General features: G+C 31.3%; 1 protein-coding gene and 2 pseudogenes across 1 annotated transcript; 1 reads left to right on the forward strand and 2 right to left on the reverse strand.

The window, feature by feature from the left end:
* The first annotated feature begins 14,555 nt into the window (after nucleotides 1–14,555).
* LOC132946583 (sentrin-specific protease 2-like) lies at nucleotides 14,556–15,160 on the forward strand. Its single transcript, XM_061016629.1, has one exon. The coding sequence runs from the start codon at nucleotides 14,564–14,566 to the stop codon at nucleotides 15,158–15,160; it is 597 nt and encodes a 198-aa protein (XP_060872612.1). The 5' UTR covers nucleotides 14,556–14,563.
* A 3,218-nt stretch (nucleotides 15,161–18,378) lies between these two features.
* LOC132946996 (uncharacterized) lies at nucleotides 18,379–19,435 on the reverse strand (annotated as a pseudogene).
* A 6,792-nt stretch (nucleotides 19,436–26,227) lies between these two features.
* LOC132946584 (histone acetyltransferase KAT8-like) lies at nucleotides 26,228–32,638 on the reverse strand (annotated as a pseudogene).
* Nucleotides 32,639–72,089: the final 39,451 nt, after the last annotated feature.

The raw sequence follows: 72,089 nt of genomic DNA on the forward strand, positions 1-72,089 counted from the left end.
TATTATTGACCTAGCTAGTAGCCAGATATTGATAAGAATAAGTACGATGTGTTGCCTATACGCATGTCCCAAACATAATACAGAGAACCTACTATATAGCTTACATTAGAGTATTAGACAATTAGGCATTAGCCAAGTAGCCAGCCCATAAACACAAACGACTATAAGTAAACTAAAGTCCTAGGTAGTTAGAAATTTAAAATTTAACGGTACCTATGTTAACTTTCTCGGTAAATAACTGAAAAACAAATGTGCGTACATTTTACATCTCTAAGGAAATCATATTGTGTTGTTCACTTGTGTCTTGTACAACTTAAAACTACGTATTCTGTACCAAAAAGTATATAAGTACATGCCTAAACCGAATTAAACGTTAAATGTTTTTTATATATTTATTACCAAATGATCTTTTAATTGAGTTAATATAACAGAGATACCAAATTTAATATTATACATGGGTAAGTACCAAAATACCAAATACCAATTAATATAATATTCGAAATTTATGTAATTAAAGCTCATAATTTATTCATTTTACAACTTACCTACTTACCTATATCCTATTTTTACGAATCTATATTCCTACATGACCTATGCCTTATGCACTTACATATTATCATTTAAATATATTATGTATAATATATTCAAGTGTAATTTCAATGACATGAACAATTATCAACACCTAGTGCAGATATATTCATCGTATATACTACGGTCTACGAGCAGCATTGAATGTTTTAGAATATTTTGACACAACTAAAAATAAAAGTATAAATCTATACAAAAAAAATTGAAATAGTATAATATACAAATAATCATGTAGGAAAATACAAAAATGATCGAATAAGCAAAAAAACACCTTGTGTTTGAACACCTCAAACCAAATCATCCAATTTATTATTTTCATCATTTTCCCACGACTCATTATTATTGGCAATTTTCATATAATACGCTTAATTAAAAAAGGTTCTTCAAGATGTTGGCTAGCCTAAAAAAAATATTATAATAATTTAAAATCGTTATTTTTTTTTAAAAACCCAGGTAGCAAATTTTTGTTTAAAATATTATTATAACATTACACTAATATTTTTTGTGATTATAATATTAGTACCTATAACATTATTATAATGATATTATAATATTAATATATTATCATTACAAAATGCTACTAGGGATACATTTGATGGTTTATTTGGTGGTGTCCATCTCAAACGATCTGGGTCAATATGAATTGCATGTGCAATTAAATGCAATGAGCCCGGCTAATATGCTGATTGTTAGTAATGGCAAATGTGTATATATGTATGCAATTTATATTATGCTGACGCAATGTTTAGCATGCGTCGTGTTAATGACCGACCGGGACCTAGTCTGGTCTGGCAGTCGATAGTTTTATAGTCGAGAGTCGACAGTTGATAGTAGAAATCGATGGGTGACAACGACCTGAAGAGAACCCACATTGGATATCAGTACCCACGACACACCGTGGTAATCCTCAATTTTATTATCGAATGTATCATCAACAATTTCACAAAATGTCATACAACTACAACAAGAATATTACGGTTTGGTAGATACAATTAATGTTAGGAAAATCTACCTAATAGAACTACAATGTACTGTGAACCATATCTATCATAATAATGCTTACTTTGAAAAACAAAACAAAAAACACATTTTTTTATTATTGGGTAGCTACGGAAATACAAACTACCTTAGTTTGTTCTATACGTCAACAACATTTCATATTTTAAAAGGGACAGGGATTCTTAGGTTACCCAATTCATTCTCGTTATATACACCAATAGGCAACAGTGATACTTAAGTCATCATGACAGGAAATCAAAAATATAAATATATCAGTTAACATAAATCCAGACATATCCTTATTAAATGTTTCCAAATTAGGTTTAAAAATTGACAAAATGAAGAATTCAAAAGCAAATTTAAAAAATATTAAGTTCCAAATGCCAGAATTAAAAAATTTACACTAATCCACCCAAAACTTTGATGAAATCGTAAATGATATAGACAAGGCATCGGAAAACGTAATCAATAACTATCAGGATTTACACATTTATGGATTGTATTTAATAGGGGGAATCGTAGGATATTTAGTAATTCATACTATTTATTATTACTAAAATAAAATTATATTGTAGAGGAGAGACAGAGCCAAGAAAAATAGTTCTCAGAACCAGAGGTAGAGTGCTACACGGAGATAATATGATAATATAATTAATGTACCAAAAATAATGTCATTTTTTAAATTATGCAAATGCAATTTCTTTGTTTTGTTTCTGTGCGATGTCAATGGTAATTAAATAATTGTTAAATCGACGAGATCATAAATAAAAAATATTGAAAAATTTTAATGTAAAGTGCTAAATATTATAAATTTACACTGTAAAATAGGTAAAAAAAAATATGTACCTAATTTAAAATGTACTTTAATATATATTAAGTAATTGTTTTAACTCATTGTTGACGTCAAACAAAAATAATTTTATGATTTAAATTGTCGTTTACAATTATTATAATATATACCTAGTAAATTATTATTATTTATTATATTGAATTGTATCTTATAATTATATAAAAAAAAATGTCTTAATACTTAAATAGTTAATATTATGTATATTATAACTAACTTGAGGGAAACTGAAAGGGGTAAGTGAAGATATCCGTGGGTGTCTGTATTCAAGGACGGAAGAGTCAATGACAATCCATACCGTACTAACCAGAAGTTTTAAAGCTATAATATGTAATAGACATACGTATTAGGTATTATAATTATTATTATATACGCATGACCATTGTCTTTGTGTTTGTATACCTACCAGATTCATGATTAATTGCAGTCCAGCAAGAAAATACAGTCGGAGGAGGTTGTAGTACCGTTATTCTTTACTGCTGGATGAACAATGGACATGATATCAGAAAATACAACACTACTACTACCAAGACCGTAACTGGAAATTAATTTCGGGAAAATGTGTGTTCTGATTGTATTATTATATTGTGTAGGTAATTAAATATGGTTAAAAATTCATAATATTGTAGAATTATAAATAGTATTTATTAATGAAATTCACATTAAAACATTTTTAGACTTAATATTAATTAGATTATTAAACTTAATTCTATACATTTAGTTTGAAAAATGGTTTATATTTTATATGAAAAACTCTATATTTCTTTGTTTTTCATTTGAAAAACGATTGATTACTTCTTCTGGATCTACAACGATATTCCTATGTACACTGAGTAATGCTAGGCCAGTCAATCGGTCTTCTCCAGTTGCATTCCTTAGGTAATTTTTTATTCTTTTCAGCGTCGAAAAAGTTCTTTCCGGTGTCGCCGTAGTTACTGGTAAAGTTGCCAAAACTTTTAATAAAAATGAAATATTTGGGAAAACATTTTTGTTACAATTTGAATATGCTTCAAGTATTTCAGGAGATCGTTCTAATATTGGTTTATCACACCATTTTCAATTCCAAAGTTTTAACTCGTTCGAAAGTGCATCCAAATCTAAAAACTCTGAGTATAATTCGAAATCACTTGCTTCTAATTCAGAATTAGTACATTTATTGGGAAGTAAAAAGCACAGCGAAGATATTATTTTTTTATGGTTAGTGAAGCGTTCTTTTAATTGTCTTATAAAGTCATCAAAAAATAGTATTGCAATAGCTATACGAAAATATGTTTTCGGACAATTAGTAACAATATTCACACGATTTTGTTGACGAGCTACTATTCTGGGAATTCTAATATTTTCTTCTCCATCAATAGATTTTAAAAGAAGTTCAGATTTTTCAAAAATGTCATTAAACGTATGATCAATATTTTCACGTAAATTAATTAATTCGTTTAGTATTGTCTCGATATGTTGTACAGCTTCTACTAAGTCACAACTAACTGATTGTAAACTTTTACACAGTGGAAGTGTTATTGAAAACAGAGTATTTGATGTAACCATACTTAATATAAATTCACTAGTAACTATTGATCGATAAAATTGAATTGATTTTGATGACGTATTGATGTCTTGAACTAATTGTAATTCTTCCAAAGTTTCAACAATGGGTTGGAAAATTTCAACAAATCTTTGAATTCCGTTTTGGTTTTCAACCCAACGAGTGTCACACATTGATGTCAGTTTTCAATATTATCAAGAAATCCGGCTGATACACCTGAAGTGAATTTATCTGGTACAAATTGGGGGTTGAACCCCCCCCCCCCCCCCCCCCAGATACGGCCTTGGACTAAAGTGCTATACCTACTTAGTATTAATTATTATAATTGTGATTTGGCTACAAACATAATTATATAAAACGTTTATAAAGAATTATTATTTATTCATATTTTAGATTATTATAAAAAAAACTATGCTGGCCATATAATATGTCTGTTGTTAATTTTCTTTTAATCGATACTAGAAACCAACCTACTAAATTTATTTATTTATTATTAATGTTTATATTTCAATTTTGTTTAAAAAATATTTAAATTATATTATATTCCACAGTTTTAACTTTCGTTCGAATAATATTAAATTTTTTCGATTGCCGTTTTAATTTGTAATTCCTTTAAGTTTTCCAAAATTCTTTTTAACTTTCCTTGCTTTTTTTAAGTTTGTGCAAAATTAATTGTTCTTTTTATTTTCAATATAAATCATTACACCGATTTAGATTCATATAGGTGCACACATCAGCAATGAATGCAAATAGAAATGAACAAAAGCTATTATTTATCAGAACACGGATCCGTAATAATACTGTACGTACCTCGATGTTTCATAGCTATTGGACAATATGGAAAAGTTAATGGAAGAGTCCACGTGATAGTAAGCAATTATTTCAGCTCAACCAAATTAAACTTGGTACCTATAAACCAAGTAGGTAAGTAAGACAATTTTCTGTATTTTGTAAATATATGTAATATGTATATAATATTATATTTGTTTAGTATTTTTTTGTAGTCGCATATAATAATATGTAAGTACGTAGGTGCTATAGATTTACAATTATTAGATAAAGTAGCTAATGCATAGAGCAAGGGTCGGCAACTGGTGAGGTACCACGGAAAGGAAATTAATGGACGCCAAAACTGATTTATTTTTCATTATTTTTCTCTGTAGTTAGACCATTAGACCCGGGAAAACAGCATAAACAAAAAGGTTTTCTGGATCTCCAAAGTTTTTTTTCAAATCCTCCGGACCCCATCAGAAACTGCTTGCCGACCCCTGGCTTAGAGGGTGACATGTGAGAGTGACGTATGAAAATTCAGCGACCAGAGGTTTTCGACGATTTGGTTTTAGATGAGAATGAAAATTGTCCGCGACACATCGTCTCCGCATTATTCGTGATGAGTAAAATAATTATTGTATTTATTTTAATATTGCCATGCCTAACGTCTTCATCTCCCTGTCAAACACATCACAGACTATCGCCGGCTGGCCTCACACACATTATTATCCGACTTTTAACGGCAATTTTTTTTGTATTATTTAAAATATGTTGTTGTGTTTGTAATTTTTTTATAATAATATTATGTAGGTAGTACCTAGTGTTCAAATTTGTTAAACAGCGTTAATCGAATTTTTAATTTCTCCTTTGAGTGGGCTAAAATTATGTATTGAATTATTGCTATAGTTTAGGCGCTAATCTCTGTGTACGTATTTCTATTTCTATTATTATTTTATGTTACACCCTAATCGCCGCTAATATATTATAAAACACACCCACTATTCATATTATCTACGTATCATATGTGCAAAACGCAACTATGTTCATTGTATTTTTATAAGGTGTAACCCTCAATATTATCATAGACTTAAAAACGCTCTCATTACCTATAACTTCAACTTAATAATTACGCTGCAGCAGCTCAAATAGCTGTCTAATCTAATCTAATTATTCACAATATAATATTATTATGTCATTGCCAATTATTTATTATTTCTTTAATATAATAATATATTATAGAGCCAGAACGTCATTGCATTTATCTTTCAATCGTTATTTACGTATTTTACCAATAAAGACAATATACTTACCTAATTGCACAGTTCATCTATGGGCCGAGTCCCGTATATTTTCATTTATAATTTATTAATATTTTTTTGTTATAATCCAAATGACATTCTATGATTAATATATGTTTATTTTTATTAGAATTGCAAATATTATTATACAGAAACATATTTTATACTACCAGAAACTTCACACAGTAACACAATACACATAAACACATAAACACAGAAAACCCATTTACACACTTATACTCACCATGGACTGCACTTGTTGGTTTTGCTAAGCAACCATGTCCACTACCTTTGAACTATAGTATATATATATATATATTGTGAGGAGTCTTGAATGAGATGGAAGAAAATGAATAAAGAATTCTGTTGGTAGTTGGTGTTAGTAGTTGGTGACATAGAAATAGGACTTTAGTAATCATGTCGATGTTAAATAAAATTAGAGAAATATTAATAATAATAGTAATTATAATATAGTCATAGTTTTAGTTATAGATACAGTTGTAGTTATAGTTATAGTTATAGTTATAGATATAGTATTAGGAGTTAAGACAGTGTTGAATTTAAATAAGTATCCAGCTATCATCCTTTAAATAATTTAAAACTATTCTTATTATATAATTATAATTAATATCAATACATTTGATTAACTATTCTCAGTCCCGTCACATGGTCGTTATAAACTCAGGGAGTAAAAACGGGTAACCCACCATAAATTGTACCTATTCTCAAATCAGTCAAATCCCAAACCCATAACCAACAATTTGACCAGCTTTTATACCCCCTTACTCGTACCCACCAATAATTGTACCCGATTTCGGACACGAAATCCACAAACAATTTAACCCGGTTTTGAACGCAAAACCCATAACCCATAAGCCGTGCGCAGCTTAACCCACCTATGCACCCCATATCATAAGCCCGCTAACAATTGTACCTGGTTTCGGACGCGAAACCCGCAAACAATTTTATCCGGTTTTGAACGCAAAACCCATAACTCATAACCCTTGCGCAAATCAACACGCCTATGCGCCCCATATCATAAGCCCGCTAACAATTGTACCAGGTTTCGGACGTGAAACCTGCAAACAATTTTACAAAACCCTTAACTCGCGCATAACATTTTTTACCCGGTTTCTAATATACGAAACCCGAAACATTTTAACTCGTTTTGACTACCCGGATTTATATAATACCATGTGACAAATACAAATTCCCCCTAACACCTGTAGCGCCACGCTTATCTTTCCAGTGGCTGTGACGCACTTAAACTCAACACAAGTAAGCTGGAATTGGGCAATGCCGTGAAAATTAAAAATTATAAGTTAAAACCTATATTTAATGAAACATTGGGTATTTACTTAATTTTATCATATTCTAAATTAATATATCCGCGTGAAGTACAGTTTTTGCAATTCCAATCTATATTAATTAATGTTATTATTGTAGTTGATCGGCGTTCACGCGTTTTTGCTTACGATGTGGATTAGGCCTACTGGGGATACCACAATAAAAAAAACGCACCACGTGTAAACATGGACGATATGATATAATATTATCTTGTCGTTTAACAAGCCAACGGGTGGTTTGCAATGTCTTTGAAGGTGTAAATTATATTATATTAGATTCGTTTGTAATTATGTGAGCAGTATATCATCACTTATCATGGGTAGGCACTAGGTAATCTACCTGCGGTAATTCTGTATACTAAAATACATGGCTATTGGAAACCAATAGCAACTATTTATAAGAAAATTTTCCATCGTAAATCTCAAAATCCCTGTAAGAGCACCTCCCCGGATTGCACCTATTTGGTACAATTGAGAATCTAAATCATCCCGGGAACCACTCATACACACAATAGTGGGTGCAGTCTACATCACAAAACAAAACTACTGTCCAAATTCCATACTCATAGCTTCAGCGGTTCCGGATAGGCGATGATGAATCACTCAGGACAAGTCATTATGTATATATAAATATAATATATATATTCTATAGATAGTAATCATTTTGGTAGATACTACAGGACAAAACGGATAACAAAAACCATTGCACATACATATAGGCACCAGTGTAACACAAACTTAATATGACCTGTAGGCTGTAAGTACCTAGTTACTTACAGTTTTCGATAGCAATAAAATTGATTATTGAAAAAATTAACTATGATCATAGTAATCAGTGACCACACTGTATTTAAAAACTATCAAAGCCCGGATCCCTGCATATTTTTTCTGAATTATAGGTTGCATTATAAACTATTATATAAAGTACCAATGTATTTTGTGACGATTGAATATTTTCATCTTTTAAGGTGTATTTTACAACATATTACAAATTTAAAATTAATTTTTAAATAGTCAAAAATTGACGATGTATTTCGAAATCAAACATACGATATGAGTTTCAATAACATCCAAATCTGTACAACTAATTTTAACTATGCATTTTTCGCGTTTTTAGGTCATTTTTGTGACTTTTAAGATCATATTTTTTAAGATGTAGAGTAGTGGTTTTTAACCTGTGGTCCGCGGCCTTCTGGGGGTCCGCGATATTCATGTCGGGGGTCCGCGGCAGCCTTAACACATTACATACGACAATAAGTGACATGAATGCATTATTACAATATTGTTGGATTATTATTATTTTTTTTTCATGTATAATCAGTTTTTCTTGTTCATACGAAATTTACACGCGTACAGCACTGTAGTCTCGGCAGTCTTATATTTACTGCCACTAAGTGCAGTTGATCGATCGTACTCAATTATGGTTTTATATATTATCCATTTTTATAAAATATTAATTGTAATAAAATAATACCAATCCAATAATTAATTACATAAAATACTTAAAACGACAATATTAATTGTATTCCAGATTAAAATCAGTTTTAAAATTCAAATTTAAATCAAAATCAAAATCACGTAGGTATGTTTATAAATTGTAATTTTAAATTTTAAAATTGATAAACAATTGTATAGTTTAACTTTAAATAATGTTATGAGCGTATTTTAAGTATTTAGGTATTATACATGATATATAATTTTTTTATTTTTCGGGCATTTTTGCGGTTTTTATGTCATAAATGCTTTTTTTAGGTTCGTTGGGGCCCTAATAAAATCCGTGCCCTCATAATACAATTCTCTCCACGAACGGGGTGCGGCTACGCGCGGCCTATAAATTTAGCGGGGAACGCGAATAAGCCATCGACGGGGAGGGCAGACGCGTCGAAAAGGGCTAAAACTCGAATTGTCGAAAAAATCGTGGCGGCGGCGGACGTAAAGCGCGTCGTCTCGGCCACGGCGGGCCAGCCGGGAAAAAAGTGCGACCACGCGCGGACTCTAATTTTGACGGGGAACGCGAATAAGGTCGAACAGGGCCGCCCGGGGACTCCCGGGTGGGTAAAACTCGAAAATTTGAAAAAAATTGTGAAAAGTGATAAGGAGCGTTGATAACCGCCGCCGAGAGACCGCCCAACAGGACCGTGCAAATATTATCACAGTAACCGCGGTATCAGCGCGCCAGCTGTCGTCAGCTCGCACCCCTCTGTATTTATCATAAACGCGCGATCGCCGTCGACCTCCATCGTTTTTTATTTCCGACCGAATGTCCGACGAAGAAGAATAAATGTATGTAAAATATATTTTTTTAGATGATTACCAATATTTATAATACTTGTTATTTAAATGTATTTTAATAAACACATTTTTTTGGCCATCTAGCCGTTTTTTGATGATCGAGATGCTTTTTATGTTTCTGACCAATTTTTGCTGGCAAATGTTGGCAACACTGCGACCAACGCACTTGCCACACATATGCATCGATTCTACTATATAATAAGTGTAACGACACGTATACGAAATAATTTTCCACACGGTATTGGATCCGTCTATACAGTTGTTTTCTGACGCCATTTTTATTTTTCAACTACGAGACGTACTCGTCACCTATGTTCGAAATTTTTTTCACGCCAATTGCATTGAGAAAATCAGTCTAAGGATCGCCATTTTATCGTCACGTAAGTATAACGAACGATCCGACACATCGGTAACGGCGCAATGCGAACGTACTACGTTTCTTTTTTCGTGAACATCGAAATATGTTCGTAGTGGTCAAACAAAATATGGCCGTCGAGCCTACCGAGAAGCTCGAGGTACCGCGGTCCGATACCGTATGCGAGACACCTACGACTTTTTCCCCAAACGCGATTGAAACTAGCCGAATCGACGTCTGCGCGTCATAAATCATCCGAAATTTTACATCGGCACTGCGTATTCGACGCAAAACATGTTTTTTATCCATCGGATCCACCGCGTACGCTTATTTCATCCAAACAACGTTATATAGGTAGGGTTAGGTACGCAAAAAGTAAAACGACGGGAATTGTTCGTTCCGAAACGCAAGCATTCCATCCGAAAGCCGTCTATTGGCAAAAACGTATTACTTGCTATTATAATAAAATACTTAAGATATTTCGTACCGAATGATTTTCGAAACTAACGTCATAACACGAATTCGGTGACAACGGTTTATGTAGGTACTTGCGACGCGATATCAAAGATATGCCCGTTGTCCGAGTAAATGTTTGTGGCACGCCGGCAGACGAATTATTTAAATATTATTTATAACATAGTTGTATTTGCATGTTTTCAATAATTTTCTCTCGGTTCTAGGTCTGTGCAAAATATTTGCGCCTTGTCAATTGTTGTCGGATCACTTTCCAACGCTACGATAACAATTGTGTGAAAAGTGTTGAAGTACCGACGGTAGACATAAATTTCGTTTTGCATTCAGCGTTCCACTTCATAGACTGTTGTGCAAGGTAAGCGGCCTAGTGTTCTAAGACAATTAACGCCTCGAAAACAACTTTATCTATTGATTTACAACACTGCTTCCCTCGGTTCTTGTAAAATCTGCATTTTATATTATGCTGTGTCTCATATTATACTAATATACCTGAATTGTTATGTTTAAAAGTTTTAGTTTTAATTTAAAACAAGGTTTAAGCACATACCTAATAAAAAACCATGTACTAGAATAAAACCATCATAATTATAGTTTTTAATTGCAATATCTTTACAATACAAACTCTATTTTAATTTATAAAATTAATAAATGTATACTTTTTTTTTTCGCGTAGGAAGAGTTGAGTTGGCTTTGCTTCACTTGGCCCTTGTCCACCTTGGTTGAATGTTTACTTCTTCCTAAATCGAATTAATTTGTGGAAGTAATTATAGTCACTAGTTCCATATACCCACAGTTAGAACAATGAAACCACTTATGAATTTATAGTAACATTCTCCTACAATGTGTCATGAGTGGGTGGCTTCTTTCCCCAAATTATCTAGATCATGTTATTTGTTTCCCTCTTATCACACATAATATGTTAATTATTGTTAAGAATTTAATGGTGTAGTCCATTCTTACAAAAAATTGTATTTAGGTCTAAAAAAAATATAGTCTTTCCAAATTGGTATACATGTACCATGGACCAAATCATTAATTCTTAAGGTTTAATGAATTAAACTACAATTTTAATATCTACCTAAAATTAAGTGATTATATATTATTTATATACTGAATTGCTTAGGTTATTAAATATTTTTTAAGTAATAAAAGAACTATTCTAGTATTACCGTTTAAGTCTTCCTTACTACTTTAGCTGATAACCATTTACAATAATTTTTAAAATGATTCCTATATAATACCATAAAATTTTTTTTTAAAACAAATTTCACTGTTTTCATCCTCATAATACTCATTATTTTTAAGATTAAAACTTAATTTCTTATTTTCTTTTAGTGTAACTTTACTTTTTGGATATATTGATGACGTAATAGACCTTAACTTATAAGAAAACAGACGATCAGCCGGAGACTGTGTTGTGACTGTTGAAAGCGTAGTATTATATGCTGTAATGAACCTTACTACTTTTTCCTTAATAGTCAATTTACTTCATTCTCTATCTAAGATATACTTTTTAACAGTTTGAACCGCTCTTTCAGTCAAGCCGTTGGACTGACTATGAAATGGAGGTGTTTATGTTATTTTAATATTACTTTGATTTCCATAGCTGTTAAATAACCATGAACCAAAAGGAGGACCATTGACTGATACTTTTTTTTTTCAGGTAACCCAAAAAATACAAACAGCTCCTGTAATACCCTGCTTAACGATTCAAAATTTGTTTTTTTTTTAATAGTTTTACTACTATATATTTGCTATAAGCATCAATCACAACCAAAAACGTACTGCCTTCCAAATGAAATAAATCAACATGTACTCTTTGCCATGGTTTAACTTACCATAGGCCACTTTGATATAAATTTCTCTTTACTTACATTAGAAGTCTGATCACATATTTCACATTCTTTACTAAATTTTTCTATATTTGTATTCATATTTTTCCACCATAAAACACTACTTGCTGCCATTTTCATTCTTACTATACCTTCATGATCTTTATGCAGTATGTTCAAAATTTTCGTTTTTAATTCCTCTGGAACTACAATCCTACCACCAAAAAATAAGCAATATTCCTGTGTACTTAAATTATCTTTTAACTTATAATAATAATCAATCTCACTTTATACTTTTGTAGGCCATCCTTGTATAATATAATAATATAATACATAGTTATAAACTTTAAATAACTTTTTAGGTTTTTTCAACGCCTCTACTACATCTTAAACTAAATTCATTTGTTATACATAAATTACTAATAATATCATCTTCTATATCAGTACCTGTATTTAATAATCATCTACTTAACGCATCAACATGAACCATTTGTTTACTTGGTCTAAACTGAACTTCATTCTCATACATAGATGACAACACAGCCCATCTCTGTTATCTCGACGCTGCAACCACTGCTGTACCTTTCTGTGGACTAAATATTTCTCTTAACGCTTGAGCATCTGAACATAATGTGAATTTGTAACCATATATATATATATTTATGGAATTTTTTTGATTCAAATACTATTTCCAGCGCTTATCTGTGTAACTGAGAATATTTTTGTTCTGCTGGAGATAATGAACTTGATGCCAATAACACTGGTTATTCTACCCCATCAACTACTTGAGATTTATCCATTTATCCATCAATTTTCAATCATTTCAACTGAATGAAAAATGTTTACTGATATTTATAAAAAAGAAAAACTAAAAAAATTGAAAATTGAAAATATCTATTAATGCTTAAAACAAGTTGAAAAATTATTTAAAAAGATATTTTAGTGCCTACATTAAGAAAAATGCATGTTTATAGGTTTAATCGTTTAATACATAACACTCATACAAAAGATATATACAAAAATTGAAAATGTACATTTTTATCAAATATTATCTAAGTATTAAACATTTTTCACAGAGAATTTGATGCTTCGAAACATTTATTTACAACACTGAACAATTTCGCAGATTGCAATTTATTGCCTGGATTGGATTGTAAGTAATTTGTATTAATATATTTCTATCATGCATTATACAACTTTAAGCTGATTTTTTTTTTTTTTAGGACTGCTGTTGTTTTATTGAAAGCTTATTTTCCATCAACACTCTTTAATTTATTCAAATTTTCAAGACCTAAGGTATACTGATTATAATTGGTTTTATGTTTATAAAATAATAATTTGTTTGAGGAATAATTTATTTTAGTCAATGTAAATACTCTTCTAGTTTATATTCATAATTTGTAAAATTAAAAACGGACATATGAATAAGGCTATCTGACGCAATACCATTTCGGTACAATCATTTAGATTTTAGACAATAGGAAATTTGGCTGATAAAAATAATGTATAAACAGTTTAAAATAATATGGGCTCTAGAACAATAAAAAGTTTTAATTTAATTTTATGTGCCTACTACCTAATAAAATAATATAAATATAATAGTTAATACAAAATTAAAAAATATATTCTGGATATTTCTGAGAATTAATAAATTGAGAACATTATTGCAAAATATTATATTTAGCTATTTCAAATGAAAAAAATACATTAGTCAATATTTCCTACCTCCAAATCACATTGATACTATCAAAGTAAACAGTTCATATGATAAAATATTTTGAAAATTGACATGCAAAGATTTCGTTAAAATTTAAAGTATATACAGTTATAAGTTTTTGTGTTATACCAAAAAAACTGAATCCCTTTTCTCAAAAACTGGTTTTGCCTAAAAATCTATTTTCCTTAATAAACTTTGCCTGATAAAATCTTGTTGAGTTAATATAAATTAAATTAGCTAGGTAGAGCATTGAACACGTAAACGTAATATAAGAACATTATGTTACATGAATCTATTATAAAATGTTACAACCAACATTGGAACTAGTTGTATTTTAATGTTATGTCACTTGAAAATTATGCAATTTTGTTATAAGTTAGAAAAGTAAGGTGTAACCAAGTTACTTAACTTTAAAATGTCTAACTGATTTCGATTAAATGGCGTCTAATAATTATATTTTATGATTTTAGTTTGTCGACAAGTATGAATTCAGACACCTCCATGTATTTGAATGATAGTGTGATCAATGATTATTTTAAGTTAATCGAAAATCAAAATCCGAGCGTTTATTGCTTTGATACCTATTTTTATGAGCGATTTGGGAAATCTAAATACAAATCAGTAGAGCGTTGGACAAAAAATATCAATATTTTTTCTAAAAGAAAAGTATTTTTTCCTATCAATATTACAAGAAAAAACTTCAAACACTGGTTACTAATAATGGCCGATTTGGAGAAAAAACAGGTCATATATTATGATAGTCTTGTAAATCATTACGAACCCGAAATTCATATAAATATATTAGAATACTTAGAGCAGGAGCATGAAAGAAAGTTGGGTAATCCTCTACCTTTACAAGAATGGGAAATTGTAAAAGGTTGTAACCCCGTTCAGTCTAACGGAAGGGACTGCGGGGTTTTCGTGTGCGTAATTGCGGAGTATCTCGCTAGAGATGCTTCGTTTAATTTTAATCAAAGCAATATGGCATCTTTTAGAGCATTAATTTTATATGAACTGTTAAACCAACAACTCGTTACAGTAGATGTTGACGAAGATTTTATTGAAGGAGAAATTTATCGTATAGTTGATAATTCTTGAATTAACTATTAATTTAATTTTTAGTTATCACCTATTATTTGTAAATAATAAAACATTAGTCTTAAGTTTTTAGATTTAAATATATCAATGTAAAAAGTTGTAGATATAACAGATATAAGCTATTGACTGATTGTATTTATGTATATTTGTTAATTAGTTTCTTTAAATGTTAAGTTAATATTATAAGTACTGATTTGTTTTATATTGTTTCATGTTTATATTGTGTACTTTTTTTTGTGGAAAATATGTTATATAAGGAGATAATAGTATTTTTGAAAACATAAGATTGTCGGATGTCAAATCCTTGTTTGTGTGTTTACAATACATTTCATAAATAAATAATTGTGAAAAAAACATACTTCATAATATAGTTTTATTTGGAATTTAATTATTGTTAACTGATTTTTGTTTTTGTATTACTATTTGAGGTTCTTATTTTGATATACTATTTATTTCAGGGATTGTAAACTTTATGTTTTTTTCGGTTTCGTTTCGGTTTTTCAAAAAAATATATTTAAGGTTTCGGTTTTAATTATAAATTTCAAAAATATGAAATTTAGGTTGCGGTTACGGTTGTGGTTTATACCGGTTTTAACCTGTTACAAATTAAAAAATACTTAAAAATTTTAAGCGATTATAGAACTGTACTAATTACGGTAGTTTTCAACCAAGTCTAGGGATAGACAGCTCTTTTAACAAACCGTATGGTAACATATATTCCAACTTAAAATTTCAACTAACAAACTTATGCTTTAGTATTTACATTTCAACTTAATTAACAATTATTGTTGTAAACTGCATTAATGTGTTAACTGTTGACGACAGAGACAATTAAAATATCACCACAACTCAATACAAAAACCTTTCAGATGATTGATGTTGATTGTTGAGGGTAAAGATTCTAAATTGGAAGGTAGGCGTAGCACTCAATTTGGTTTAATATTAATACTCATTAGTATTATAATTCTCAAATAACAGTGCCAAGGTCTAAGAGTCTATTATGATTTAGGTTGAGACTTAAAAACTAATAAATATAATACATATTTTATAAACTTTCTTTTACAAGATTTTATATTTTAACAATATAATAAAAGTAATTTTATATCCATTATAAACATATTATTATTATGTAACCATACTATTTTTTTTTGCGTTTTGAAGATGGGTTAGTAGTTCCAGATGTTTCAGTATGACTTCCTTCCCCTTGACTCATAGTGACAGAAGTTTCATCTTTCTCAGTGCTAAAATGTACAAAAAAAAAAAAATAGTACAATATATAGTTGCATTGATTATAAATAAATATTTATTATCAATGATAATTGGAATGTATACTTATAATTTAATATTTAATGATAATATACACAAATTAGTTTTAAAACTTTTCTAATTATTAAAATGATTAATATTTACTTGATTAGGTATACAATTTTTTTTTTCAAACAATCTGTTTGTACGCACTAACAACTGATCTTCTAAATTTTTAGAATTGATATTGCGTCTATACGAGGGCAAAATAAATTTTAATCTCGAAAATAAACGCTCAACGCTAACTTGTGTTGACGGAACAGCAAATACTATTTTGGCTAATGTATAAATTTCTGGGTATGTTGTCTCCATTGAATTCCAAAACTTTAAAATATTGATTTTGTGATTCAATCTGCTTTGATTGATATAATAAGTTTTCAAAATTGTTTCAATTTTAGTACGAACTACTGATGTTTGAGAACTGTTGGATAGATTTGAATTTTCAATGTTTACTTCTTTTTTTTTAAGAAAATTCTCACGCCCATCTAAAACATCATTATCAGTTTCTTGATTTACTATATTTATACTAGTTAAATCAATACTCTTTTCATTTATTTTTTTTAAATGGAGCCAAATTGCAATGAAATGGTTAATAGCATCTTTACATTGGTCGTCGCCTCGTCGGTAAGTATTATTTTATAACGAGTATCCAGAATGATTGCTGATAATAAAACTTTATTCTTCATAATATATTTCTCTCTGTTTTTCAAACACTCTAGTATTACTTTGGAAAATGAACTATTTATTGATTCAGTTTCAATTTTACATAAAATCCATGCCCCGTAGAAATCTGACATTGTTAATTGCTCATTCTGTAATTTTTTGGTACATATTTTTGCAGGTAAAAATGCTTGGGAAATAATATCAATTTGTTTCCATTCCATATAATTCAAGCATACTTTTTTTAATAAAGAATCATTGTTTGCCATGTTTTGGATAAATTCTTTTAAATGGTTTATTCTTTCCAACATGTCGAAGGTAGAATGCCAGCGTGTGAGACAATCCAGAATAGGAGACTTCAAATTTTCCTTCTTTAACAAATATATGTAGGTTTGGTTACGGAGCTTTCTTACCAAAACACGGACTTTGATAAGTAATTTTTCAATGCCAGAATCCTTTAAGCTGTCAATCACTGCCAATTGTAACGTATGAGCAAAGCAGCGTATACCTATTTTAACATATTTCAATTGTGAACATAGAATATTGTATGTTCATTTTTAATAGATGCCTAAAAATTAAAATTAAAATAAATAAAACTTACCAGTAAATATTGAAGAATCACCAAAACTTTGAAATGATTGGATATCTGATAATATATTTTCAGTCTTTTCATAATCTTTATCGGTGGCATTACTATCAGGATTTTCCTCAAGTAGATCAATAATTTGTTCTTCATCAAGATTAACCATGCTATTGGTATGGTCTTTTTCACTGTTAAAAAAAATTTCAGATAAAAATAAATCAAGATGAATATTATAAATATTTATTACCTGCTATTAGTGCTGTCATTATCTGAAGAATCTAATTCAAACATATTAACTACATTTTCTGATTCATTATCTAAGTCGTGCTGCTGCAATTCTAAAATTTCTTTTTTAATTAAATTGACAGCCTTCAGCATATTAGCTCCGTTATCAGAGGTTATAGTGTAAACTTGATCTGTTTCAATTTTGTACATCCTCAAAACATTTAAAATTGTGTCTTTTAAGTATACACCTAAAAATAAAAAATATAAATTTTAAATTATAAATGTGTAATGTGTATACTGAAACATTAATTATTAAATTATAGGACATGGAACCTGTATGTGATTCAGTTAGTTTGATTAAGGTAAGAGTCTTAAGCTTAATATAGTCATCAATAATATATTGTATGTTAATCCTAAAAATGATCTGTTAAGCCATGTAACAGCGTCAAGTTTCAAAGAAACAAGTTTGGCTTTTGATTGAACTTCGATATTTATTTCTTTTTTTATGGATATTGATTCTTTACATAAATATTTTCTAGAAATAATAATTATAATATAAATAAATTTTAAATATACTTAGGAAATTCTGACAAAAATACTTACTTTATAGAATTTGAGTTTATACAAACTTTTGTATTTATTCCTTTCAAAACAGGATCAATTATTTTTCTGAATCCTGTATCATTTAACATAGTATATGGACGACCATTTACAGTTACCAATTCTATGCAAGCATTGACTATGGTTTTCATGTCTATTTTAACTTTAATATCAGTAGTTAACTGAAACAGTTTTGCATGTGCTTCTAAAATAGAAATTTTTTTAGTAGCTGTTGACTTATTTTTTTCTATATTTTTCAATTGCATTTCATGATATAATTCTATGTGATTACTTAGATGTCTTATAAGATTCGTCCCATGCTTACCCTATAAAAGTAATGTGCAACTTAGATCATTGATATTTGAGTGTAATATACTATATTATTAGAACATGAAAAGTAACGAATAAAAAAAAAGAGTAGAGATAGGTAGTTACTAAAATAAATAATTATTACACATTATTCTAGGTCAATAGTGAAATTAGTTTCCATTTATGGTGATATAAATGTATTTAATTTTCTGACTCATCTATACTCCAATTTTCTTAATTAATAACTAATTCCCACAACTAACAATTTTATTTTCATATGATAACAAAAATAATTGTATTCCTACTACACAAATATTTACTTTTGAAGTTTTAAAATTATAAATTATAGGTATATGCATAATGAACTTAAACTTGTAAATAGTTTCACAATTTACTGACAATGCATTAAGATTTCTACAAGCAAATTTTAACCATTATTCTATGTATTATGTATAAATGTAATAATTTAGAATTTAAATAATTTAATGGATACTTACAGCCAATGTTGATCCACAACTTTTACACTTTGATTTTTTCAATTTTTCATCATACGGGAAATAACCATACACAGCATTTTGTTTATGGCGAGCCATAATTATTATATTATGGCCGAGTATTCAGAGTATTGAGTATAGCTTTCGCAGTGAGGTAGAGACTAGAGACTGACTCGACGGCCGACGGTGGTATATGGTATAAATGTATAATACTATAATAAATGATAAAAATATAAATAGAACAATATTTCCCGTCATCGGTTCGCCTCACACACACGCGCAATAAACGTATTATAATATATATTTTAAAATAATAAAATCATACACAATAATTATCAAAATACAAAATAAATTATTATAATAATATTGTAACATTTACGTGACCACACTGTCTTATTGACCGTTGTCACCAGTCGCCACTCGCAGTCTCAGAATAATACGAATTGCAATAAATTATTATATTTAATAACGTGGAAACAAATAACATACAGTTGACGCAAATACGCAATCAAGAATACCCTAATGGCCTAGTGGGTAGTACCACTAGTACAGTAATACCTACACGATACCCTATATCAACTCTTCTAAATATCTTATCTTTTGTAGTCGCAACAAATAACTATAGTCTATAATACCTACCTAGTAATAACGTCATAATATTATAACCATGACGGGGAAATAAGGCCGTCTATTTATAAAATATTTTTAACTCTCAATAATTTCGTTTGAATATTTTTGGATAGTACTCGGTATCGCTAAGCTATATAGTGTATAGTCTTTAAACAGTACAAAGTACAAACTACAATCAATTATTATCAAATTATTAATAAAGTAAAGTATCTATTAATAATTTAATAATTAGACTATAGATTGTATACTGTAGGCAATGATTTTTATTTCCCATTACATAATATAAAATACTCTTGGAAAGAATAAAATATAAATTAAATAATAAATACCTAATGATTTTTTTGAAAAATTTACTTAAAAATAAAAGAGTTATAACCGAAAAAAACCTTTAAAAACCGAAAAAATTGAACTTTAAAAATTAGGGTTCGGGTTTTGGTTAGATTTTATAAACGTTTGAAAATAATGGTTTCGGTTAAGTTACGGTTAATAATTAACACAAGGTTCCCGGTTTATAACCGGTTATTTTCGGTCCGGTTACAGTCCCTGATTTATTTAATTTAAAAAGTTTGAGAATTTCCATAGTTTTCAAAATATATGGATATTTTATGGATTTTATGGATTTAAAATAACCGCAGATATCAAAGTTTTTATCTAAATAATTGACCGATTGTGAGCGCGAGTTGATGTATTGTTAAATCATAAAGACGTTCTCATACATAAATCAAAGCTATTTAACTCACTCTCAACCCGTCAATTTTTAAGACTGGAAAATATATTATATATCAACTGTTAGTTATCTCTTAATAGTTGAGAGACTTCGTTACAACTATTTAACACAATTTTGTCTTGCTGGGTGGAAATAGGGTTAAAATTTGTATTTTTCAAAAATAAGTTATATTGTTAATGGGATACCGACCGATTTTAAGGGATTTAACTTACTAGGCAATTTATTGTCATATTATAGTTTCGAGTGCGGGTCGTCTAAATCATGAAAAACTCTTTTTGTCATGGACTAAATGTGTGCGTAGTAAGTGATTATTAGTATTTATTAAAGATAGTCCGTGTGATAGTGATGTAAAAAATATTTGTTTGTTGACCGGATTAAACGATAATAATAATAATATTATAATATAATATGTGATCTGATTTATTGTATTATTTTGCGCCCGATATGTGACAGATAGGCAACCAGGTTAATGCAATATTACTCTTTGTGCACCTGGAGTAAATCTAGAAACCTAGAAAAAATCTAAAAATATATACACAGTTCTTTTTATAGATATTTTAAGTAAAAATTTGGGCAATATTCGATATTTAATTTAAACAATTTGTCGAAGTACCTTCACTGTATGGTTTCTTCCCTCAAGACACTCAAACTATTATACTTAATTTAATTTAAAAAAAACATGCATTATGCTTATTGTACTTTTTTTAGTATAAATTGTATGAGAACTAGATTAAACAAAAAAAATTAAACAAAGTGTAACAACTATTTTAAGTTTTGTTGTAATTTAAAAATATTATTTGTTGGTAGTTGAAACTTTTAAAGTACCTATAAAATTATATTAATTTATAAATACAATAATTATACAATGACGTCTTTTCGATTTCTAGAACAGTTAACGCGTTTTGTAAATTAATATTAGATACCTACTCGCTTAAAAAATCAAATTTATTAGAGTTATCTATTCATCTGAATAAAAATGAAAACACGTCAATAGATATTGAATAAGACACCATCTGATATATTATCAAGTATAAAATATGCCCAAATTATCTAATATAATGGTTAGATTAGTCATAAAAATGTGATTGAGTTCATATTAAATTTACTAATTAAAAATATTATACAGTATAAAAAATTTTACGTAAATTTACCGAAAAATATTTTACGGTAAGATCCCCATCTCTAGTTCTGATAGGATAATTTCATAGTTTTCCATAGTTTTATAAATCTCTATAATATAACACTATAGAACCATAACACTATAACAACGAGTGTGCTATTACTGCAGTATTACTTGTAATATACTACAACTAATACAATCAGATATCAGAATGCCCACATTCCCAGATTATCGAAGTATTATTCTGCAATTAAAATTTGAAACGATCACAAAATAAATTATTATTAATTAATTATTAATAATAAGTATAATAATAATATAACCTAGTGTAATTATTATGTATCTTTTATCTTCATTTAGATAACTATTCTAGCAATTATCTTTTATCTTTATCTAGATTTTTAAAAAATTATCTTTATACAACACTGTATCTACTTACATATCGATTTGAGGAATGAAGTAAAATCTATGACTCTTTAACCGTTTTCCCGTCCCTTCGATTTCCGAAAGAGCTCTCGACGTTCGAAAGGGCGAAAGCCTGTATATGTATTTTATAATATTATCTAAAATCGTGACGCGGACACGAGCAAGTGACAACGGATGTCCGTTTCACCACCCCACCCCCCTCCCATATTGAAATCCCAGATTTTTTTGCACTAAAAATTAGCATGCAATTAGCATGAATTGGCAAGACTATTTTTATAATTTGCATGACCATATTTAATGAAAAATAAGCAAAAAACTTTGGGGGGGAGGGGGGCTGTTGAAACGTTTCAGCCCCCCAAGATTGAAAAAAAAAGAATTTCCAGAAATTTCTTTTGCCAATAATTAGCACGCAATTAGCATGTATTCGAACGCCCACGCACGAAATTCGCACGCCAATAGTTCTTTTGCCAATAATTAGCACGAAATTAGCATGAATTGGCACGCCACGCACGAAATTCACACGCCAATAGTTACCGAGCTATCAGTATTTCTTATTATGACTACTAATATGAATAGTGCACAACCCTGACTACTGGACACAATTTGTTTACGTTTATTGTACGATAGGATGAGGCAACTTGTATGCAGTCGTTTCTATTTGAAAAAAAAATGATACAATGTAACACAGCACTTTTAATAGCGTTCGATTATTTTCATTTGCTTTGGTCCTATTAGAGTGTTGACGTATTATCTATATAAGGTACAATTATATATCATATCATTATTTTATATATCAATTACAATAAAATTTATAACGAATATAAATGACGTATATAGTCAAATATTATACATAAAACAAAGTAACACAAGATTTAGATAAATGTACTACTTTTTATATATTTAACCTATTTGAAAATAAAATAACAAAACAAACAAATTTAATTTTATACTTGAATTTATATTGTGTCAATTAGAATTTCACAAGGAACTGTGATAGTTTCTTTGACCGTCATTGGTTTTTTTAGTAAATCGTCGAATATTTCCCAGTTGTGGGGTCGACGTTTATACAACGCAAAATAGTGACCTATTGATGATCTAAGACGACTTAATCCACGACGAGAGCTGCAAACTCCTCTAAGTTCAAAACTTTTTCCCAAATATTGTAGAAGGAGTGCTTCGACTTCAACATAATATAGTACCTTATCTTTTAGAAAATTAGATCAAGATGGTACTTTAAAGAGGTCATTTTTTCAATAGTTTTTCTCAATAGTTATTTAATGCCACGGGAAAAACTACCGACAAATTATGAAAAAATGGGGTTTTAATTTCTAAAGCTTTGTTTATCGCTAGAGCAACGAATAAAAAATAATAATAATATAATAATATTAATTCAACTAACAGGCTATAATAATTAATAATAAAAATATAAAAAATCCAGACTGATAAACCGTCTCAGCTCAGAATCGTTTTTCTTATACAAAGATATTATATCATTGAATTCAAGTTTAATACAATCCATTATACATTGTCCCACTTGTAACCTACTGTATAGCAGAGTGACATCCAATTACCCACTTTTTAATATCTATCCAATAGCATTTATTCAAATTTGTAATAACGTAGGTTGGTTTTTAAATATATCGACAATTCAGAGTAAGAACCACTTTTTTTGTAATCTATAATTATCTAATTCTAGCATATTATTATTTTATTAGGTAGTATTATTTTTACAGTTATCATATTATATTAATATAAAAAGTTAAAAAAGCGTATATATGTGAAATCGAAGCACTCCTTCTGGTATAAATTTTGTATACAGGATATAAAAAAAAAAAAATAAACACCATTGTAAAACCACTAGCTTCCTCGCTCCGCTCAGAATCTAATTTTTTGACCATTTAGACGTATTCTTCATTCATACTTCAATAGTACCAGTAAATAACCCATGAATAAATGAATTGACCAATAGTCATAATAAGACTACAGACAGGTACGTTCCAACTACGTCCGTATGTAATTATGTATTATTATATTTATATTTATTTATTAACAAAGTCAATAATAATAATTTATTTAATTTATTAAATACTATTATGTTGGTACATCTAGTTATTTTACTATTTATCAGATATTAGTTAATACCTATTATACATTTAATATATTTCATTCGTTATTTAATATCTTAAAAATACATAGGCACAAATTGACAACATTTTTTTATCAAATTTATAATTTATTAATTATTTTGTAATTAAAAATGTATAAAATGTTTAACTTTTATGGCTAAGGTTTGAAAATTTAAAACAAGGCTCCACGTAAATAGGTTATATATAAATTACTTTATTCACAATAATATCATCAAATATACTTGGTAATATCATAGGCTGACTGACTGTTTTCGCTCAGAATCGTTTTTCTTATACAATGATATTATATCATTGAATTCAAATTTAACACCGTCCATTAAAGTAACCCACTTGTAACCTACTGTACAGCAGAGCGACATCCACTTATCAACCTTTTTATTATTTTAATTCTCAACATTTTATTAAACAATAATTATTATAAATTCAGTCTATTACAATTTACAGTATTAGTGTATTACAATGACAAATAATATAGTTATTATAAATTCAGTCCTATTATACAATTTACAGTAGGTATTACTATGATAAACAGTTAATTTGAAACATTTTAACCTGCATTTTGTGAGATACTTATAACAATAATAACAACTTCAGGGTATCTCCAGAGGCATTGACAACATATGCATTAATGATGTTAGCAGTAAAACTGGTAATTTAAAAACATATTTGAAACTTTTTAATCAGAATTTTGTGAGACTATCATAACATTAAAAACAATTTTAACTCTAATGAGACAAGATATAACACTTCAACTACTACAATCTCTAATCATGGTTGTGGAAATCTATAAAGAAATAACAATATGTATAGTCTGAAATGTTGTAGACATTCATATAAAGAGAAAAAATAGATTAAAACAAATTCATATTGACACAGGTTGTTTGAGATAGACGCTACCGACTAATTCATCAAACACATCAAGACGAATATACAAAAATATTGAAATAGGCGTCATAAATACTCATAATGGAATACTTAAACATGTAATGAGACAAAACGGAGTGGCCATTAACGTGGCGCACTCTCGTTATGATCATTAGCAACGATCAAATATCGCCCGCCGCGTAGGAACATCTACCAACCAACCACGACATAAAACCACAGATAGCGCCCGCCGTCGCGCAATGATTATGAACGCACGCCGCCCGCGGAAAACATGAGTTTTCCCAAGGAACAGATAAAGTTATCGGAACGCGAAGCACATATTCCGAATCAGCGTTCTTTCCACCACAATATGGTAATCACCGAACACTTTGAACAATGACCTAAAGCCCAGAATCATGCAAAATGTCAAACGATATTTTGGACGGGACCAGTCAGCCTCGAGTAGCATAAATACAGGCCGCTGGCCGCCGTTTCAACACACAGTTCTCCCCGCCAAGAGAAGGCAACTAGTGAGCCGGACGATATTACCGTTCACGTCGGTAGTAATACTAATTACCGCACCGCCGTGATCGCGCCACTGTCCGTGGATGCATATTGCCACTAACCCAACCAGCCATCATAAGTCATAATATACCGTTCAAAGAACCGTAAGTTATATGTACACACTTTCCCCCCCCCCTTTGATTTCATGTAAACCCGCATTTAACCTATTTTTGATGTACACTCGCAAGAGTATAATATAATTTAATGATTCAAAAGAAATACTGTAATACACATAATTAAATCGTATCTGTATAATGAATTACTAAGAATAATGAGAATAAACGTGCAATAATACAAATACCAGAAACCCAAGCGTTGAATTTTCATTACAAACACGGGGACATTGATTTTATCTGTATTAAATACAATTAGCTAATTAATTATTTTCACGATCTTCCTACGACTCTTTATCATTAGTATTTTTCATCCAAAATACACTTAATTCGAAAAGGTTCTTTAAGATTTTGGCAATTCTAAAAAAAAAAAAAAAAATATTATAATAATTAAAAATTTTTATTAAAAATGTAACCTGTTTTTTTTTATCAGGAAAAACTAACTTTGCCATTTTGTGAAAATAATACATTTGATGGTTTGGCTCGTGATGTCCATCTCAAACGATTTGGCTCAATAAGAATTTGTTTTAATTCATTTTTCATCTTTATATGAATATCTACAATATTCCAGTCGATACATATTATAATTTCATTATAGATTTCCTCAACCAAGTTTAGCGATTGGAAATTATCTGTTATATCTTGTCTCATTAAACCTAAATTAAAATTGTCATTAATGTTATGATTGTCTCACAAAATTCTGATTAAAAAGTTTCAAATTAAATGTTTTTAATGGGGGTTGCCTTTCAATTTTAGATAGAAGATAACTCGGAAAGACGAATTAGATGTGACATATTTTGCTAAAACAACTAAGTCCATATACTTACTAAATTTGATGAGAATTCGTTTATAGTCCATACCCTCGTTTTTGATACTGTGGCATAGTTATGATACAAGCTACATATGTTACTATATTCCACATTATGTTTTAGTTTTGAAATAAATAACTCGCAACCAAATGACTGCCCTAACATTTTTAATGAAACATTATTAAGTACAGTACTAGACAAGTATAAAAAATACAATATTAAATTTATTTAAATAGGTACTTACACTTACGAATTCATCCTTTTTGTCAGGTTATAAAATAAGAACGGGTCAACGCCAGGGTCCAGAATTTTAAGGTTCAAAAATAGTTTTCCAATTTGACAGAGTGTTTGGCAATATATTTTGTCTACGTTTCCATAAACCTGAGTGAAAAAAAATAATAAACAATCGTATAGTTAACCTCTTATGAATTGTATAATGAAATTGATTTACTTCATAAACGCTCAACTCTTCACTTAAGTGTATTTCTACGCCTGGTGGTTGTCTCCAATAACAGTATCGCGAGTGTCTTTCCAGAATCGATTGGTATTTAGTGTGTTTTATCAATATTCACAAAACATTAATGCCATGCCAATTTGGGTTTATCCACAGCCACGGCTGCCAAAGCTTGAAGACGTCGCAAATGGCAACCTCGATCGCATGACGTACCTACCACGGTTTAATACATTATACGTCGTCTGTGTATAAAACAAATTTAATACCACAATTTTTATTTTTATTTTAATTGCATACTTATTACTTACACGTTCGATCATTGAACACGTTAGAGTCGCCGAGTATACGTTCTAGTACAGTTCTGATAAACCCATCGGAATCCGCGAGCTGGCACAGTAGTCGAAGGTATACATTCAATAGGCATTCAATTGCCAAACAAGACGGATTATGCAACGAAACGTAACGAGCTGGCACAGCGACCACGTCGTTTTTGATCCATTCAACCGGTCCAGTTCTGGATTCGTCGTCCAGTTGAAGGGTTTTCGACGAGTCACCGCCCGCGAACAGGCCCGCCGAATCCGCAACAGTGCGGACTCTAGAGCTTCTCAGAAGTTGTCGAATATGCTAAGTTCTGTTTCCATTATCTTGACTCGATGTGGTTGATGATATTCTTAATGACATCCTTTTTTCGATTTCTTGGGTTGTTGTTTCGGTATTATGTGATCCGGCCATTTTCTCTGCAGGTATATATTGTGCGCGTATAGGTAGTCGGAAAAATTGCAAATGAGAATAATTATGACAATAATTTAAAACAAACATCGTTTATTAGTAGCCAGCTACTAGGTACGACAATATATTTACATCATCTGGTTTCGGAGCTGTTTATTTTTCCAAACACCATTATTATTATTATTATATGACAATAATTAATGATTTATATATAATATTATTGTAAACTTATGAACTATGTAATTATGTATGTTGTCCATGTTTTATGTAAACTTTCTTTTATGTACACATTTAAAGATTTTTGTAGCCCTACAAAAACCTTTGAAATGGCGATGAGGTGTAACGAGCTGTGACTACGTATATATTAATAATAATGATATTACTAACCACTGTGTGACGGGGAGTTATAAGACCAGTCCCTCGGGGGTTTTTACACCTTTAGCCATATGTCGCGAGGGCGGCTCCTTCACGCCTTTGGGTGACGCGGAAACATCCCTCCGACGGGTTACGTCAGGGCGCCCTGGCGCCAGGCTGACGGTCCCCCGCCGGCTGCTCTCGTACGAGATAGATCGGTGGGTTTCGTATAACCGCGTCGGCGAGCGCTGGATCGACCCAGGCAAATAACTCCCCTTCTACTAAGGCGCTACTCCTGACAGCCCCCGCGAGGCCATCCACATATGTCGCGGACGTGCGGCCGGCGAGCGCGGGCACGCGAGGTACACGCGCACGTCGGCCGGACGCACGCCACACAGCTCGACGGGCACTGTTACCGTTCGGGCGTTAGCTGAGTCGGGTTTTCAGTGGGGCTATCCTCGTCGCCCGCGAGATGAGATTGAAGGATCCGTTATCCAGAGTACTCACAACGACTCTTTTCCCACTAGCATCGGCGTCGGGGCAGTTGTTTATGCTGCCGCGACGCGACCTTTTATGAGTGGTACGGTTTTAATTTGCCGGATGCCGTGTCCGTACCGAATGCTCGGGTTTGAGTGCCTGACGGAGGGTGTCCCCCAGCCGGACTTCCACCTTGCACGTGTTCGCACACGAGTTGGTCGGGCCCGTGTGCTCTCTGTCAGGTTCGTGCTAGAAGCGCCAGCGCGTCGACGGAGGTCCGCGTCTGCTTCCCTCGCCATGCTCTGGCGCCTCTCGCCCGAGCCCACTGGTTTGTCGCAGGTGGTATAATTCCCCCACTTGGGTAGATGGTTCCCGTGCGGAAAAGGAAGGTGCCCTCCATCACCTCGGTCGTCGTTATACGAGGACCCACGTCGGGGTCTTTTGACGTGCCTATCAGGTCTTCCCTTCCTCAGTGCGTTGATACGCCTGGAACACGGTTATTGGTTTTTCCCGTGAGTCCGCGCTCAACGTTTCGGTCCGCTCCGATCGCTTGCACCTTGAGCGCGGACCTTTTTTCATAGCTGACGGTCGGGCAGTCGTATGTGTAAGCAGATGCTCTGCGATCCTTGAGGACCTGCATTTGGCAAGCTGCCCATCTCTGGGTATACTGTCGGAATGGCTGGTCTGCTGAAAACTGCCTAGCCAATCCTCTTTTCCTTCATTGATGACCCTTCCCCGTCATCACCGGTAAGTCTCTGAGACCACCTCCAGGTGCTTCCTATTACCCCGGGAAGCTCGGTTTGGAGATGCGCCCTCCACTGGCGTTGAGATCGGGACGAGGCCCTCAGGTGGCCCGGGGGTGCGAAGACGCCTTCCGGCCGTTCGTCATCCGCCCAGTCCTGTACCCGGGCAGGACATCGTCAGCCGCGGCCTCAATTCCGCGGCTCTTTTTGCTCCTCACGATTCTGGACAATCATGAGTGAGCTTTTCGTGAGGGCGCTCGAGGGTGTAGCCTTGTTCGAGCGCCCCCCCCGCCTTCCTACCCATTTCAAACCTTTTGTGGCTTAGCGTGTTCTAAACCACCAGGTTGCCACCCTGGAAGGTACAGGTGGCCCAGGGAACTCGGAGGTCCTTGGTCATTTCGCTAGCACCAAGCATGACCTGCCCCGAGCCCTTGTGATTGCAGTTCAGTTAACTCGAAGCTCTAGGGCTAACTTCGTTAAGACCGTACCCCGCCTGCCCCTTTCCCGGACCAGATTAGTCAGCCAGTTTCTCAACGTGACTCGTCTTGGTGCGGCCGGTAGCAGGTGTGTACTTGTGCTGGTCAGTCTACACGCCTGGTTCGTCGTGACCTGGTTGGGCCGTTCTTGCCAGGCGGGTGAGCGCCAGTAAGTCTTCACGGGGTTGCCTCGATGCCCTTTCAGCAACCTAGGTCAGACCGCTCCGGGGACCCGCCAGCCCCTCCCCGACCGGCGGGCGCTTCACCCGTGGGGGCACGGGAACACCGGCCCAGTGTTGCCGGCGGTCCCCCAGACCTGCCCTCGCTCTGCCGCCTTCAGAGTTCTGGTGGCCTCGTGTTGTCTGTAGCGGTCGGTTTCCGCTCAGCAGCGGGGGATCCGAGCCCCCCGCCGCCGTCGTCACCGCAGTTTCTTTAGCAGTTCTTACGGCAGCGATGGACCTTAGCCCCCGCTTCCTCGCTTCCGCCTAGCGTTACTAAGATGTTACCTGCCCGTAGGTCAGGCATGTGAATCCTGACTCCGCCCACTCTCTGGTGATTTCAGTCTTACGGTAACAAATTGTGCTTATTTTGACGACAAACTGTGTTTGCCGGCCCTAAGGCTGGTGCGTTCAAGGTTCTGCCACTGGTGGCACCCAGCCGTCGAGGTTGGTTCCGGCGCACAACTCCGGAGTCCTCCCTCTAGAGCTGGGTCATTTGTAAACGATTGACTGAATCCGGATCACCGCCCCCCCGCCGACCGGCTCGCCAGTACGCTTTCCCATCCGCTCGGTTTGATCTCTCCCGCCAGGGACGCATCTTTGCTCATAGCTAATGCGAACCATCTATCGGTCAAGGTACTCATGAGGGATGTTCGGAGAAGTAATCACCCGGCGCGACGCCTTAAGCGTATAGGAGCTAGCGTCGGCCTTCTGTGATTCTCATCTCACGCACTTCAGCGAGTCGCTCGTCTGAGACGCAATGACTGGATCTCGTGTCACCGGTTGATTCACGTAATCGACCGTAAATGGGACGATTGGCTCGGTGTTAGCAAACTTTCTAAGTCAGTATCCATCCGCCGGCGACGTGGACGCCCCGGCCGTCGGCAAGCGCCGCGGTCCGTCAACCCCGCGACGCCCAGCGAAACACACAGGCCCCACCTCATTGGCTGTGGTTTCGCTAGATAATAATAATGATATATTCAATAATAGACATAAATGCTGCAGGGAGCACGTAACCCCGGGCGGCATACATCATTAAAACTAATAGTAATAATATCAGTAATCCCGGAAAGCCTACATCGATAGGAGTACAGGACTAATAGTAATAACATCAATGGTACCGCACAACACGTGATAAGTATATGCACGCATTATCCATATTCTAGGAAAAACAAATTATACAATAAGCATAAAAGATCATGACTTTGTACAAAATATATACTCCCAAAATAACATAATTATACGAATGACGTCTAAAGGTGACCTCAGGAGTACGCAGAGATATACCGTTTTATACTAATATGCCATAGGAGGGAGCTATTAGGAATACCCGACGAGGTACGTCGATGGACAAGTGTCCATCAGACGAGCACCAGCAGAGAAACCACCAAGTCAATTATTAAGTCACATCTCGTTTACCAAAGTTTATTAATTAATTATTTTGGACTTAGAATAATTACGTTAAATTACAAATAAATATACATAACTCATACATTCAACTTGTTATTAATTATTTCAAAATACTTCCATTATTGAGCTGAAGTAGTTGGTTCGTTACATTATTGATATGCCAACAATATTTACGCAGAGGTATACACGTTACATATAATATTGTACAAAAACAATTGAATAACATTACGTGATTTATATACTAACGTAATTATTTTTAAATTATTAATCATTATGTTTATTTCACTATAATGAGTAATGGCCTAGCTGTTTCTTTATGGGATTTTTCAAGAATATCATACATTTCATCATTACTATATACATAATATTTAACTTCATATTCGTCTGTTCTATGTAAATGAAAATAAATTCAATGTCTGTTGTAGTTTAATGAAGTCATATTTTTTCAATGTTTAGTTTATATTATTATAAGTACGTCATTTGTTATTTTTTGTAAATTTCTTTATTATCTATTCCCTATGGACATTGAATTTTCACTTAAGCTAATATTTTTAATTTTGGGTACGATAAAACTTTTGAAATTAAAATTATTTTCAACTGCACACATTATTTGTAAGATCTTATACAATGAAACACAGCAGTGTATAGCAGGCACTAGTCCGGTCTAAAGTCTGTTGAAGTTATATATCTGAACGACAGTAGGTGTCTACAATATTGTAAAATCGTTTAGATAGGTAATTATTAAATTTTGTAATTAATTGTATATTGTATAGTGGTTGTTGTACACATTGTATATATCGATTGTATTAACAAATCTATATCAATAACAATGTTATTCATAGAGCTGAACACACGCTCACACTCTGATGATGATATAGCTACTGTATTTATTGCATCTAATAAAGCTTTTAAATCGAGTATTTTGGAACTATCCTTAGTATCAATAAATACGCGAAATCCTCTTACAGACGAAACTTCATCTACTTGAAATTGTTTTGCTAATCTTCTTATGTTTTCATCACCATACAAAATATGTGTCATATATAAATACAATCATCTAGCCAATTTTTTACATCTAAATAATGTAGGTCTTTGAGTAGTTGTGTATACTTTTCTTTAAATTGGCTATCATTTACTGATGAAACATGCGATGCCTGTGTTGTCAATAGCCAAATTGTTAAATTATTTGCAAGGCTTCTAAAAAACTGTGATGAAATTATTTTTGAAATTGATTTATTGGTTGCTAGTTTTACATTTTTAAACTCTATATCTGATTTGGAAAATGCATCATAACTTCTTTAAACTTGGGTCCATGGTTTTCTGCCATAGAATCGAAAATCCGAATTGTTCGATCAATACAACAATTTGCTTCTGATAGACTTAAACATCTATCTTGGTGTAATAAATATAAATAAGCTAATTCAGTTAAAGAGTCGTACATAATAACTAAAATATAACAAACAATATCATAAAATTAAAAATATTTAAATAATAATCGTTGGTACAAAATATTAAAATAAATAATAAATATATTAATATATTATTACAATAATTACATAATTAAACATCGCACATTCATTTATAATTTTATTATAAATATACATACTTCACCATTAATCCATTCTTTTGCACAATGAACACTTTGTGATTTTAATAATGTTGAAATTGTATTTTTTCAATACTTGCAGATCAAATTTTTTCCACTGAAAAATAATCATTTGGTACTCATCAGAGAAATATTTAACTTGTTTGAGGTCCCAACAGTCTGGTTTAGCAACTTGCACTATGTCATCTTCGTCCGATTTAGGATATGTATCTGTTTTCTACGTAACCACAAAATAATTTAGTAGGTGAAGTATTATAGTATGATTTGATTACTATTCACGAGAATGTATTATTAAAGTATGGATTTTATGGGTTGGACTCCTCAGTCATAATATTCAGTTAAAAAAAAATAAAAAATAAGGTAACCATAAATAGTTACAATAAGCAATATTTTATTTTAAATACAAAAATGTAAGGTTTTAACCAGAAAAAGGTGGTTAGCAATCATATTAAAAGTGAAGCATTTAGTGTTTTATATTGAACGCTGTAATATAAATAATAAACTATAAATATGTCAGAAATTAGCAGATATATTCAATTAATCAAAAATATTTCAAAATAACATCGCCATCTCTGTATAGCACTAAATGGTACGGGTATATTTCAGAAGCAGCGTGCATTTCACAAGAGGTGGCATAAGTGGTAGGAAGGGACATGTGAGCATGATATTCGTTAATATTTCTGTAAATATTACCACACGGCATCATGCTGTACAGTTCAAACCGTCGCCAATTGTTACAAACGTATTGTACGACACTTGCCCGTAAATGAGGTGCTATACATGTGATACGAAAGTGAATAAAAGAAACATGAACCGTCTCCCTCCACATGCAGAGCACGGCGAGGTACCATGACACCGCGAACGTCGATGAGCTCCATGTGTTTACGGGCACCGTAAATATTTTATATGTTACGCCTTACGCACGTCCGAACTGCTGGTAGTGCGGAGTCAAATGAAATAAACGCGTTCAATGTATAGGCACCGTGGCAAGGCAATGGAGAGATAATAACTAATAAATAGAATAATTGAAGGGTGGAAAATGGAAATGCAAAAGGTGGTATTGCCAAAAACCAAAATGTACACAAATTAAGGAAAACTGTAACACATTTTCTGACGACTATAAACACCCAGAATAAGTTTGTTAATCTGTAAAAAATAAAAATAAAACGATTGACAGTGTCAAAATTAATCTACCAAAATTGTAAACATTGTTTTTAATGCTTTGAAAATTTCGTGTTAGACCAAAACGTGGTATTACCGGCAATGCCACGTTTTGAACAAGTAATGGCAATAGCACGTTTTAAAGTTGTTCATATTTCTGTTGATGCAAAACGCATTATAGCCGGCAATACAACGTTTTGAAATTAATCCTTTTTTGATGTGTAAACATCTATGCTATCGGTTTGTAGTACGACCTTCTTGGGGAATCGAGCGTCAGGCGTAAGTCATGTAGATGTGAATGCTTGAGTGTGTGTGTGTGTGTGTGACGGTCGTCGCGCAGGCTACCAAACATACGCGGCGGCGGCGGACGTCACGCGCGTAGAGGTGATCGTCGGGCGGAGTGGGGTGGCAATTCGTACAGTGTGCTGCCAACATATTATTAATTAATTATTATTCTCGTTTACGTATACTCGCGAATCCGTGTTAATATCGTATAATAATATTATTACACACTACGACTGCCCATGCGGACTCGTTTTGTGCGTCGTCGTCGTCGTCGTGTCTGTACGAGGTATTACTATATTATATTACTATATTATTACGAGGTATTGAGTAACTCAAACATTACTGTGGTTCATCAATTGAAAAGGTAATAAGTAATTACTTTTTTATTTAATTTAATTAAATATAATTTACAGTCAAGAACGCCGAAAATACCCACGTATCTTTATTCATTATTATGCGTTTATGCTCGCGCACGCACGGAAATCGGAAAGTACGGTGTATTTAAAATATTGAGTATAATACGCGTCTTAGGTTAATCGTATTATTCATTTTATACCTATTCATATATTGTTATTTTTTATTTTATTATTTCAATTTTCAATAATATCAATACTACCGTACACCTCTTATATTTTAATTTTGTATTGCGATTTGTGATCTAATATGACATTTTCGATGAAATGTATAGGTATGCTACGTATACCTAATACATACAATTCGTAATATAACAAACGGGAAATACATTTATTATGCTATAGCTATACTATCAGTCTATATACTATCAGACTGCACTTTTATAAATTACTATAAAAGCTATTATTTTCTATGGATAATTATTACGGAAATATGATATTTATATTATATTTATTAACCTAAATAATTAAATAATCATTAAGTTAGTTAACGATAAGTTGTCTTTAAACAATAAACATTTTAACGCTACCGTTTTTCTACAATTTAAACAATTTAAACGAAAGACAATTTAAGTTATTTTTATTGTTGCCTTCTGTTGCGAACAATTACAATAGGTACCCGTGATGTATTATATTATAATATAATATAATATTTTGCATTTATAATAAAATAATGACTTAACATTGATACAATTTTATTATCAATTACATTTATCATATCACGCCATCATAACATCCATTCATTTAATCCCCATGTTTCTACCAACTACAAAATTAATAACCTGACAATTTAGTTCTCACCAGAAATCTAGGAATTGTTTATTAAGTCTACTTATTATGTTCTACTAGATGTAAAATCGTAGATGTAAAATCGACCTGGTTCTCACTTTTTAGTTCCCACTCAAACCATGACATTATATTCCCCAATCAAAGTCGTACTACAGCTAAGATGGTTACACATCATTCGTGAGTACAAAGGCACTCATTCTTTTTTTTTATTAAAACGAAGTATTACCATTAAAAATATATTTTTATAGCATCTGTTATATTTTGTAACTTTATTAATATCGTTGTACCACTAATAAAAATCACATTTTTTCTCTGTATAAAGGTTTGAATAAAATTAAATCAATTAAAATATTAAAAATTCTTTAATCTTGTAGACATACCTATAACAAAATTATAGGAAATACATATTTAACACTTTTTTTTATACATCTTGTATTACTTAGAAATAAAAATGTAAAAAGTTTAAAACACAACACATTGTTTATAATATAAGATCACATAACCTCAGTGTTGTTTTTCACCATTTGACTAACTGTAGTAGAACTAGGATTATCATACTCAAGTTGTCTGTATACATTTTTCTAAAAGAAAATATTAAATGAAATGCTAAAATAAATATGAATACCTACATGAAGAAAAAAAACTGTATACTGGGTTTACATTATTTAAGCAAGACACATAGTTTGAGTAAGGTATCTCACTTAACAGAAACATTATATTACTTATAATTGTTATTGTATTTAGCTTATAGGTAAGTACTTACTTCTTGAGCAGCTTTTAATATTTTAATTGTTCTATTCATATTTTTAATAATAAAATAAAACTTAAAGCAAATAATAATATGAAACAACAAAATATGAAATTAACTAACTGTATGTTGTGTAATCATGAAAATTTGCTCATTAAACCAGACTTGTAATCAGTTATCACATATTACACATTTATACAATATTATATTGAATTGTTTTCTAATATTATAAAATTTGTATACTATCATAATATGATGAAATTACTTATTACAATCCCTTTAAATAATTAAAAAACCTCAAATTACTGTAAGTGATTGTTAAATTGTATTTAACATAATGTAAATGGTAATATCACGTTTTTCACTGATAAGAAGTTAGTTCCTATACATATAGCATAGGCAATAACACGTTTTGGCATAAACTTGGGAATACCACATTATGCACTGAACAGCTGTTTTTAAATCGATTTTGCTCATATAAATAATCGATATTGTTTAATTTTGACCACAAATTCGATATTACCGCATTTTTTCCATTCAAAATGTCTAACTCGATTTTCGATTTTTTGGCAATACCACCTTTTGCATTTCCACCCTTCAATTTCTTATTACTAATAAGTTATTAGGTATTTGGTCCTAATTTTTGTTATCTGCTGATTTTGTTGGTTTTTTTTTTGTCGATTTCTACTGCGATTATTATTTGCCGATTTTCAACGAACGAGCGTTGAATGCGCTGTATACTAAATTCGTTTAGATTCTGATCAGAGTGGCTAAATTATTCCAAATCTTAAGTAACTACCTATAATCATTTGTAATTGATTAAGAAATTATTAATTAATAAATTTCTTTTTTTTTTTGCCTATTTTATTGTTTTTATCGCATATTTAGCGATATTTAAGGTAATATTATGGTGCATGTTAATTCAATTTTTAAGTTTTAAACTCGTTCATAATATTATAACATTATTTAGCTGCCGATAAATTGAGAGTGCGTTTATTACGTGTCTTTCTAGAAATCTAGAGTGAACCCTTTTTTCAAAAAGTATACGAATAACCGTGTTTCGATATTATTTGTGCAAGCTTAAAACGCTGTTTTTATAATTATGTTATAATTCAACGAATCACATTCTATCGTAGTATTTATATTGCTCGTGAATTATGATTATCTGTATTATCTGCAGTCTGCACTATATGGCTCCGGACTTGTTGCACTAAAAATGATCGAAATATACATTTGAATTTTTATTTTATTTTTTTTTGAAAAATGCATAACTGCATAAGACATATTTCAATTTTGAAAATAAAAAAGCGAGTAAGTGGATGTCACTTTGCTGTACAGTAGGTTACAAGGGGGTCACTGTATAATGGATGGCATTAAATTTGAATTCAATGATAAGTAATATCAAAACTGAGTGGTGACGGTTGGTCAGTATGGATATTTTATATTATATTTATATTGTTATTACTTATTAGTTATTAGTAATTAATTATTATTAATATGGTTGCCAGTAAGTTGAATTAGTATTATAAAATTACGACATAATAACTAAAATCGTTCTTCTTGCTTATTTAATATGTAATTTCCTCCAAATTTGAACATAAAATAACTATAAAAAAACTGAGTTTTTATATCTTGAGATTTTTTTGGTTACAGAATAACCTACTTACGTGCATTATTGTACGTTTTAAATCCTTAGCAATAAAAGTTGAACATTTTATAAATGTTTAATTACAAAATCATTTTTAAATTTTAAATTTGATAAATGTTGTCAAAAATTGAACTTTAAATGATGATAAAAAAATTGTGCCTGTGTATCAGGAGTTGTGTATCAGGAGGTGTGTATATTTCCCAAGCGCTATAATGAAATTAACGTTTGTGTTTATCGTTGAAAAGCATTTCAATATTACGGCAAAATTTGAACGATAAACATTGGTTATACGTTAATTATGTGTATTGATAGTAGTGTATAGGTTATTCATAAATACTTCGTAAAATTTATTTTTAATATAAATGTATTTACTTACACACTTTCAAATTTTTTAATAAGCTATTCCGATTAGATTCCGAGAAAGCTTAATACAAAATTAAAAAATTGGGTAAGTGTATGTAACTCTGCTGTACAATAGGTTACGAGTTGGTAACTGTAACGGATGGTGATAAATTTGAATTGATATAATAATATTATATCGTTGTATAAGAAAAACTATTCTGAGCGAAGACGGTCAGACAGCGTATGATATTATGAAGTATATTTGATGATATTATTGTGAATAATGTCATTTATATATAAGCTATTTACGTGGAAACTTGTTTTAAATTGTCAATCTTTACCTATAAAAGTTGAACATTTTATAAATTTTTAACTACAAATAAATATTAAATGTTGTCAAAATTCGAACTTTAAATGCTTATAAAAAGAAATTGTAGCTATGTATTTTTAATATTTTTCAACTGCTAGAGTAACAATATATCAGTTTTATATATACATTTTTCAAGCATGTTGATCTAAAAAATAAAAATTTATTGACATTTGTAGAAAAAAACTAAAAAAATTACAAATTAATAATTAAAAATGTCCGTAAACAGCTCGAAAACAGTCAAAATATTTTGAAAATATTATCAAGTATAGGAATTGATAAAATAAACATATTATTATATAAATTTCAATTGTCTACGGTTATTAGTTTTTGAATAAATTATAAAATAATAAAGAAATCGCTACTTGAGAAATTTTCGAAAAAATCGATTTGGTGTAACTCAAAAACTGTCAACCGTTTTTACCATATACTTTTATTAGCATTTTCCATGAACGGAAATATTTTGGCTCTTTGTGAACTAGTTATAGTCTTGAGAAATTTTTCAAATTTTGTAAATTGTCTTAAGTTATCTTTGATAAATAAAAATGATACTAGCCTTCTTTATTTTTAAATAGCTAAAAACTATATAGGTAGTATTTAATAAAAGTGTACTCATACTTGTTTTCATCTTCTGAAAAATGTTCATTAAAACCCATATAAATTTATCGAGAAATTGTTTTCGTGTGTTCAATAGTTTGTTTTCTCGTGAAAATATATTATTATTTTTACTTTACGGACTAATTTAAAACTGTTTTATTGTTTCCTGAAAACCATGTGTATTTTGGAGTTAACTGCTTTGTGGCTTATGACGTCTCATCTCACTGCCACATTCCAAAAGTATATTGTAACAAAAAATTAAATACGTAACAATACTATGGTAGATATACTTTGAATTAAACTTATTTTTTGACGCCATAACGGTCCTAATATTTTAAACACTTTGCGGATAGCGACAACGCGTCTTACGATTTTCGAAGGACGGGTGAAGGTTACCACGGTACATAGCTATAACAAATCAAGAACAATTCAACGATAGTAGGTATACGCTTAATACAACACAATTTACAATAGGTACATAGTTAATACAACATTTATAGTTTAGACAATATAAAAAATCAATTCATACAATTCAACGGTATAGTATTATAGTTGGATATAAGAAATTGGTACAAAATACATGGTTATACAATAATACAAAATTTAAAATTTTAACGAATACATACAAAGCAACAATATTATAAAGGTACATCGTACATAGTTAATATGACAAAATATTACAAATCAATATTATAACAATTCAACCACGGTAACTCGACGAACATCAATCCATGTCGACGGATGCTCGAAAACGCTGTGGACCACGCCGGGACGAGAGCGGCCGTCACCGGAAGCAAGTCAAAAGTCATCAAAATCTGGACGCTGTGGAAGTCGACGGCCAGCAGTTCCCACAGAGCGAACTCTGCGCACCGCTCGTTGGCCAATACGGGCAGGCACGCACCGTTGTCTACCAGTTCCAGCGACGCCATACTCCGCGACCGCAGACTGTGCACCGCCCTGCGGCCAGTGGCCAACGGCAACTCGAGCTGGCCATAGGCCGCTGGCAAACGCTGTGGACCGCGCCGGAACGACAGCGGCCGTCACTGGAAGCGAGTCCGACGTCACAGGAAGTTGGTCGAAAGTCACCGAAAGCGGGTAGGAGGACGTCACCGTATTCTCCTGCGACCGCGACGTCACCGAATTCTTCCGCGACGGCAGATCGCTGGACATGGGACCGGATATCTGTGACCACCATGATGAAAAAGCCAACGGTGACACTAACGTCTTATTAGAACGTCTCAGTCGACGGCGTATAATTGCTTCGTTCTGCGTCCGATTAAGATCCGTTTTAGGTTTAATATGAGACACCAGAAGCGAGTCCAACGTCACCGAATTCTGGTCGGCCGTCGATGGAAGCTGGTAGGACTTCATCGTATTCTCATCCGACCGCGACGTCGCCGAATTATTCCGCGACGGCAGCTCGCTAGACATGGGACCGGATATCTGTGACCACCATGATGAAACAGCCGACGGCGACACTAATGTCTTATTAGAACGTCTCAGTTGACAGCGTATAATTGCTTCGTCTTGCATCCGATTAAAGTCCATTTTCTGTATAATATGTTTGGCGAAAATACAAGATATTATGCTTTCAAGATTATTATGAACTGAGCAATCTTATAAAATGACCGTACTCGTCACTGTTTACAAATGCTATGACACTCGTTTCTATGGTGGCCGACGGTTTTTCGACCGTTTTATCGATTTGCAGCATTTTTGTAATAATAATGATATTGTCGTTATTTTAATTAAACGACAAACGAAATTACTATTTTCCAAAATAATACAGTGAAATCTCGATACCTCAAATAGGTCGGAGACAAAAAAAAAATTATAGTTATTGAAAAAATTGTATTTATTTTAAATGCAGGGATCAATACATACCTTAGAATTATCGAAAATTCGTCTTATGTTTATTGTCGTTCGAGTTATTGAGGTTCAGCTGTAATGAACAACACGTTTTGATTTTTAAACCAGCGATTTCTGAAAAAAACAATTCCAACGTTTTTGCAAGGCTGGGCACAACGAGTTAAAAAGTTAATGTTAAGTTACTTTTGACTGAGTTACATGACGGCTTATTATTATTTTTTAAGTGATTTCTTACTTGGCAAGTTAATATCATAATATCCATTTATCCACGATAAGTACCTATGTAGTTACAATCGTTACAAACCAGTTAAATGTTTGATGTGAAACATCTAATGCGGTGGGTGAAACCGACTGAGACCTTTGGTACGAGGATATTAATATATTACGATAGTTAGTTTCACTCAGGTACCTATGTATTGAAATTTATGTATAAATGTATGTTACGTTTTATAAATTTGTTATTTATTATAAGATTAACTATATACTTAGGACTATAAATTTGGGGCTCAGGCCTCGCCTTAGATTATTTTTCCGTATTATACTTATCAATAATCATCTCTTTTTATTTAAAGATACACTAAAGGTATACCTCAAAACTATATTTTTTCTCGTACGTAGGTTAGGCGTTTTTTTCTACTCTCCCACCCCCCTTGAGTCAAAAGGCAAAAACCAAATGTTTCTCTCCTCCAGGCTTGATTTTATCTATGATTTATTATGTTGTAATTATATTATGATTGTATTTTTTCTGAAAAAAATTTATCCATTCCAGATTTCTAAAACCGTGCCAGAATAATACCTATGTTGTAAATCTAAGACTATGCTCTTTCCCTAAATAAAATAATTTATATATTTTTACAGTTTAAAATTGCTTTTATTTATTCGACGATAGTTTTAAACTTAGTTTATAATTAAAATGGCTTAATTAAGGATAATGTACAAGTTTTTAAAAACGTCTCCACCCGTTTTCTATTTTAAAATAAACGCCTTAAAGAAAACCAAACGACATGTGTGTTTGTTCCGTAAAATATTAAGTCGTAAGCTTTAATACCTATATGCGTATTATGTCGAACATGGATGTAATGGATTCAATAATGTATACGCATCATATAGAGGAGGAGGAAAAGGAATACAATTAATAATAATAATAATAGTTTTAAAGTAAACAATATAAAAACGAGAGAAAAAGTCTAAGAATGTACTTTAAAATATGTTTCTTGCTCAGTTATATACTTATCATTTTATACAACTAATGTTTTTTTTATTTTTTTTTTAAACTTTTAAGAAATTTTTTTTTTGCTTTACTTTAACTTCTATAAGTTCTAACGCTTCTACTTTTTTCTGTTATTTGTTTATTATCATTTTCATCTTATATATTATGTATATGTACACTCGCATAATATATTACACGCGCATAACTAAAACGTACTTTTATATATGCTCATGTCGATATATTATTATAATGAACAAGTTTTTAAAAACGTCTCCGCCCGTTTTCTTTTTTAAAATAAACGCCTTAAAGAAAACCAAACGACATGTGTGTTTCTTCCGTAAAATATTAAGTCGTAAGCTTCAATACCTATATGCGTATTATGTAGAACACGGATGTAATGGATTCAAAAATGTATACGCATCACTTATAAGTACATAATATTGTACACATAATATATTATTATGACTCATTAAATCTTTATATATGTTATGAATTATATTGTATCCGAAATATTATAATTACTCGGGAAACTGAAAATTTCAATAAATTACACATCGTGAAAATATTTTCCAGACGAAACTGGAAAAAAAAAACATGGAAAACCGATTGCCATAATATATGAATAACTGCAGCGGTACACGATAAAAGCATTTATTTTGGAATCGTCTCGACTTGTTTAAAATAATATAAAGAATATTATTTATTACACTCGCCTGCGTCTTAACGGTTAATAATAAAGTAATATAATACGCACTTATATATATTACTTTAATTAGGTAAAGGTATACGCGCGCGATACTATTATAATGTCGTCATTGTTGAGTGAAATATCGATTTATATTGTATTAATATATTATGGCTGGCGCCATGCAAAGACTCGTCGAGATTGACGAGCAATCGTTTCGGAGCATTTCCGATGGTGCGAATCTTCAGATCCGACTGATTGCAGGAACCATTGCCCGGGAGTCAATTTTCAAACGAGATTTTCGCCGCGAGAATAAAGGGGTCGCGTGTCTGCCGGCGAGACGCGGGGTTGATAATGCGCACTCAAAAAAATATCACTATAACAATGATAAAAATCATAGGTGATTCAACAAAATAATAGTTAGTATACTTCCAACAATATATTTGTCAAAATTAATTCGAAAAAACTGTTGATGAAGATGTAACAATAATATCGTATCTCAGTAATAAAATTATAAAATTATGTAATAAAATTATCATATAACTAATTACTATATTATCAAATTCCTGACAAAACTGTTGAAATGATAAATTTGGTGTTAACTCAATATTTACATATTTTCATAATAAACAATTTATTTGTCAAATTTAAACTGTAACTAATTATTTGATTTATAGGTTGTAACGAGACAGAATTAATAAGCATAAATGAAACAACACGCGCCATCTACCGGACATAACCAGCGTCCGATGAAACGGTACCGAACCGACCTAATCGTGACTTTCCAGCATTTTACTCATCAGTAATGCCACTAATGATCGCGTAAAGTGTTGTGGTACTTAATAACTTGACCTACTATAATGTCCATTACTTCTCCTGCCCGTAAAGCAACACATGTGTCGAATAACGACAAAAATGCGTCGAAATAGAAAAACGCACTGACGCCGTACAGAGCGCGCGGCAGCACACGCGCTCTAAGACCGGACCACCTTACAAGACTTTCCGACACGGAAAAACACAAATTAATGTCAACAATACAAAAATCAACCAGATTATTTAAAACTACATCAATATAACTTAGCCGCCCACATGAGAACCAACACGCATCATGCAGAAACCTAAGACAATGTGGTCAATGTTATTCAACACACCAACCAGCAGCAATAAGTACCAAACTACATTTATACAGGCCAGATCAGAGCCTACGGTATCAATCAATCATTCATTCAATCGTTCAATAGTTCTATCATTCAATCAAGCAATAATTCGTTCGATAGTTTGTTCATTCGTTCACTCCCGTCATTTTAACGTAACTTCCCTCCACACCTCTCTTCCAGCCTTGACAGTGTGAGTAGTGGTACGCCCTGGCAGCGTACTGATCAAGCTACTCACGCCTAGAGCACTGGAGAGAGCTCCCCCACAACACTCTCTGTGCGGAGTCGGTAGTGGTACGCCTTAACAGCGTACTGTTCAAGCTACCGATTCCAAACAGCAGTGGTCGTTGTCCGCAACCGCCGACCGTCGCTGTCACCCGCACGCGCGACCGTCGAGCTGGCCCGCCGACCATCACCGTCACCCGCACGCGCCACCGTCAAGTCTGCCTGCTGACCGTCGCCGTCATCCGCACGCGACACCGTCGAACCAATTACCTGCAACTGTTATTGCCGCCGCTGTAGGACGTGCTGTCATCACAGCCACCACTCCGCGCCGCAACTAATACGTGCACCTAGGAAGCAGTGTTGTCGAGGACGAATCAACGCCCGATAGCCGCATCCTTTACACCCGCCAAACACCACCAACCGAGTCGGCTGTTTTGGTCTATCCATCAACCCTACGGCACCCACGTGAGTCATACCACTCATCAAACAACTAACGTATCGAATATTTTTAGCTCAATGAGCAAATTATGTAAAAAGAAAATATTGTAAAAACTATTTAAAATTCTATACCAAAATATCTGTAGCTCGAAGAGCACTGGTCAAAATAAAAGAAAAACTGTATAACATAAATAAACTGTTTTGACTATTTACGTAAGAATAAAGAACCATCACTCAATCACACAAAATAAACTGCGTTCTGCACTCTTACAAGGTTTACTAACATAAAAAGTATAGTTTGTTAAATAAATAAATTTAATTTTTTAATTTATAAACCAATATATTGCATCAATAACCATCTATTATTCAATTTAAAAATTACTTTATCAAATTAATAAATAAATGTTTTGAATTGACACGTTTATTTTTTGGTATTGTTCCTTTTTTAAGTTCATAAAAAAACATTGCAGGTAAGTCACCTCTTATTCATACTATTTAGTCTTGGAGGTGTCTACCCAATACCTATATTTCAACTACAACTGTCCTTGTATCTTTTTCAAGTATATCATACAAGATTATTTAAATAATCAATTAAAATACATTTGAACAAAACTAAACTTAATTCAATCATAGCAAAATATGTTATAATATAGTTCCATTTTTTTATAATGTTAACATGCAGACTAAAATATTAGGTTAGGTATAGAGAAAAATTAATATTTAACTATATATATTTAACTTATATTGTAACATCTTTATATTTTAATCAATATAATAATACAATTTTAATATTAGTAATCATAAAAAAATTCACAAATTCCAACTTTGAATGCTTATAAAGGAAAATAAAAATGTTAATAAATGTTTTAAATTATACATACAAAATCTTTAAACTTAAGTTTGCTATAAATAATAAAATATTGATATTAGTAATCATAAAAAAAAAAATTTTTTTTTCTTTACAAATTCCAACTTTGAATGGTTATAAAGGAAAATAAAAATTTTAATAAATGTTTTAAATGTTTGCTATGTAATACCAAAATTATACATACTATTATTTAAAATAATAAATTTCTAATTTAATTCAGATATAATTTTAGAAACTTGAGGAAACACAGTATCATATGGGGTTTCCAGGTTTCCAACTTATATAAAATTTTTTCAAAAAAATGCAAAACCATAGTACATTGTAATGGATATTTTAAATGAAATAGGTGAATAATTTTGAAACAAATATCAACTGTCGAACAACTGAGTAAACTTTAAATTTAGCATATTCAAAAAAAACTAAAATTTCTTTAGGTTTAATAATAGTACACACTACCGTTACAAATGGCTGTACTAATTGTTTCTTCAATTTCTTCAACAGTATGAGCAACAATTATAAATTAAATTCTCATCGACATTTGTTATTTGAGATGCCAACTGTGGGTCACTAAAAAACCGTCTTGCCGTATTTCCATCATTAATGGTTCCAAAACCTTGTTTTGGAATATCCAACAATAATCCAGTTTTTTCACGGTAGTCTTTCTGAATTTTTTTTTCTGTTCTTCCATTTCATCTTTGTCGCCAGATTTGGAGGAAACTTTCCATTTTTTTATGTTCATACGATATAGTATATGAAGAATGCACTCCATTAGTTTAATTCGGCAATGAAGAGGACTCAAACCAAATCGAAATGCATTTTCATCTTCACATTCTTCCTTCATTTTTTTAATATCATTAATTTCAGAAATTTTTGAATGGAAAATAAAACATTGTAACGAAGAAGTGTCACATAACGCATTACAAACCTGAAAAGGGGGGACGGAGTGGCCGAGCGGACTAAGGCGTCGGCTGCGACGCAGCCTACCCGGGTTCAAACCTCGGTTCACGGGCGGCATTTTTCTTCGGGCAAGTCACGGTGTCCGGAGAACAAGTGCCGCCATCCCCCACCTGGGCATGGCAGATACCTACCTGTGCCCACTTGAAAATCTGCCAAAACTACACACACGTGTTTACCAACCAACAGTATCCTCCCCTACAAACAAACAAACAGCTAATGGCCATAGTTGCCGGGCTCAAATGATCAAATAAAAAAAAAAAAACCTGAAAAGCGTCACAAATTATCAGTTTTAAATATAAGTAAATATTATATAAACATTAATTGATAAAAATTACCTTGCCATCCACCATTGTCATCTGTAGTTTGTATTTTATAATTAAATTGTTACTAACGTATTTATTGAGCTTGGATATTTGTTCTATAATAATTTTTTCTTGTTCTTTAATAGTATCTATTGTTTCTTTTTTCCATAATAGTTTAATAAGTCAGCTACTGGATGGCTTAGGATTTTTCCATAAAACTTCGTTCGATTCTTCATTTTTGAGCTGAAGGGGGTACTAGTGAAATACACAAGAGACTCTCGTCATAGCCATGTTCACCCTCGAACGTTTGTTTATATGTAGATTTAAGTGAACCATTCATACCCCATTTAATTATAAAATTATAAACAGTATGTTCTTCATTATTTTTCGAATATAGATAGTTTGTCGTAATCGATAAAAATATGATCGACAGTAATAATTATTATTTACAAACAAATATTTAAAATGTAACAACACTTTTAGTATGGTAGAATATAAGTAGCGATAGATATGTATTTAGCAAACCGTGTGCTTTACTATCAAACAATTATTTTCTATTTTTTTTAAATCACTTTGTATTTTTATATTAAGTAAAATTACCCTGAGCTAGATAAATAATGCATGATACATCCTCATTACATTCTAATCGAACTTGAACAAATTATTAAGCAATGAACTGTTCAGTTGAAATTACAAATTAAATTATCATATTTTATGAAAAACTCGACGTTACGATGAAACATTAAATACTTACCCACATTTAAACCATATTTTTGAAAAAAAAATGTATTTAAATGTTTAAAAATATGTTTATTGTGGATAAAATTAAATATGAAATTATGTAAATAACAAGAACAAAATAAATGTAGTCTTATAGGTAAATTTTCAAATATGCCACGCGATTACATACCGGGTTTGTAACATTTGTGACTTTTTAGAACTTAAAAGCTTTTGAAACACGAATCCCATTTTGTGAACAATGCTCTATATATAAATACTCGATGGTTAAAAAAATGGTTTATCAAGCCAACGGCCTGGTTTACACGATCCTTTTTGTAGCACATTATAATATGCACATTAAACGTATGTACCTATTGTACATTGCACATGAGTACGCCTGTTTTTCCAAGTCACGTACTATGCATGTCACAATAGGTCTCATGAAGTACGAATAATTTTCTTCACTGGTGCTAATCACCATAAAATATCATTTTTAATCACATAATATCATTGATATACCTATATGTATATATAGTTACTGATTAAACGATAGTATAACATATTACGATATTAGATCAGTAACATCCGGTAGAACTTGCATCAGAGTGAAAGAACGAAAAGATTTGTTACTTCGATAAATACGTATAATAATTTAGATTTTACAACTCCAGCCGATAACTTACTATAACGCTACTAGCTATAAATCGAATAAAAATAAAAAATAATTTCTGTAAAAAATACTTATCGATTATCGAAAGGTTACAGTATTACTATAAATTCGAACATTTCGTGCGAGACATAATATCATCTATTTTAATCCAAGGTCGTTCGAATTATACTTAAGAACTTCGTGACTTTTACTCTGATTTTTATAAATAAAAAGGTGGGTAAGTGGATGTCACTCTGCTGTACAGTAGGTGACAAGTGGGTCACTGTAATGGATGATGTTAAATTTGAATTAAATGATATAATATCATTGTATAAGAAAAACGATTCTGAGCGAAAACGGTCAGTCAGCCTATGATATTACCAAGTATACTTGATAATATTATTGTGGATAAAGTAATTTATATATAACCTATTTACATGGAGCCTTGTTTTAAATTTTCAATCCTTAGCCATAAAAGTTAAACATTTTATACATTTTTAACTACAAAATAATTAATAAATTATAAATTTGATAAATGTTGTCAAAATTTGAACTTTAAATGCTTATAACAAAAAATTGTGCCCATGTATTTTCCAATAAAGTAATATAAATCGCAACTTATATTTTATCGCAAATAAAATTACTGAGCTTGGTTATAAAATATTTATATGCCTATTTACTTTAATAGGCATAAGTTATGAGGTTCGATTTTTATAATATTCAACTAAACAAAAACATAAATACTTGTAATAAGTATCTCATACATAATCATGATAACATAATGAAGTATTTATAGGTATATCTAATTATATTGTACGCGTGTAATCAGTTATTGGTTGTTGGTTATATTAACCGCCAATATACTACCTCAAAAGGTACCAATAATATGCAATGCAATTATTGAAACTTTCGATAACTGTATACTGTTAGGATTTCCACCGATTTATGTATTTCTAAACGAACAACGAAAACGAATATTAATTTTTTTAAATATCATTTATTAATACGCATTTTTAATTTAATTTGATTTCAATTTGAATATAATATATTTTTTCGATAATTTCTCAGTACTGTGGTGCCATTATACGTGTCAAATTATAGAGATTATCCAAATTGTATACATTATATCATATATTATATCTTTTACAAATATTTAGATGAAAACGCTTAAATCCCATTCATAATTTTCCTATATTATATCCACGCCATATACACGATAGTTCAATACAATATTTATGTACTTACTTGCTTTTGACTGTTATATTATGAACAAATAATTTAAAAATTATTACTAGCCAGAACCACATATTATAATCGACTTGACGCGTTTATTTTATATTGATCAACAATTAATTTTATCATATTTTTTGTAAGTTTTTTTTCGACGATATATTTTATAGTGATTAGAAATAAATCATCAATTATGAATTTATGTGTGTACTGTATCGCTTTACGATACAAGTACAATATACCAATAATAAGTACATAGCACCTACGTTTAACGATGGATGCGAATTATGTTATTATACTATCAGTACATTCAGTGGCGCCCACAGGATTTTTTCGTGGAGGAGGAGGGGGGGATCAAGGTAAAAATATAACACATTTTACAATTAACAAAATTATGCAAATCCTTTATATATTTTGACTTAAATAATTTTTGTCATGTAACTTTAACTTAAATTGTTAACGTACACTATTAGTTTAAAAGTAAATTATAATATGACGTAATATACTTTTTAATTATATATTTCCATTGTAATTATAAATCTAAAACATAACAATGTATTTAATTAAAAAATTAAGAATTTACAAATTTAACTTCAATCTTTTATTTGGTGATTTAATTAAATTTTAATTAAATTTATGTTTTTAATTTCATCTCATTAATTATATCATTAGGATTAACTTCTATGGTATCTTCACACGTCATCGAAACCCAATTTTCCGACTAGTACCTAATACTTATACTACGCATATAAATTTAAATTTAAATTAATTTGAATGTTTAGCCGACACCCCAGTAATATAATATAATATTTAAAAAAAAAATATTAAAGTCAATATAAATTGTGCAATTGTTCATGTATGTAAGCACAAAAGTCAATATAACTAAATATGTTACTAAAAAAATTAACTAAACAGTTAAAACAACATATTATTATGCATATTATTATAATGTTGTTTTTGGTGTACCGCCGAGTTTTATGCGAATACAAAACTAGATGATCGATAATATATTATATGAACTAATTAAGCTTATCTGTTTGAACTATTATAATATAATATTATATTATATACTTATTATAAATGATTGTATTCCATAGAAGTAGACGACCAACAACTCATTCCATTAATTAATTTGCTTAATTGGTATTCGTGAAAAGTATAATAACTCTGAACGAAGTCGTTCTGTTCATCCTTAATTAAGCCACTTTAATTATGAACTAAGTTTAAAAGTATCGTCAAATTTTAAACTGTAAACATTTATAAATTATTTTATTTAGGGAAAAAGCATAAATTGATGGCGACAACGCAAAAGGACATAAGCGACATTTTCCAAATTATTCAGGAGAGCCAAAAAACTATTTTAACAATAATTACATTTTGTAGATTATATTTTTAATTTAAAATATGATATGAATAAGAAAGATGAGTTATACTCAATTTAAGACAATAATTGTTCTTACATTTTTTTAAGTTAAAAATTTGTATTAGTTAGAATTGGCTATTATTATATAATTTGTTGCTTATGCCCCATTAATTTCCTTACCAATAGTTTTAGTACTAGTATCTATAGTTAATTATATATTTATTTAATTCTTTAATATCTGTTTATTTACAAGTATATAATATTATTAGTGTTGTAGTTTTTTGTAATCATTTTACCATCGCAAGACATAAGGAAATACCTCTTCATATTAAAAGATATTCAATAATCTAACATAGTTTGATTTTATAAATACTATATTATATTCCTTTTATATAAATATCACAATATTGATCATAAATATATCGCCTATATTATACATCAACTTATAAAATAGCTAACGTCAATAGCCACCTAGCATCCTAGGTATATATATATAGCTATGTTAATTATATTTTAAATTTTAAATGTAATACATTTTCCTGACTTTCCGAATAATTAACTTATACATAATATATATATTATATAATGTAGGTACTAAATATCGTCCTAGGTGGGTTACTGGGTATTGACGATAGCTATTATAGAAAGTCGGTAAAATTATTAAATTTCTTATTTAAAATATAATGCAGCATGTATCGTAATTTGTAGTGCAGTTTTTTCAATATAATATAATATGACTATTATACCATCCTTTTTCACATAGTCTAAAACATATAAAAATACTTAAATGATATTGTGATTAAAAAAAAAACTTAATTTAAATATTTGGAAATAGCTATTTTGTTGTTTTTATATATTTTATTACATTACGGAGAAAAAAAACCATTTTGAAATCAGTTAATTTTTAATGAATGAAAGCAACTTATATTTCAAAAAAAACAGCCACCAATTAAATTGTTTTCACTCAAAAGTGTTTTGAAAGTAGGGGCTGTGGTAATGTGAAAATAGGATGTGCATGCAATATATACGTATTTACCATTTATCTATTTTTACTTGTATATTATTTACTATTTATATATATTGCGTACACATTCTAAATTACCACTTTCTCATATATATATATAAATGTGTGTGTATACGGATAAGCACTTATATATATATATAAGGATTTAATCATATAATGAATTGACTTCCCCTAACTCTACTGCAGAATTGTTATATATTTGATGTGCGAATGAAAAAGAAATAGGTTTTATGTTAAATTAGTTATAATATTATTAGTATATTAATCGATAACACAATTATTATATTAAAGATATTTAAAAATACATTTATTATTTAAGACACACAAATATTAGGTATACTTAACATATATTATATACATCATCACATATGACCACCACCTAGTGTATACGCAGGAAGAGTGCTGGTGGTTAGATCGGGCCGATAAGTATCGTCCGAGCCGATGAAATAGTTATTATTTGACAATGAAAAAGGGTATAATAGTGTATGACCACATATTATTATAATAAGAACATCTGCGTGGCTGCATTATACAATATTATAATTTAGGTATATGTCAGGGTTATGATGAAGACACTCTTTCGAGAATAGTTTATTTACGAAGAGTGGCTATTGTTACAGGGCCAAGCACTTTTTTTTAGAGTATAGGTGACAGTAATGAAAACTGGAATCAACAAGTGACATACACGTGTCGCTTGGACCCCACTGTTGTCGCTTATCGCATTAAATTATACTGATTTGAGATATCATTTAAAATCTGTCATTGTATATTTTACTAATATTTATTCGTTTTTCATGGTGAATGGTGACTAAACAATGAAACAACAAGGAAATATAAACATTTTAATAACGGATAATGATTTTGTTCGTTAGATAAATAAATTAGTTATTGCGTATAATTATAATTTTACTTTTGTCACAATATATGTTAGCAATTATGATATTGGGTGGATAAACTAATGTACAAATTTGAGTAATGAGTAATGTTTTACGGGATACCTACCTAACCTAACCATATATGTCCTTGCGAAAAATGTGGACAATTGGCCCCTGTGAGTGAAAACAATTCAATTGGTAGCTGTTTTTTTTTAAAATATAAGTTGCTTTCATTCATTAAAAATTAACTGATTTCAAAATGGTTATTTTCTCCGTAATGTAATAAAATATACGAAAACAACAAAATGGCTATTTCCAAATATTTAAATTATTTTTTTTTTTTTAATCACAATATCAATCATTTAAGTATTTTTTGATATGTTTTAGACTATGTGAAAGAGGAGGGTACAATAGTTATAAAAACTGCACTACAATACATGCATTATATTTTAAATAAGAAATTTAATAATTTTGTAGACTTTCTATAATATAGCTATCGTCAATACCCAGTTACCCACCTAGGACGATATTCAGTACCTACCTACATAATATATATACAGTGTGTTCACGCTAAGAGGTAACACTAAATATTTCAGTTCAATGCCCTTTATTAAATTGGGGTTTTCATTGAATGGTAGATAGTACTTAAATACATATTTTCAGATAAATTTCAAATTTTTAACTATTTCGATACGTGCATGCTCGATACAACTTAATTTTTTTAAATGGTAACATCAATTGTTTTTACATATGCGGATAGAATATTTTTTTCTTAACAATTTATGTATAAAATGTTTTTTTCTAATTACAAAATTGGCATAAGAAATTTAACGATGAAATTTAATATTAACGAGTAATTTGTTTGACGAAATCTAAACTAAATTCAACTTATTGTTACTCATTAATATCCAATATTGTTAAATACCTGTTTGCACACAGATAAAATAGTAAAATAACTTTGACAACATTTACCAGTAATTAAGAGAGTATAATTCCTGTTTGCTATACATTTATTCCTCGTAAATATTAAATTTAATCGATAAATTTCATATGCCAATTTTGTTATTAGAAAAAAACTTTTTATACATAAATTGTTAAAAAAATTACTCTATCTGAATATGAAAAAAAATTGATGTTACCATTTAAAAAAAAAGTAAGTTAGGGATATCACGCATGAGCGATTCGAAAAAAAAGTTAAACATTTGAAATTTATCTGAAAATTTGTATTTAAGTACTATCTGTCATTCAGTGAAACCCCCATTTCAATACAAGGTCATCGAACTGAAATATTTAGTGGTACCTTTTAGCGTGAACACACTGTCGGAAAGTCACACTCGGTAAGTCTGGAAAATCATTGCATTTATAATTTAAAATATAATTAACATAGCTTATGTATACCTTGGTCAATAGGTGGCTTTCGACGATGGCTATTTTATCGAAGCAGCATGCCAGTTTCTCTTTGTCCACTTTTAAAATGTGATTTTACAGGTCCAACAGACTTTTTGAATATCCCCTCACGTTGTCACAATATACATCGATCTTCATGAGTTTGTCGTCTTTAACCAACACCTTGTCTAAAAAAAACTATAGCCGAAGAATAACTGCTAATCAAATCGCTGATATGATGTTTTTTATCTGTATAAGATATCACTTTACACTCCCAGAACTTTGGACACTTCAATTTCTTTAGTTTCACTGGTTTTTTAACTCTGTAAATATAAAGACTAGTTTGAATCAACTAGAAAAAAACAATTCGGAAATGATTTTGGGCTAAGTATATGCACATACGTTTTTAAGACGCAAAGTATCCATATAGTATCCTATAGTTTTATACTTTGCGATGCACAGTAGGATAGGGAATTATATATATATATAAATATACCTGAACTTCACTCATTATTTTCATTATTTTATAACAATAACCGTATTTGCCGTGCGTACCCATATCTATCGCATTATATTATAGTAATATTTTTAGCTACTAAATTAAAGTTCACTTTGACTACCGCGCTTACCATATTATTATTATACGATGTAATAAAAATATATTATACGTTACGTTATATTGAATCTTGTCTGTAAAACGTCGAACAGGGGCAGTCTTATCGGACAAGAATAATAAATTATTGAAAATAAGATGCGGAATGCCACTGGGAGTTGGCTGGGCACTGTTATCGAGTCAACTTCTCCTTTTAACTCCGGTATGAAGATATGCACATCTTTTGCGGTGCCTGTTGTGCCATGTGCTATGTTTTCTATGGCCGACTCCTGAAATTCAAAATCATAACCATTATTACAACGCGTTTATTATTTATTATAAGCGGGAGCGTAGGTAATACATTGTTTTGGTTTTTAAATTTAATCGTGATTCGTGACGGTAGGTAATTAGTACACGGTGAGTTACGACATTCGTAAAAAAACATCCAACAAAAATAAATATTGTTATTTATAGCCATAAAAAAAATAGCTCCTCACGTGCTGAAGTCCATCGTGGAGATGCTGCAAGGAAGTAATTGCATTAATATTCGTCAGTATACAGTCCTCAATCAGTATATCCGACAGGCCTATAATATAGGTACCTATGCTATTGTGATTGTCTCTAAGTAATCTTAGGCAGCTATCCCATTAGCAAGACGCGATTGACGCGACGAAACCAAAAAAAAAAAACCATGAAACCGTCGTACGCGACGAGTTTTGCGTAGAATCTCTCATTCACGCGATCGAAGTCGCATCAATAATAAATTGTGCTTGTATTATTTTTGATAATTCGTCACCAGCGACCAGCATCATCCATATACCTATTGAAAATGGAATTGGATAGTTCAGATAATAGTGTGGTAGTGGGGTGGTCTTATTTAAAAAGTATAAGAAAAAAAACGTAAATATTGGGTAGGTACATCCATATTTAGCTAATAATATCAACAGAAATACGTAATATGTTACTTCAAGAGAACTATTATTACATCCAGAACGTTTTCAGTCATTTTATAAAATGAGTAAAGAAAGTTTTTCAGAACTTTGCAATTTGCTTGGACCGTCATTAGCCGAAAAGATAATCATTTTAGAAAATGTGTCGGAGTCGAAGAAAGACTTCTAATAACAATATGGTATGTATTGAAGGTACTCGTATATTCAAACGTCTTATTGTATTGTTATGATTGTTATGACTTATGAATTTAGATTTATATGCATCATAGGCGTGACTAGACTTCATCGGCAGGGGCAGCCTACCTGATAACCGGCGGCGCTACCTTATTAGTGAACTGAAAAAAGCCCTATACACCCAAAGCCGTATTTTTTTAAGCCCCCCCCCCTCCACAATGAAATATTTATATAATATAAAAGAAGCCTAAATTATCTACTTAGAATAATAATCTACAGTAACTTCAGAAATATTATTCATCTACAGCCTTGGATTACACCACCTAGCTACAAATCAAAAATAATACAAAAATAATATCAATAATACCTAGATGCGTACCGTACCGTCACCACCTATCAAAAATATTTATAGTAGGTTTTTCCGATTTCGGAAGTAAGGAAATCAATCTTTGTAAGTAAATAGTAATTATAACAATACCCACAAAAAAATCAAGTTTTAAAAAATAAATAAATGTCTTAAATCTCGGTTGACCGGCACCTTTCAAAAACTGCAGGGGCAGCCCAGGCACCCTAGGCGCCACGGTAGACATGGAATGCATGAGGAGAAAATTAAAGAGTTTTTTATTGTATAGGCAAAACGACGTAGAATTAAATTAATTCTTAAATGTGTTCAAATAATTAAAACAAAATTTAAGATTCGAAATAACTAAGTATAAACTGCAGTTATAAATTATATACTTATAATAATTATAAATACCAAAAGACACGTAAAATATGGTGATTATCATTTAAAATTATATTTAGAAAACTCGTAAAAGTCTAATTTCCAGAAACTTATTGAAGTAAAAATAATTATGCATTTATAATATTGTACAGAAGTTTAAAACAATCTCGGTATTAAATCGTAATTTAATACTTTGTCGTAATGCTTTATCTCTATTAGTATAATATACCATAATATTATGTGTATTGCAACTTAACAATGAATTCACAGACAATATCTTTAAAATATATATACAAAAGATACAACTTAATATTATTCGTATTGTGTACATAAGCACTAAAAGTTGTCGTTATTCATTGTTTTATTTTTTTTATTTTTATTTTTTTATTTTTATAGAACCATCAGCATAAACTATTACAGTTCGACAATTACATAGTACTTATATTGACATTAACAAAAAGAAAAAAGATAAAATAAAATGAAAATAAAAATAGAATTGTATATAATATGATAAAGATAATGATAGAAGGCACTGATACCGTGACCGGTTGTAAGCGATTAAGAACAGAGGTTAATAGAATGATTAATGGATTAATTATCGTTTTGAATTCTTCGAAGAACTTATTTATGGAAATTGAAGGCGAATCTTCAGGCGGTGTGTTGGCAGTGAAGTTGGCATAAGATCTATTATTGTGAATGGAATTTGGAAAGACTGATCGGTTTTTTGATGAGGGCATTGGGTTGATTGGAGTGGGTAGTTTTCCGTTGTTTGCGGATTTGGAATTCTATTGTTTTATTTTTATAATTACGTATAGGCAATATTACGGTACACCACTTATAATAATAATATATGGATAGTGCATACCCAAGACCTGGTGGGTCAGTCATATTATACATCTTATATACTTAAATAGAATTTCTAATTTAAAATCATTTATTTATTTTGTTTGTGATTTTGTGTAGTTATTGAACCAATAATTCTAAATGTTAAACTCATTTTAAAAAACTTCATTATTATATTATAATATAGGTATATATGAATTATTTTATACGTATACATGTTGCTGACTTAATATTTAAACATTAAACACGATCGTTATACCTACTAATTTATTATTCGTGAAGTCGTGAAGAAAATTGAAATCGACTTATTACTTTGTATCCATAATATTATTAATAATTTAAACTAATTAATTTTTAAAATTTTTGGTTGTACGAAGAATGTATAGGTATTCTAATAAATCAATTTTTCATTTTATTATATTTATTTTAGATTCTGGGCGGAGCGATGAATTATTGGTTTTACAACGATGGGATGTATTATTTTAAATATTTTCTAGTAGAAAAAAATGCTCTTATCATTAACTTTGAAGGAGGTTTCTGGTATTAAATTGGATCTAGTTTGTATTTTGGGAGGGTTAAAAGTTCAATTTTCCCAGTAAGTAAGTATACTTATTGAAATAAATTGGGAAAACCAAACATAAAAAAAGTATTAGGTACGAATTTGTTTTATAATTATTTTAATATTATTATTAAAAAAATCAAAAAAAATCACTTAGTAACCATTGGTACCAAAAAAAGGTTAGACCGTCTCCACTCAGAATTGTTTTTCATTATTGTATACAATTCAGATTTGTCATTTAATTTAATTTTGAATGCATCCATTACAGTTACCTAATGAATGACGAGGGACACTCGACACAATAAATTATAACTTTATACCTGAGTGGTGGTTACCTATACTTCACGGCTTTTTAAAATACGAATTAAATTATTTTGTTTAAAAAAACAACATAATTTACAACAGGTATATTTAACATTACTAATAAGTAATAAGTAATATTATTAACAGTAAATAATAATTAGTCCATACTATTTGTTTTTTAAGTGCATATTATTTGCTTTCCTTAGTGCATAACTAAATACTCATTTAATAGAGACTTTTCATTTCCGAGGAATTGTTAAATCCAAATGTTTATGTAACTTTATTTGATTGAGCTTGTAATCGAAAATTCGAAACTACTAGACTGCTTTCAATCAAAGCTATACCTATCAATAGATTTGAAGAGACTATAATAGTGAAGTGTAATTTGCTTTTTTTTATTTCGGAACTGAACCGGCCCTATATATATTTACAATAATGCGGCTCGTCGGCTCACCACAATAATACGTTGGTCGTCGTACTTGAAACGCGCGAAGTAATAATTTTTGTTTCTCTCAGATTATGTCACCAAGAAATAAACAAATATCCGGCAACAACGGTTTTAATTTTAACTTGGATGTCTGAGGCCAGAAAATGTGACGTATTAAATATTGCATTCTGTTTATTTATCATTCTCGAGTTTGTAGAATATCTAAACCGATTTACTCTCGTGAAGTTTATGCAATGAAACCGAAACACTCCAAGCGCAGGCGGATTGTTCGACTCGGTTCGATTTGTCCACAAAGCACAACGACACAGCGACTTGTCTGTGAACTGAGGTAAACTCAAAACAAATTACACCGCGTATTGTATAATATTGTTCGTTTTCTCCCGGGCGAAGTCGGCCGTCGGGTATAGTGTAATATAAAAAATACCAATTTTTTAATCTTTAAGTGTATAACAATATTATTGTCACGAATCGTTATTCGTTTATTGGCTAGCTACATATATTATATATATAAAAAAAATAAAAATAATATGGCTAAACATTTACGACGGCGACGGTTGTCAACGTGATTTTAAGTGTATTTATCAGTAAAATATTATAAACACGTAAAAATAATATATTGTTTTAATTATTTTCCGACCATCTGATATCTGTTCTCGTTTTGACTCGAGTCATATTTTTTGAGTGAAGATTATGAATTTGGTAACAATATGATCTCTATGTTTTTGTATCTTTTCGGAGTCGTTGGGTGGGATCGTGGTCTTGAGACACGTCCCTCCGAATCCACGGAAGAAGTCCGAACCTGCAGTGTCGCGACTTTCGAGAGGAGCTGAGTATAATATGGCCGCCGGTCCAAAAGTTCGATCGTCACCGCCACCACCGATCTGCGACTGTTCTCATGTATGATGTATCCGGACACCCTCATCTGCACGTAGTCGGTTCGCCGTACATCGACGTTCCGTAGGTAAACGAATACCGGCAACCGCACGTCGGCTGTCCAAAGGTAACAGGATACCGGCCACCGCACGTCGGCTGCAATCCAAAAGTAATCGGGTACCGGCCACCGGCATCGGCGAACTGTCCGACGAATTGTCCGCCCCGACGCACTATGTCTCCGTGCACGACTTGCCGGACTACGCGGCCACCGTGCATGAAATTCCAGACTCAGACGCTATGCACCACATGCCGGACTACGCCGCCTCCTTGTACCACGTGCAAGACTACGCCACCTCTTTGTACCACGCGCAGGACTTTACCACCATGTACCACTTGTAGGACTGTACCGCCATGTACCACTTGCAGGAAGTCGCCTCCGTGTACGGGATGCCGGATGACCAAATCTCCGCCGGTTTTGGCTGTATGTGTCGAAATTGAACTAACCACACGTGCCTAACGTGTGGTTAGTCCATAATTTCGGAACGTACGACCAATACCGGTGGAGATATTGTCGTCCGGCATTCCGGACATGGAGGCGACTTCCAGCACGTGGTACATGGCGGTAAGGTCTTGCATGTGGTGCGTGTGGTACAAGGTTCCGTTCAATTGCCCGTTTAATTATGTAATTTATTATGATAGTTTGTAAGAAAATTGTTATAAATTTAAATATATTTGTTTTCGATAATACAGTACGTCATAGATAAACGAATAGTTTTAATTAAATATATTATAATCTTCGGACTATAATATAATATAAATGCTGATTAATAATATTCCTTTACGAAAACCGTTAACCAAAAAATATGTATTTTAATATATGTATGATATGTTATAATATATAGGTACAAAATATATTTGATTTTTCCATAGTATATTATGACATAGTATAAAAATTATATTAACTATAGTAATTAATAACATATAACACCTATAATTTTAGGTATAATGTTAAATTCATGGCATTTTTATTTTGTATATGGATATAAGTTTTTTGAGGTAAGGATTACAGGTCAAACAGAAGTGAAAAACGTAAATGTGAAAGAACAAATTATATAACATATTAGTATATTACGCTATACACCAGCGTTGGAAAACGACGTTTTTCTGTCCAGCGGGCGGTAAAACGGAAATCCACTAACGTACCGGGCGGTAAAGTGGAAATCCCCAAAAGTACCGGGCGTTAAAGCGGAAATCCACAAAAGTACCGGGTGGTAAAGTGGAAATCCCCAAGAGTACTGAGCTCTGATATCACGCGTATTCTCTGAACAAATAGACACTAAAATCTATACTACGGTCCTCATAAAACATAAACTTTTGGTTAAATCTTATATTATTCATATTATATCATCCATGGATGACGCTTAAAATAAATAAAACCAAATCGTTTCTTTCATGAAATATTGTTTTCATAGAATAGTCTGGTAGTCGCATAGATCCTAGGTTGAATTACCTTTGCCGTGATGGTGGGATCAATGAACGCAGAGGCGTGACATTAAATAGTATGTGTGGCTCGTGCGGGGAGGCAATTTCAGTCTTGGGCGTCTGAAATAGCTCACTTCCCGCCCTTGCCACACATTGTACTATATTATATTTTGAGGTGGTTGCGACAATAATATATATATTACTAGTGATGCGCGGGCCGGAAGCGTACATTAATAATACGCGCACCCAGACACCAACTCCGTTTCTTTACGCCACTAACACCTAAGTCCTGAAAATATGGAGGAGAAACTGGGTGTTTAGCTTGTGATAGCTCAGACAGTAGTGATCGGGATCACCTAGCAATTACTGTCGGCTGTGTAATGCGTGTTGTGAACTTAATAAGTGTATTTGTGTATGTGTGTGCGAATGTGTGTGGATGTGTACACAATTATAACGCCGAACGCGTCGCAGTAGTGGGGAATATAATATGTCTGACCGCCACCCGACGAAAACTGGTCGCCGCCTGGTCACGGTCCTATTTTGAATAGAGTATTATGTACAGTAGACAAATAAAAAAAAATGGTAACACAGTTGCTGGTATTCACGAATTTAAATAATACACAATGATAATATCGATGACATAGTGTACACATGTTGTAAGTGACATTTTCGTAATTGTTCAGGAAAACGATTTTAAAGTTTGAACTATTGTAACAATTCAAAAATGTAACCAACTATAAACTTTTTGTTATATTTTCCTTAACATATAATGAGTAATGAGGATTAAAAATTATTGTTCTACTATAAACAAAACTCATAAAAAAAAGAAACTAAAAAAACCAGCACTTACCACATTTGTACTATTAAAAAAATAATTTAAAAAAAAGATATTGTACTTGACACATTTGTACATGTAAAAAGTAATGCTTAAACACATCACATTGTGCTTCTAATTTTAATTTTACAACTTTGTATTAAATTATCAAGCTTTTTGACCAAAGAACAAAAAGTGTTATCAACAGAGTACCTACGCTGAAAAAACATTGCGATAACATGGGAAGAATGATAAATATATGAAATTCTAGCTGAATAACCCGGCGTTGTCCGTGAAAAACTTCTTTTGGGTATAATTCTCTGTGCATATGGAAGCCAAATCATATTATATTTTCATTTTTAGCCATCCTTCGTGGCGTTGCGCGTGAGACTTGCTTATGGTTATGCGAACAGTTAACAGTATATTATCAGGTTGGCAATCTACCTGCGGTAGATTGCGGACACGGCGAGGTGGGTGATAAAATAAAACCTATATTACTATAATATTAGTATATCTTTGTAGTTCAAAAAAATGTATATACAGTGTAAGTACCTAAAATAATATTGAAGTCATAGTTAATCGTCCCAAATTGTTAGGAGCATTTAATATTTATATATTAAAATATTTTGGGGGTTATTTTATTTCAATTTATTTCATTTTATTTTTACGGATAAATCGGCGTAATTGGACCTAGCTTTGTGAAATAATTCGTATATTTTTTGCAACCAAAATCAACCATTAATTAACAAAAAAAATTTTCAATTTACACCGTGAATCTTAAGATCCGAGTTTGACCACCTCTTTAAAATATGAATATCAGAAAATCCTTTCTTATTGCACATCTAGATCAATAAAGGAACCACTATTCCAAAATATATCAAGTACGTATATTATACGTTTTATATTTTAAAACCAATATTGTATATTTAAATTAAATATTGCTTGATAGTTGGCGCTACTGTTGTATTCTTTCAACCTCTTATCTTCCCCTTTATGTGTGCGATTTCCAAAAATCCTTTGTTAGTTCGCCCCTACATTGCTTAAGGAACCTCTGTACAAGATTTCAAGTCCCTAGACCCAGTGGTTTGGTCTGGGCGTTGATGAGTGAATAGGGCCGGTCTCCTATATGTATATAGATTGATCTCCGTGGTTTAGCATTCCTCCAAATTGCTTGATAATTATTAAATTTATATTTGTATAATATATATATATTTTTCTCTAGTTTGTTTTGTTTTAGAATATGGTTTGTCATTTAGATTTCTCGTCAATCTCTCAGTGGCGTTCATTCAGCTTGTATTGTTATTAATATTATGTAGGGACATGGGGACATATCGAACACAGGTCGAGAAATACTGACCTATATATGTAATGAATTTTAAATTTTTTAATATAAAAATATGATTCTATGGTTTAAACCACCTGCCTATATACCTTCATATTTTTATTTTAGTTTGTTTATATATTACCTACATTACGCTTGTTAATTTCCTAGTCATAGGCGGATATTTGGTCACATCCGTGGGGGGCTTAACATTTTTGTCTTATCCATTAGCGTAAACATACATTTTTAAACGCTTCAACCTACTAACTAGTGGCTACTCAGTATTTCTACTTTATTCTAGCAGAGGCAGCAAGTATATATAGGTTTATTAAAATACATAATTTATTAGTCCCTTAAGTCCCCCCCCCCCAATATCCGCCTATGTTCCTAGTGTATAGACTATAGGTATTTTCGGTTGTACCATATACGTGAGACTGTCGTAGATACCGACTGTATGGTCGTATATGTATAGGTACCATTGTATAAAAACAAAATATGTATATGTGTATTAATACATTCTTATTATGTATTATTGTGCAAATGTGCTGTATACCGGCACAGCTTTGTATACGATTTCGTTATTATGTCCAAGCGTTCAGCAATAATTAGTAAATTTCCCGTCAGCGAGTTAACGTGCGCCGTTGATATTATAGTTATTCCAGTCGTTCGATTGGGACTATATAGTCACTTTGTAATTGATATGCAACAACAAATAAACAAATAAGTACAAATTTCAATAAATAGAGTACCTATTAGTGTAATGTATGAACAAATATTAAATTTGTTTGAATGAAAAAAAGTTGGGTAAGTGGATGTCGCTCTGCTGTACAGTAGGTGACAAGTGGATCACTGTAATGAATGGTGTTAAATTTGAATTCAATGATATAATATCATTGTATAAGAAAAACGATTCTGAGCGAAAACGGTCAGTCAGCCTATGATATTACCAAGTATATTTGATGATATTATTGTGAATAAAGTAATTTATATTTAACCTATTTACGTGGAGCCTTGTTTTCAATTTTCAATCCTTAGCTATACAAGTTGAACATGTTATAAATTTTTAACTACAAAATAATTATTAAATTATAAATTTGATAAAATTTGTCAAAATTTGAACTTTAAATGCTTATAAAAAAAAATTTCAAGGTGAAAAATTCGGAGACGACGTCCGCTGAAAGTAATATTATATAATATATCGACTTGACTATACCCATAGCAGTATCACACATTAGTCGTTTCCGTTCGTTTAGAAAACACCGACAAATTCGAGAAAAAGTCCGACAACTCTGACAGCTGCAAGCTAGGCAGCCAGAAAACACTCGAAAAAAAAATATACAGGTAAATATCGGTTAATAGGTAATAAATTACTAATGATGTGTGCTCGTGTAGGAGGAGACTGTGGAGAAAAACTCGCCGGAAATCAATGAAATGGACCACACGTTTCGGGAAATGATGTCGACGAGACTGTACGCGAGCGCTGCTGCTGTGACGTCGACAGCAGAAAACGCGCATTGCCACCAAACCTCCGCTCTGCCGTCGACCTCGTCGCTTCAACCACCTGCAGGGCCGCCACCGGTACAACCGGTCCCGAGATCACCGCCTCCTCCTTCCGCGGTAACCTCAGCGGATTTTGGGCCGCCTCTACCGCTGCCGCCTCCTTCATCCGCGGTAATCTATGCAGATTTTGGGCCACCTCCTACGCGGCCGCCTCCTCCGCCGATGACGCCGGCGTTCCGCAGTGCCACAGTGAAGAAGCCGTGCGCAACCGAACTTGAGGATCTCTTCTCCTTACCAGTTTATGCGGTAGGTATAGTCGTGACCTTTCCGTCCGGCTTTACCATTGTAATTGCTATAAGTATTATGTTCATTTGAACAATGTATAATTTGTAAAATTTGTATGCAGTCGAACCATTAAATTTGTATATTTTGTATAATTATTTTATTTGTATATTTTTGTAATTATTGTATTTAAAAGGTAGGTTTTCAAATTACCGTTACAATTAGGTATTATGAGTTATTAAAGTCTCACCAAGAACATATCACATAACACTTCTTCTTTACAAACATAAAACTCGTTATTATTATTTATTTTGATAGCAGTTAAGATGACTAAAACGTCATAGGTACTTGCGTACACTTTGTAGGACTTATAATAAACTGTGAGTGTGACGGCTGTTTATGTATATTTGAGGTTTACATCCGTTGGTTTTCAGAACTTGTTTTTGGCCACTTGTCCACGGTAAAACACGTTTTACAGAACCCATCTCTTTTACTATAAAGTAAGATAATTTGTAATTACTCTTATAACTGTGAATAACATATAATTAATAGTTATAACATATTATAATATTTTTTAAAACATTTTAAATTGTTTTTAGTTAATTTGTCATTGGCCAATGTCTAGAAATAGTATAATACATTCATATTTAGTAATGATAAGATATTAATAATTAATATAGGTTATGAGGTATTGAGTAAGATATGCTTTGTAATTATACAATATCAGCAAAATATAATAACTTTGCTAAATTGATCAAATTATATTTGTATCTAAACATAATAACAAGACAATCATAATATTGTTTAGGGATAGTATTAACTATTAAGTATATTATGAATGTATATATTATTAATAATAAAAGTGCGGCATAATTTTACTTTAGTTTCCAAGTGATTTTTTGAAATTTTTTTTTTTTGCAAAATGTGTGTTTTAGTATGCTTTTTTTAATGGTACTTTAAAAAAAAAGTCGCTCGGACATAGTTTTGATGTTATGGCCTTTCAAAATTAGCGATTTTCGCGTTTATACCAATGCGCGGAACACTATACTTTGTAATGCCACGTGGGGGTACTCGACTCTCAGGTTTGGCCGAGGAGCCAACGACAAGTGCTGTAAACTGAGTAATCACTGCCCATATACTACAACATAACTTATCCTGTGACCTACTTGAGGTGGTGTTGCATAGCAAGTCGGGGGATATTTTCGATTTGTGGAGCGGAGCGACGGTGCCGAGGAGCGCAGCGACGAGTGCCACAAACTGGGTAATCACTGCTTTATTTGAAGTGTCGCAACTTCAAAACTTGAAACTTGAAAAACGAGTATTTTGAAGTTTTTTGAACAAAACTTCCATTAAAAGTTTCAGCGACTTTTTTTTTTAAAGTACCATAACAAAAAGCATACAAAAACACACATTTTACAAAAAAAAATTTCAAAAAATCGCTCGGGAGATAAACTAGAATTGTTCCGAAAGTGCTTGTGGTAGTATGCCACCTACCGCAACTTTGTTGGTTTAATACTGTACATTGTATGATTGTTAACTACCGAAAAATATGACATATTGTTCTAAATGTTGCACTCCTAGAACAAGACTGCCACAACTCAAAATTTATAGTTTTGAGAAAAATTCATTTGAAGTTTGGACCTAAGATATTTTAATGAGTTTTTTACTTATGCGTTTGAAATTTAACACTTAAATACTTACAATCATACTTTACAATATTAATTTTTCAAATATTTTGAAATTCACTCTTAAACCCAAAAATTTAGATTTGTGGCCATTTACAATTTTTTAAGTAAATTCAAGACTGCCATATTTTGAGATGCGACTGTATTGCATACAGAAATTGATTTTTAGATGGCCACTTATTAAATATGGCAGTATTGAATTTAAGCCATGAAAAAATGCAATTATAAATTATAAAATGCAATACTGCCACAACTCTAAATATTACTGTTTTGCACTCAACATATTACATGATAATTAGTTTTTATTCAGTGCAAGAACGCCACAAGTCGAAATAAGGCAGTCTTGAATTTTGACTTCAGTGATAATTTGGATGAATAAAAATAAGTATAAGGTAAAAAGGTAAAAAGTAAAAAGTAAATATGGCTCTCTTGCATTGAAAATTAACCAATATTTAAATAATTCAATACTGACACATCTCTATAGTGGCTAAATGAAAAATGATATTGAATGTGGCGTTCTTGCATTTAATAGAGTTTATTTTTCTCTATCCAAAAGTAGTCATAACTCAAAATTCATGAATTTTGAGTTGTGACAGTCTTGTTCTAGGAGTGCGTTATATTTTTATTATATTTTATTAGTATAGGAGATGAGTACCTGCGACTTGAGTCGTTCCGAAATGTTTTTAGTATATTTAGTATAGTATTGGATAACTGGTAAATATCAACAAAAAATTACTTTTTCTGGGATGACGTGAAAACAATATGGGTTATAGATATAACAATATATTATACTTACACGTTTAAACTACTTAAAAATGATGCTAATCTGCAATAGAGTAGGTATATTATTAGTTTAACTGTAATTAATTAGTAGCTAGAGTACACTTTTTGAAAGATAAATGCGTACAGTTTTACGGATGGTAGTATACTATACAAGAGTGCTTTAAAATATGATAAAATATTTAATTAAACATAATACATACATTATTATGTAAGTAGGTACTTACATATTTGTTTTATAGTTAACTTCAGTTAGTATTATTCGAGGTATTATACCTACGTATCTTTGGCCGTGGTATACTATATTCCGCGGTCCACAGAAATATAGAATCCAGAGGACCAGAGCGCAATTACGGATTAAAGATTCTTGAAGTTAGTTATACTTCTTAGTTTATGATGGTGATACAGAGACAGCACGAATGATCAGCAATTCAGCATCACAGAAAATATTATATTAAATGGCTGGACGTCAAGACGTCGAAAAAAGAACAAATTTCTTATAACTTGTGTGAATAAGTGAAGTGTAGCCATAGATATACGTACAACAATTGTATCTATGGTGTAGCCCTATCGTTCGGTTATCATTTATTTTTCTTATCAATTATAATATATTTCGTTGAAGTTTTATTTTTCAGAACACAGAGAAAGCTTTTAATAGAATAGAATATATTAGAATTTATTTACACGCATATAGTATAATTATTATAAAAGTGACAAACAAATTGAACTCAAAAATTAAATATTACCTCCATAGAAAATTCATTCTGCACGAATTCCGATCTCGACCTACCTCCAAGGTTGACGCCAAGCCTGACGCCCGAATCAGACAGTTAGTGGCAAAAGAATTTTCGGTGTTTTTTTGAAAAATTTAAAAACCAGTAGAACTTCTACGTTATTATCACGTATTATCGTGAAAACGATAATGCTCGAAAATGTTCACAGCAAAAGCGGAAACATCTGACGCCGTACAAGATGTTTTCACATAAAAAAAAAATATGAAATAATCATAAAAAAAAGTTGGGCAAGTGGGTGTTGCTTTGCTGTACAGTAGGTTACTTGTAAGTCACTGTAATGGATGGCGTTAAATTTGAAGTCAATGATATAATATCATTACATAAGAAACACGATTCTTGGCGAAGACGGTCAGTCAGCCTGTGATATTACTAAATAAGTAGATATATTTGATGATACTGATTTGAATAATGTAATTTATAATATATAACCTTGTTTTGAATTGTCAATCCGTGGATAAAAAAGTTGAACATTTTAAAAATGTTTAACTACAAAATAATTATTAAATTTTTGTCAAAATTCGTGCCTATGTATTTTTAATATTTTTCAACTGCTATTGTAACGATATATCAGGAGCCTTGTATTACATTTTCACGCATTTTTATCCAACAAATAAATTTTATTGACAATTATAGAAAAACAAACTAAAAAAAAAGAAAAATGACAATGTCCGTAAAGGCGTAAACAAAGGCGTAAACTGCAGATCAAAAAAGTCAATATATTTTATTATTATTATATTTTATGAATTTCTAACTCTACATAATTTGCACATGTTCGTGAATTTTATGTATTTTGTCAATATTTGAATTTCAATGCTTATAAAAAAAATATGTGACTATGGATTTTTAATATTGTTCGTCTGTCTTTGAAACAATATATTAGGAGACTTGTATTAAATTTTCAAACTTTTTAGCCAACAAATAAAGTTTTATTGACATTCATTGAAAAAAAGACTAATAAAATTGGAAACTGAAAATGTTACTAAACTGTTCAAAACAAAATCAAAATATTTTGAAAATTGTATGGTGTATAGAAAATCCAAATGTAAACAGCCAGTGAATTTCCGTTCTATACAAGCAATTACTTCTTATTCTTCTTCTCCTTCATGTTATAATATAGTAGGTCCGTACATACAATATTTCTCGATGTTTCCAAGTGTATTTTACATTTTCACGTTCTGGTTAGTATTATAAAACACAGGTACTTAGCTCAATATTATTCAATCTATATCTATTATATATATATCAATCTATTATATATATAAAAAAAAACGTAATAGTTAACAGATTTAAATTAAGTGATTATGAACTAAATTAAACTGTTGTTCAGTTTCAGTAGGTATAATCATTTTGTAAGTACTTACTCAACTGTATTACCATGCATTTTTATTGCTGATTTATTAAGACCTAAAATTTATTGTACATTTTCTACAAACAAATAACTTTTTATGTTGTTTACGAGTTATAACTAATTCTTATCTGAATATAACTTTTCTGTATCCTAAATAAAATCGAAATAAAACAACACAATTTTTTAAACTCTAAATATAAATAATTCGTCTCACAATATAAAATACGAATCAAAATTTAAGAAAAAAATTAACATGCAAGAACTAATTTTTGGTTTTAGATATTTATATTTGAAAAGTTTGTATTGAGAATTCATCTCATTAAACATATTACCTATGTCGGTAAGAAAACTTAAGAAAATATGATCATATATTTTATAATAATTGACAAATAATTTTAATCTAATTAGTAAACATATTTTTATTTTTGATAGTATAGTAAATGCAAATAAGCAACAGCGCTGAGGTCAGAACTTTGTATGACAAAACATGTAGTTCTCACGAAATAATGGATTTTGACTTCCACTATTAATATGAGTTGCCAATCTAATTTAATATATTCCATAGAGGTACCTACTACTATTATCTGTGGTGATTATGAAATATTGGCTCAGGATAATTTAATTATGAAATCTAATTAATATTTGGTATCAATTATTGTCAAATTCCGATTATCTAATAAGAATAAACAAAAATATTCAAATTCTTATCCAGAACTTAAACACCATGAACTATCCAAGATCATAATTCTAATCGAAACATTTGGAAATAAAAAAACTATGATTATTATAAATCTGCAGGGAATGTCCCCATACATTTGTAAAACCAAAGGCCCGAGTCTCTGGAAATAGGTAAATTTAAACGGAAATCAATTGACTTTAGGAATTTATACTGAACATCAGTGGTGCTTCCATGGCAAAATATGTTTTACATTAAATAATACAATAATAATAATAGCATATCGTCACAAATATAGTATTGCAATGATATTATATAATGTATGATGATGTTTTATTTTTCAAATCGTATTATTATGTTGGATACACATTTTAATTGTTCAATTAGTACGTGATAAGGTTTGAGACAATCGCCGAACGCTTATTTCGTTGAAAATTATTTTTAGATGTATCGGTAGGTACCAGCGATTGCATCCGATCGACCATTTGATTGGTAACTACGATAACAATAATAATTACAAATGTCGACTGTCTGTGCTCAGTGGCATGAAAATCTCAGTAAGCAAGTACGGAGTACTTAGTACGTTACGAGGAGACGTAACGTACACGTTACTAAGTATGGACGATGGTATTAATGAGTTGGAATTTTTCAAATCTGCATATAAAGGATGCATGAAAAGAAATTAAAGAAATTAAATCTAGGCCCCTAATATATTATTTTCAACAACAGATTAAAAATACTAAAAATCCATGGTCAACATTTTTTTTTTATAAGCATTTAAAGTTCAAATCTTGACAAAATACGAAATAAATAGTGACAGTGCAAAAGTTGGTAATTATTATATTAATTACATTTCGTATACCTTTATAGGTTAGGTTATGTAATATGTATGTATTAGTATGATAATATAACAACGCAAATGCCCATAATATGTTACGTATATACGTATCTACAACTAGGGAGAGCAAAAGGGTCTTATTAGCACCCTTTGTTTTTTAGGTCAAATTATTATTATTATTATATTGAAATGCCATCAATTTTATCGTTTTTAAATAATGACGTATATACCGAAAAAAAAATAAAACTATTTTGGGAAGTATATTGATGCCTACTCCATTATAAATAACTATATACTACTATATAGTCGATTCATATTACGGGTAAGTAGATTGCTTATGAGCTATTATAATATTAGCCAATATGTCACATCAAAAAGCACTAACTATATAGGTGTATGGTATGTATGTGTATTGCTAACCCACATATAATTTTAATCAGTCAATCTTAATATATAAATAAAAAAAGTATTATACAAAATATAATATTATATTTTGTTTTTATCATTGATAATATGAAGTGTGAATATGAAATTTTCATACTATACATAATATAAAATATTATATTATATTGTGGCGGTGTGCGTTAACACATTT

Source organism: Metopolophium dirhodum, chromosome 6 (assembly GCF_019925205.1).
Source record: "Metopolophium dirhodum isolate CAU chromosome 6, ASM1992520v1, whole genome shotgun sequence".
In the NCBI taxonomy this organism is placed as follows: Eukaryota; Metazoa; Arthropoda; class Insecta; order Hemiptera; family Aphididae; genus Metopolophium; species Metopolophium dirhodum.

What these genes read in the sequence shown, in the direction of transcription:
- LOC132946583 (XM_061016629.1), top strand. Translation starts at nt 14,564, where the DNA reads ATGTATTTGAATGATAGTGTGATCAATGATTATTTTAAGTTAATCGAA.